Source organism: Pinus tabuliformis, chromosome X (genome assembly GCF_031772625.1).
Source record: "Pinus tabuliformis cultivar Carrire ecotype Pingquan chromosome X, CPIR1, whole genome shotgun sequence".
Taxonomy (NCBI): domain Eukaryota; kingdom Viridiplantae; phylum Streptophyta; class Pinopsida; order Pinales; family Pinaceae; genus Pinus; species Pinus tabuliformis.
Genome location: NC_142308.1, coordinates 1248823004 through 1248895092, shown reverse-complemented (window position 1 = coordinate 1248895092; position 72089 = coordinate 1248823004). Strand labels below are relative to the sequence as shown.

General features: G+C 38.0%; 1 protein-coding gene across 1 annotated transcript; it reads left to right on the top strand.

Annotated features, from left to right (window-relative positions):
• The first annotated feature begins 25746 nt into the window (after positions 1-25746).
• Positions 25747-52126, top strand: LOC149144502 (uncharacterized). The gene is made up of 3 exons (XM_089452177.1): positions 25747-26137; positions 26486-26820; positions 51713-52126. Exons 1-3 carry the CDS (start codon positions 25747-25749, stop codon positions 52124-52126), a joined length of 1140 nt encoding a protein of 379 aa, XP_089308303.1.
• Positions 52127-72089: the final 19963 nt, after the last annotated feature.

Genomic DNA, 72089 nt, shown 5'->3' with positions numbered 1-72089 from the left:
ATCATAAAAGCGATAACCAAAATCATTAACACCATATCTAATAAAGGTACATTTCTTTGATTTTGCCTCAAGCTTTGATCTATTTTCTTTTTTAATGTGGACAAAGGCTTCACAACCAAAAGTCTTTAAAAATGAGTAGTTTATCTTTTTACCTGTCCATGCCTCCTCTAGAATACCATCATCCAAGAAACTTGAAGGCCATATGTTTATTAGATAAATAGAAGTATCTACAGCATCTACCCAAAATTGTAAAGGCAATCCTACATGCAATCTCATGCACCTTGCACGCTCCATGATTGTCATGTTCATCCTTTCTAACACGGGATTTTCTTGTGGTGTTCCTTGAACTGTCTTCTCTCTACGAATTCCATTCTCTGAATAGTACCTATCAAACTCTTTGCTACAATATTGACCTCCATTGTTTGATCTGAGACACTTCAACCTTTTTCCTATCTCATTTTCAACGAAAGCTTTCCATTTCTTGAAAGTATCAAATACATCAAATTTATTTCGAATACAATAAATCCAGGTTTTTCTAGTTGCATCATCAATAAAAGTAACATAATAACAAGAGCCACCGAGAGATGATACCTGAGCAGGTCCCCATACATTTGTATGCACAAGCTCCAATTTTTCGCTCTTCTTTTCTTTCCCAACTCTGAGGAATCTGAATCTCTTTTGTTTTCCATAAACAAAATTCTCACAGAATTTTAAATCAACATGCTTTAAACCTGGCAACAAATTTCTTTAGTGAAGAATCTGTGTCCCCTTCTCACTCATGTGCCCAAGCCTATGATGTCACAATGTCATATCTTCTCCTATAGAGGTTAAAGCATTAACAGAATTAGAAATACCATTGCATAAATACAATGTACCAACCTTTTCTCATTTTTCTATTACCAAGGCTCCTTTAGTGACCTTCCAGGTTTTATCTGTAAAAGTAGTTACACAGACTTAACCTCCCAACTGCCTTGTTGAAATCAGATTTTTCTTCAGATCCGGAACATGCCTTACCTCCTTCAATAGCCATTGATTTCCATTATGTTGTTTTATGAAAACTATACCCATTCCAATGATTTTACAGGGTTTATCATCACCCAATCGAACCCGTCCAAAATCTCCTTGAACATAATCATGAAAATGTTTCCTATTAGGTGCGGCATGGAATGAGAACCCTAAATCTACCACCCATGCATCAATAATATTTTCTAATGAAAGAATCAAAGCATCTTGCAACACATCACCTGTCACAATCGCTTCATGATTGTTTTCTTGTTTCGCTTCTCCTTCTTTTCCCTTCCGAGACTTGCAGTATTTCTTCAGGTGTCCTTTTCTCCCGCATTTCCAGCACACTATCCCCAATATGGACTTGGATTTGCCTTTCCTTGAATTACTGCGATATCCAGGGCTCTTTCCTCTTTCCATTTTTCTTCCCCTAGTCTCTGCAGTCAAAGCATTACCTGATGTCTCACTAGAGCTTTTCTGTCGCATTTCCTCGCTAAGGATTGCACCGAAAACATCATAAAACTTTAAAGTACTAGATCCAAAGAGAGAGTTACTAATGGCCACAACTAAACCATTCCAACTTTCTGGCAATGAGCATATAAATAATAGAGCCCTAACTTCATCATCAAAAGTTACCCCTACAAAACTTAACTGTCTGGTAACTCTATTAAATTCATTTAAATGATCAACAATAGATCCACCATCTAACATCTTCATAGTAAATAAACACTTCATAAGAAATACCTTATTTGAGGCTGAGGGTTTTTCATATAATTTGGCCAATGCCGACATTAAACCCTCTATTGTCGTTTCCTTTGAAATATTAAAGGCTACCAACGCCGCTAGGCATAGCCATATTATTCCAAGTGCCTTTCTATCAAAAATATCCCATTCTGTGTCTATCATACTTGTCGGCTTCTTTTTCTTTCTGCTCAATGGTAGGTACAGATCTTTCTGATACAGATAATCTTCCATCTGCATCTTCCATAGTTGGTAGTTTTGGCCGTTAAATTTTTCGACCCTAAACCTACATCTTCCGCCACTGCTCCCAACTCAAACTAGGAACCCTTCTCTCCTGCGAGTTTATCAGCCAAATAGACCTTCGGCTCTAATACCAATTGCTAGAAAATTGTATATTACAGAGCAATGCAACACATAAAATATATTGCAGAAATATAAACACAGAAAACGTATAAAACAAGAGAGACACAGATATACGTGGTTCACCCAATTTGGGCTACGTCCACAAAGAAACAGCCAGTCCTTCCTTTTTATTATCCAGCAAACTAAAGAGATACAACCTACAATAGATCCGTTGTATTTCCCTCTTCGCTCTCACACAATCTCCTCTCTCTTTCTCGCTCATAATACAGATCTAGATAGTCGCAATACAATTCCCTCATATATAGCAAGGGGTTGCCTTCTAGGGTAAAAAACTCTAAATTAAACATAACTTTTATTATTATATCTCCGCCTAATGAACGGCCCAGATTGACTATGAAATTACAACATTTTACAAGGAAATTTTATATCTATTTTTAGTCGCCCCCCCCCCCCCCGGAACCCCCTGGCAGCGTACATTTTACAGGCGGCGTTGCCGCCACATTAAAAAAATAGGGTCCAATGCGGTGATTCTTTTGAATAAAGAAGATAATCAGGCTCCACACCCAACACCATGAACTGGTACCTCGAAACAGAGCTCTGTCATGGCACTGCGAAATGGGATGTATTAAGACAAAGTTTCTTATTAACTTTCAGCTTTGACAACGGGTTTCCAAGCATTGACGAAGCGCTTCAAGAGATTAAAGTGGTTATATTCAGGACATCAAAGGAACCTATGGAATGGGCCCAACCTGACTAGAACACCTAGTTGTGCCACGTATTGGAATGTTATAATGGACCGCTGAAGAGGAGGAAGAAGACCCGAGGAATATCAATATTCCAGAGACAGAAGGGCATCCCATAATAGATGAACCACAAGTATAGGACCCAAACATATCCACACCTTTGAAAACAAGACAGGTAAACATTGGCACTGAGGAAGAACCAAAGTTCGTGAAGATTGGAGATTATTGGAACGATGCTACGGTAGACAAAGTTGTTGAATTACTTTGTGAGTACTAGGATCTCCTCCCCACTAAGCTTTCAGATTTAAAGGGTATACTTGGCGATTTGGGTGTTATGCAGATCACATTGAAGTCAGATGTGAAGCTTGTCAAACAGAGGCCTTGTCGCCTTAATCCTAAGTATAAGGAGAAGGTTCTCCAAGAACTAGATAAAATTATGGATGCTCGCATTATAGAACCTATTGAAGAATCTGATTGGGTGAGCTCAATGGTAGTCCAAGAGAAGAAACAAAAGGGCGAAATAAGAATCTACATAGATATGTGGTAGCTGAATGATGCATTTATTCATTATCCATTTCCAACGTCATTTACAAATGAAGTGTTAGACAATGTCGGAGGGGAGGAGGCCTATTCCTTTACTGATGGGTTTTCCGGTTATCATCAAATTAAGATTGTGCCAGAGGATTGAAGCAAAACCACCTTCGTGACAGAGTGGGGTTGCTTTTAGTATTCTATTATGCCTTTTGAGTTAAAGAACATGTCTATAATATTTTCCCGCGTAGTCATAACAGTGTTCAAAGAGTTCATTCATACGCTTTTGGAAGTATAGTTTGATGACTGGAGTGTGTTTGGATTGGTAAAACATCATGTAGAAATTCTGTGCCTCATGCTAGGTACATGTCGAAGATTTTAGATCATGCTGAACTTGAAAAAATGTATATTCTTTGTTCCTTTTGGGATCTTGTTGGGTCATGTCGTGTGTAAGAAAGGATTGATGGTGGGCCCTAAAAAGATCATTGTAATTGTGAACTTGGAAGCCCCTAGGAACGTCAAGCAGCTACACGCGACACTGGGACACACGAGATACTACAGAAAATTTATTAAAGCCTATGATCAAATTACCGCGCTCATGGAAAAACTTTTGAAGAAGGATGCAACATTCTGTTGGAATGAATAATGTCAGCAGCTTGGATGTGCTAAAATAAAATATGGTGACTATGCCAATCCTAGTATTTCTCGATTCTAAGAAGGAGTTTCATGTACATGTGGATGCTTCTTGCATTGCGCTAGGTGCAGTGCTAACACAGGCTGGTGAAGGCGAACTGGACCATCCTATAGCTTTAGGGGTAGGAATTTATCGAAGGCTAAAAATAATTATTCAATGACAGAGCACAAGGGATTGGCCATGGTCTATGCGCTGCAAAAATTTAGGCATTATCTGTTAGGAGGGAATTTTAAGATGTATACAGATCATTCTGCCTTAAAGTACATGGTCAACAAGCCTATGTTTGTGGGAAACATTTGCAGTTGGTTGTTATTATTTCAGGAATATTTTTGAATTTATTGTGAAGCCTGTTCAGTTGAACGTCGATCCAGACCATCTGTCGAGGATTGAATCAAGCGAAGAACCCCGTAATTTGGAGGAAGGGTTTCTGGACACGTATCTCTTTACGGTACATGTAGCAGATGACCATTTTCTGACATTATTCAATTCTTAACTACATGGATGGCACCTGAAGGATATACAACTCAACAGAAGAGAGAACTGGTAGTTCATGCAACAGATTTTTTTTGTCATTGCGGGTCATTTGTACAAAATGGGGGCAGACAAAATATTGCAGAGATATGTACCAGAATTTGAACGTGATAGTATTCTCATTGAAGCTCATGGGGGAGCTACGGGAGGCCATTATGCAGGAAAAGCAACCGTGCAGAAGATTTTGCGTGCAGGATTATGGTGGCCTACATTGCACAAGGATTCAAAAGCATACTGTAAGGCGTGCGATGCATGCCAAAGGAATGGCAGACCGTTGCAAAGGGATGAACTACCACTACATCCTCAGGTATCTTTGCAAGCATTTGAGAAGTGGGTGATCGATTTTATTGGGCCAATTTAGCCCCCTGGAAAGAAAACGGGTGCGCGCTACATTATCTTTGCAATAGAATATCTAACCGGATGGGCGGAAGCATAGCCAGTGAAGGATTGTACAGTGGCTACTGCAGCAAAATTATTATTTGAATATGTCTTAATGTTGTTTGGATGCCCAAAAGTATTAATGAGCGATAGGGGAATGCAATTTCTGAATGAAATGATTAGCACGATGACAGATGAATTTTAGGTCTACCATCAGAAGAGCACACCATATCACCCACAGGCAAATGGGATAGTTGAAGCTTTTAACAAAATTTTGGAGAACACCATGACAAAGGTATGTAATTCATGGCGGAATGATTGGGATGTATGCGTACTTGTAGTACTATGGGCCTATAGGACAACCTGTAAGAAGTTGACAGGGAAAACACTGTTCAGATTGGTCTATGGGGTCGAAGTGGTGATGCCTATGGAGTCAATTGTACCTAATTTACACATAGAAGCCTTGATAGATATGGCAGATCGTGAGGCCTTGGAGGAATGGCTTGTGCAGCTAATGGAGTTAGAGGAAGGCCGATCTCTAGCGGGATTCCACCAACAAGTACAAAAGGAACGCGAAAAATCATGGCATGATCTCCATATCAAGCTTCACATTTTCAAGATAAATGATCTTGTGTTGTTATATGAGAGCAAGTTCACCAAATTTCCAGGTAAATTCCATATGCATTAGTTAGGACCGTATATTGTTAAGGAAATTACAAAGGGTGGCGTGGTTTAGCTCGCAAAGCTGAATGGTGAACCTTTTCCGGCAAGAGTGAATGGGAGCCAACTGAAGATTTATACAGGGGATCCCACCCCTATACAATGACTATATGGTATCAAGACAGTATTAATGCTCCAGGCAGTTGCAAGGGAGCACAAGAAAGCAGGTTGCACAAAGATTGATGAGGGTGCACTAGATGAAGTTGCACTCAAGACGCTACGCCATGGAGAAGGGTGCTGCGTGGCCCAACCCAAAAATAGTCGTTAGAGTTACTGTAGCTAATTGGACTGAGAAAATCCCATTAGAAGGAGTGGGTAGGCAGAAATTAAGGCGAAAATCTTTGAAAAACTATCACCAAAGGTGCATTTATGACAAAGTTATGGAGGGAACGGTCGGATTTGAATCTGAAAATTGCTATAAGTATGTCATGTTGGTCTGTAGTGAAACACTTTATTGTTTTCGAATTTCTTGCCTGCACCAAGAAGATTGTGAGGTTTTGATCAGGCACCCATGGCTAGCTTAGTATTCTGATACAATGCGCCAAGTTTCTTTGGAGAAGATATCTGAACCTATGAGTTCTGAAGTTGTGGTGTCTCAGGCCCCAGCTCCAGAAGCTATAGGCATAGAAGCTAGACTAGTAGTGCCTACAGTGCTAAGGTCGCCTAGACCAAAGCAATCTGCATCCAAGTCAAAGAAAAAGAAGCCAGTTGTGGAACAAGTGCACCACTCGTCCAAGAAAATTCTGCAGGAGGTGCGGCAGAAGGGAAAAATGGACAAGCAAAAGCAGCCTTTTGTTCCTCTAGATTTAGACGAAGAATAACTCCGCTAGGGGATTGAGGAGTTGGATGCCGAGGATGCTGAGCCCATCACTATGCTTCCAGCATATGTGCCTCTGCGAAGAGGGCAAAAGAAGGTGACCAAAGACCCCGATTCCACCAAATTTCAATTTCTATGCCACTACTCCCAGCTGAAGTTCCTTTTTAGGGTGCGCTCTTAGCGCGCATACTAGCATTAAAGATGGAAGACTGGGACCTCACCGACCAGGCGAAGTTCCCACATTTAGCGACAAACTAGTATATGACCCGCATATACTATGAAGATACAGGGGTCACGAAGTTGGAACCGATGAAATGGGTCATAGGAGTTCAACTGGTGGAACTGTTGCACATGTTATTTGTACCCCACTTTCATTGCTCCAACATCAATACAGTGTGTGTGCGATAGCTGCTAACATTAGTGCATGATGGGTGTTTATGGCTAGGTGAGCCTATCCCCATCATGGATATGTTAATCCATCAGATTACTAAGCTACCATATAAAGGAGCGGACCCGACAAAGGAGTTTGTGGGCAAGCCCAAGGAAAAACAACTCGCAGACCGTATGAAGACCGAGTTTGGGGTTGTAAAGGGAAAGTGTGGATATTCTATCCGCTCCATAACAGACCAGGTGGTCCAGTTTGCAACGCAGATCCTAGCCAGAAAGATAATGCGGAAGTGTCGTGCGGATGAAGTGCCCGTGCTGGTTATCGCCTTAGCAGTGCAGTGTGCGAACCTAAGTTACCAGAAAAGAGATACGGGAACGGATACGGGTACGGGGTTTGAAACGGATACGGCAAATTTTCAAACAATCTGGATACGATATGGCAGGAAACAGCACACACACACACACACGGATATATATCTATATATATATATATATATATATATATATATATATATATATATATATATATATATATATATCTATATATATATCTATATATATATATATATATATATATATATATATATATATATATATATATATATTTTAAAAATAAGAATTTCATATTACCATTCATATTTCAGAATCTAGATTATCATCTATGATCTATCATGATTCATCATCATCAATTCAACATATGCCATAACCATTCAACATTTTCAACATCAATAATGATTATCGATAAAATTTGAAATGTGCCTCAAAGAAAAGCATAATATATTAATACATCCAAAAACAGTAAAACAGGTTTGATGAAACTTCAAGAAAATGGCAAGTAATTAACTTTTTTTATATAACTTCAAGAACAGGTTTGTGGTTTCTCAATCGGAAACGAAGAGAGTGAATTTACTAACTTGGAAAGAACTTCATCAGGAACAAACACACGTTAATCAAAACTACATGATGGCATAGTATTATAAAAACATCTGCACCAGAACAAATCACTGATTCTCCAGACAGAAAAAGATTTGCTTATTGCCATTAAGGTCCAAAATGAATTATTATTTTTATTTATTCTACAAGACGTTGGGAAGAACTATAAATAGTTCAGCCTACCTCACAAAATAAAGTATTATTTTTATTTATTCTAACATATGTTGAGAGAATTATAAAAGTATCCTAAATAGGCGAAACAGATCAATAGAGCCTACACAAAACACAACATGAAGAAATTAGATGGACTTGGTGGCCACATCAATGTCCTTGATACTAGATAATGGGGATGGCCCCATCATGAGGTTGACCAAAACGCCACAATATGGATGGCTCTCTCTACAACGCTCAGGTCAACCGCATGGTTAAATCATCTCCTGTAAACCATATCTTCATGGACCCGAAAACTGAACCTGTATTCGCGTCCTTAAAGACCAGAGTTCAACGAAAAGAGATGTAGCGTTGAAATACTTTTTGGCCCCTAATTCTAAGCTCGATGCATTAATTATATCAAAAAATCCCTTTAGCTGACCACCCATGAAATATTGAGCTCATAACTTGTTTTAACATGGTTCCGTCCAATTTATCATACTTGGCCGCTGCATAAACGATGCGGATTGGCAAGGTGCTTAGCTGTAATGTGAAGGCGGCCCATTAAATTTTCCAGATTACCATTCATTCGGTTTAAGAAGCGATCCCTGATAAAAATTTTGATATACAATAATGGAATATGGCTGCCAGAAAAAATGGATGCGGTATTTGCGGACCTCAAAATAGTTTTTTTTTGTTGTAAAACTTTTAAAATTTTTCCAAATACGTTTAGAATTTCAGAAAACGTTTTCAAATTTTTAAAACAACACGTTTTTTCTACAAAAACGCCATTTGAAAAAAATGTCCCGTATCCAAAAACAAAAAACGGCACCAAAACATTTTTCTGGCGTTTTTCCGGTGTTTCGTTCCCGGATCCATATCTGAAACGGGAAAACGTTGTCTCGGGGGTTAGGGTAGCCGTTTCCAGTAACTTAGGTGCGAACGGGGTCCAATATAACTAGGCCGGCTATCTCTGTAGAGAATTTTTGGAAAATTGTCACAAGGCGCAGGAGAGAAGCCAGCCATTCCACTATGCTTGGATCTTATTGTTGATCATTTTGGTGGCATGGCAGCTCTCGGAGGACAGTCATTTCCCTCTGTTGAATGAGACCCTCCCAGAGGCAGTGAAGTTCACTTCACTGTGGCAGACAAAGGACGTGGAACGGGTTAAAGAATCCAAGGTTTTCTGGGTATTCATGGAAATGGACCTCCAGATGGCTATAAAGCAGAGGCCAAGGTTATCTCCCACCTTATTCGATCAGCTCAAACCCTTCGTCGAATTTAAGGTAGACTTTAACAATTTCTGGATCCGTGCAAGACCCTCAAGAGGTATGGCACAAGATGCTTTACTTTGTGACAAAAATAGATGTATAGGAGGTTGTGGGTGGATGGCCAATAGAATGGCGCGAGCCTACCCAGTTGGATTTCGGGATGACCAAGGCAGGAGAAACCTCCTCCGCGCATGCCTTTGCTACGAAAAGTGGAAGGAAAAATAGCAGGCAGACGGATAAGGTTGCCCATCAGAAGAAAATAGAAGTTGTTGTTAAGGCAGCTGCAGAGGCAGAGTGGGATGCGAAGGAGCACGATGCTAAAGAGTAGGCTGAGAAGGAAAAACAAGATATTGAAGCAAGCAACAAATCAGCTTTACAGTGCACTAATGAACAAGAGCTATCTAAACAAGGAGGCAATGGGGGTGAGGAGGTGTCCACTGCCTTTAAATTCCAGAAGCACCCCAAAGAGACAGCAACAGGTCTGTGAAAGAAGCAGAAATCAGATAAACAATCGTAAGTGGACCCTCTGGTGCTAACAGAGGGCGATTTAGATGAGCTCGACGATAACTTTCACGATACCACATCCAATCTATGGTTACATTTTGAATAGAAGTACATGAAGACACTAGAGAGTGTCCACAAGGACCTGTGCAAGTTAGAGATCCAGACCAGTAGAATCCAAGTGAACGTTGGGCAAGCAAGCACGGTACAAGCGAGCCTGACTCAAGTGAGCGTGAGTGTTCCAAAAGTGGAATGGAAAATGGACCTAAGGATCATTCCTTTACCAGAAGGATCCTTGCGAGAAGATAACCAGGAAGACTGTAGCATGCTAGAAAAGATCAAGGCTATTGGGATCAATGTGGTCGCGTTGCCGCTCCAGACCCTCCATGCATTGCATCAGGGGGTCTCAGATGAGTTGCAGATCAGGGAGCAGTGTGCCCTTGCAGTCCTCAGTGAGTGTAAAGTCAAAAATGCATAGATGTACGAGGAAAAGACACAGGTGCTCAAGGAGAAAGAGGAAATGCAAGCACGAAGCACAAATCTGGAGTCCGTAATTGAACAAGCCTACAAGACAATTCCAAAATTGCATACGATGCACCGACCGAGATGAAAGTCCGAAAGTTAGTTATTGTGGTGCACGACACAAAAGATGAGGTTGGGCTTGTCAATTTTGAATTCCAGATGCAGATATCCAAAATCAAGCTCAACCTTCAACCAACCACACTGCCAGAAGTTCAGGAACAAAGAGGCGCAGCTATCAAAGAATCCATGGGTCAATTAGATGTTGCAATCCATGGTTGCGACCAACTCTTCAATCAAGTAATGGTCCTATGGGATACATTGCAGGAGGACTCTAAGCTGCAACAGTTGCAAAAAGAGATTAGGGAAGCTCAACAACAATATAATGAGATAAGTATGACTATGCGGATGTTGGCACCAATTCATCACTTCACACACTTGGAGGAAGACAAGGCGATCCTAATACAGATCTAGGAGCTGCAGAAAAAGCAATCCTTGCTACGAGACCGACTTAAACCTTAGACAGAGAAATTCATCCAACTTTCACAGAAAATTCATGAGAGACTGAAGGCCATATAGTAGACCTAGAGGACTATGAAACTTGCAGTGGAGGGGCCAACCACTGAGAAATTGGTCCAGGACGTATAGCAAGCAGCAGAACAGAGCACCATGGAGCTTCACACAATGACCATGGTAGTCAACAAACTCCACCAAAAAGTGGAACAACCAGCTGAGTGACTCGAGGGCGAGTCACGATCTCTATGTTAGGGGCCTATTTGGATGGGGTCCCCAAGGGTAGAATTGAGTTAATTTAGTCATTTTTGTAAAGAATGTAAAGCCTTTGCAAAATGTGGATGCGGAGTGCACAGATAGATAGGAGTCAAAGGGGTCTTAGCCCCTTGTTTTGGTCGGGTTTGAAGACTCACCCATGAGTCGGGGGCCATGGTATTGTATTAGAAAAGTTATAAATAGTTGAGTTATATCGATTCTTAGATAACAAAAAACTTGTGATAGAGAAGAATAGAAGCATGAATGAATGATATTGTAAGGGTTTGATATACCAGAAGGTATGTTCCTATCAGTACCAAGGGAAAGGATCTGCAACTGAGTGCGCAGAGGCTTGGAAGAGTCCACAGTCCAATGTGTGGACCCCTTCAATTGAGTGTGTCGGGTAGTTGTTAATAGAGACTGATTTTGGGTGGAAATACTTGCATCTGTGTCTTATCTGTTTACCTGTTTATCTTGCTTTAAATAATTTTTCCATGAGTTAATGTGTTTCCTCTACACGAATTGGGTAACTGAATATGTTTATGCTTAGTAAAGATACTGAATGATATTCGCGAAGTTATAGATCTAAACTAAGATAGTTATTGGAAGAGAAGATAGGTCTACGCAACGGTAGATCTAGGCCACAGAAACCCTAGAAAGCATGCTTATGTGCGCAAAAGTAGAGAGGTTATATTCTTAGGGTTTGAATAATGCAATTGAAGGGTTTTGCAAGGAGTTGAAGGTCTTTAAGGCCTATTTAAGGGTTTAAGTTCTATCGAAGGGTTAGATCTGCGTGAAGACAGATCTGGGCTATAGAAACTCATCACATCATCTATGGATGCAGAAACTTGGTTCTTGCATCCCCCAATACTGCTTTGGGTGAGACTGCAGCCTATGCTACACGGATTGTTGTCGAAAGGGCCAGCAGTGTAAGGTTTTGTTGGTTGGCACAACTAACTCTGAACCTGGGTTAGAACCCCCTAAGCCAACACTTCTGTTGTAGATGAGGATTTTGATTGATGGATGTATACAGTTAAGTTAGTTATTTTCACATGGGTGTCTGATGATTTAGGATTTTTTTTTTTACTTATTGGGAACATAAAGAAGTACAAGGCATGATCAAAATCTTGCAAACCACCAACTCATTGTGCTTTCTGCTAAAGAAGGGAGTAGCGCAACGAATGCACTGCGCTTCCACACAGTCAACAGTTTGACCATGAAATTCGTATCTAAACCTCATGTAATTGAATCTCATGGTTATGATAAATGTCTTGAGGTGTTTGGGAGGTTCAAGCCTCATTTTTATGCATGTATTCAATGTAATTTGTTTAATAATTTCTTAGTCAAAACAATTTCCTAGTTTTTAGAGAGTAGTTCTATATTCGTTGTTGAAGGCAGAAACTAAATCTTTTTGGGGAATTCGGTTCCTAAATGAAGAAATTATTTGTTTTTTCTATAATATATGATGTATTTTTGACTAAGAAAAGGGTTGATCAGGGTTTGATAGAGAAGACATTGTGCATTGTATATCTTCATTAAAGTTTTAGTGAATGATGAAGGCTTAACTCAACTTTTATAGGGATTCATGTGTCAACTTTTTATGGTGATATTTCCTCATGTGTATGTGAATTTGTCTCTTGTTATAATGATGCTTGATTTGTTATGTATTCATGTTTAGTTAAGCCAGGATTTATTTCAGAACTCATTGTTAAGTGCTTTGATATATCTTACTGAAAATTTAATATTTTTCTTCTATTGTGACATTTATAATTCATCCTCAGCTAGATGCTTTATATGTTATCAATTCCACTACTCCTCTGCTCACCATCTCTACAATGAAATTTGACAAAAAAACACCATAAGGATTTCCTACCTTGCCCCTGCCTAAGGTTTCCTCATTTTCCCCATCATATCATTGAAAATCATTAACTCCATATGACTCCATGCCCAATGGATTTTCCCTCTTCCCTGCCATAAAACTATTAAACCTATTCCCCTCTGATCTCAATACCTAGCCTAAGACCTAAGTGACTAAAGATTCATATAGAGAGAGACCTATCTAAAGCTGGAAGGGCTAGATTATAGTTTTAAAGTGGTTTTTGGTTACCTTTGGGTTCCTCTCCTCAGCCTGGAGGAATTACAAAGTGCTAACAGGTATTATTTACTACCTTTTCGGACCTAAGGGACTATCTACAAAAAGGAACATCTGGAGTTTTATTTTTCACCTCTTTTCCAAACTCTCTAAACATGAGAAATATGTTGAGTTATACCTTCACTGGACCCATTAAAACATCAAACAGTGATGGAATCAGCGTTCATGACGGGACCGAACCTCTCCTTCTCTAGGTTCGTTAAATATTATCAAATCGATTCATCCGAAGGGTGAACTTATAGATCAATCATATGTTATCCTCCTCAAGCTTGTTAAAAAATAAAGAGGTATTGATTAGTATGGTTTGTGAAATTGGGAAAATAGGTTACTCCATTTGTTAATGGAAACGAGTCACTCTTGAACATGACACTCTTCCACTTCATCTCCGTGGCTATTAGGTTAGAAAATATTCATGTCTTTTGGTTTATCATACTATCGCAAAGCCTCCATTTTCAGTTTTGGATCAATGATGCCAACTCCATTCAGTGTCGTCGCTTTGTTCAAGAGAATTCATTTAGTCAATAGCTGCTACAATACTCTTAAGCCTTGATTCCATGTATGCCTATCCTGGTCCAGTTTCGTGTTAGCATCATTCTCATCACTCTGTCTCAAATCATGATACTTGTTTCATGTCGTTGATAGGGAATACATCAAGTCCCTCTTGCGACAAGTCACTTCCTATCAACATCAACTCATTATCTAGGAAGTTTACTTAGAAACACTCCTTTAGTACCTTGGTGCTCACATACATCAATGGAAATTTTCCTTTCTCTCAGTGACACGTTTTCATCATTGGCCTTTGACCGAAATATTTTTTGTAGTGTTCGACATCAACTCATTTATTCACACCATATAGATTGTATTGTAGTACCTTGAGAGCCATTAACATCATCGATGGTTTCTCTCGCATCTATTAACGACTACATCATTAGGTAGTAATCAGATGGTGTCTACCATGTTCAACCTTAGATCATTGATTCACATAGTTAGACTCGTACATTGGTTAGTCGTGTGAATGAGATAGAAGACCCCCAGATCCAGTTTCATCCATCTGGGCTGTGATTTCAAGCCGCAATACAAGATCACAATGTATGATGGCTATGATTTTACAAATAATCAAGCAGTCATGGGTCCACCATTTGTAGTTTGTGGACATGTATTTTGATCAGTTTACATGTAATGTTAGCTAATGTGTTGAGTATGGGTATGCATCCCTCAGCAAATATGTCATGATGTAAATGTATTGTAACAGATGATGATCGTGTTGGTTTTTCTTGATCCTGACTTGTCATCAGCTAATTGTCAATTCTGACTTTGCGCTTTAGGGGAAATTTGTTATAGGCCATTTTTTCACATATAGTAAGTAGGCCTTCAAATAGGATCATTCACATCCTTTGAACACTTTGTCATCCTCCCTACAAAAAACCCTAATTATGCATGTCTCATATCCCTGAGTTTCTGCGTGAAACTGCTTCATTTTAGTCATTTTTAGGACCAGCGCACCCTAGCCCCTCATTGGTCAACTTTGACTACTAGGTTGTACTACTCTAGGCTTGTGTTCATCACCTACAATTTTCTCGGTCTTGGGGGTGCGTTGATTCTAGAAATTCGGGTAAACAAAAAATAATCTCGAAGTTTCCTCTTCTAGAAGCTTCCAGGATTTGTTGTAACTATTTACCTTGGATAAAAGTCTCGAATCCTATCTTATCCTACCTTGGAGTTTTCATCCCTTATCCCTTGAGCTCATCCTCCCATGAAGGGTGGATCTCAAGCCCATATTGGTAAAAGGATAAGAATTCATGAACTACCTCCCTCATATATATATTTATAGTCATCCATAGGCAAGGGGTTGGATTTTGGGGATCGATTCTACCCTTGTGATAATGTTGTGAGAGACACCATTCCATGCATTAGGGTGACTAGAGGTGCACTTTGTGGCAAGAAAAGGACAACTTAACTTGGTGGAACTCTTCTACAAGCTCAACACCTATTTTTGGTTGTAACTCACTCCATTTCTATTAATGCAAAGATTTCTTTGTTTTCCTATATATGATGTTATGATTTCATGTATTTCAATACTATGTTGATTTATTGAATAAAGTTATTAGATGATGCTACATAGATCTCCTAGATCGTTGACTTGTCTTATCTGATTGTGAAGGTTCTAATTATAGCGATCGGAGCTAGCATTGGAGCATTAAATTCGAGGAAGGAGCAAAGCATAGGATGGATTCCAAGTAAGCTTCATCCCATTATCTATTTAATTTAAGGGAAACATCGGCTTCTTTGTCTTTCTTTTGTTCTAGGTCAGTCCACCAGGTCTAAAGAAGATACTTTTTTCTGCAGTCTTAGATTTTGTATAACACAGTGACTATAAGAGAGGAAGGAAAGTTTATAAATTTGATTTCCAATATTAATAATATATGTTTGAAAAAAATACTTCATGAAGGAATAAAAGAGGATGAACTTGCAAATTTTGATGATAATGAATGATGGTTATTATAATCATGACCAACTTGTAATGTTTGGATGAATAGGAAAGAGTTATATAACACTTAAGTGAGTGAGTATAGGTTTCACAAATGAGTGTAAGCAATCAACAAGAAGTAATATCTTATCCTCGAATAGGATGGAAAAGTTTGGATTTGGGGACGAATCATGGTTAAATAACTTAGCACTCTAGAGGTATCTTTTGAATAAATAATCATATGGAAAATGCTTAAGGAATCACAGTAGAATATTTCCATATAAGAACAAGAATAAGGATAATTATAGGGACAATCTTTATAATGAACGTCATTATTTTTTGGAGATATCAAGAGGGTGGTGTTACATTAGAATTGTTGTGGGCGGGATTTAAATTCTCATACTAAGCAATCTTAGATTTACTTTAGATATATGAATTAGAATACGGTTTAAGTCGTGATCATGACTAATTTGTTAATTTTATTGATACACTATGGTGCTATGTTTGAGGTTATGGGTTCAATTAATTACTATGTAAACATGGAAATTTTGAAGTATAATGATGTGATGATGTTTCACGATGTGATGGTATGTGGTAATTGGATATAGTTTTGATGAGAGTTTAATGATGCATATGTGGTGCTTATTTATTTATTTTATTGTGATAATGATGTTGCATTCACATGATGGATATGGTATCTAAGATTGGGCATATGGATTTTCCTATAATATTATGATTATAACTAATGCATTGGTTGCATGTTGAAATGTGGTGATTGACAGGAAATCCACAAATGGGCCGAGGGGGGCAGTTTATTTGATGATATTGTGGGAGCCCATATCCGCAAGGGAGAATATGTAACACCATATGAGTTAGGGACAGACTCAATCAACACTACATATGTGATCGAATAGAAAATAGCATCAACTTGTGGTATTCATCCACCCAAGGTATTGTAAGTGGCATCCACCCATGGTATTTTCCCATGGTATTATGATATCCACCCATGGTATTCATTCGCCCATGGAATTTACCCGTGGTATTGTAATCAAAAATGGCTATAAGTAACAAGTCACATTTTGTAAAATGACAGATTGTCCACCACAATGTAGCTTTTACATTTATTCTTCGTTTTAATAAAAAGTTTCTTTGTGGTTTTATTTACTAGGTGTTATCTCATTTTCTTTCTTGCATTGCAATTTTTCAGATCTTGGGGGCGTCCCCCCAAGATTCGGATTAGTGGTATCAGAGCAAGTTAAGATTCCATGGGAATGAGGGTTTGATGAATATTTCAGTTTCAAATATTTGCACCAATATTCAACAAACTTCAGGCACGTGCTATGACCTCCATAGAGATATTTCTTGGGCAAAGTGAGAAGAATTTTTCTTTTTCATTTTTTTGCAGGAAATTTTTTTTGGGCAGAGAGCTTGCAGATTAGATATGAAACTTTTGGTGAAAAATTTACAAAAACAAAGAACATATCTGGATTCTTTGCAAAAAATACCCAAATTCAAAAAAAAATTAGCCGAATCGGAGTCCGGATGAGGGAGATATCGCTGATTTAAAATCAGCTATTTTGCAGAATTTTTTCTGACGACAATTCATGGATGACGGCTCTCCTATCATTTTTGCAGCTTTTTGTGTAGAATTTCATAAAAATAATTACCTATCTAAGCTCCTCTTGAAAATTCACCCAACTTAAAAAAAAAAATGGGTTGAATCAGAGTTCAAATGTGGGAGATATCAATGATTTAAAATCGGTTATTTTTTTCAGAACTTTTGTGACGACGAAACAGTTGCAACGCAAATCTGAGATTCCAGAGTGTCTAGATAAGGATTTCCAACACATGGGAAGATGCAGAATGGTCATTTTGTTCCAAAAACGGGTTATAGTAAATATTTTGAGTTATATTGACCGAGTTATGTCCATTTTAATTTTGGAGCAGCATTCGGAGTGAGTTCCCTTTTGAGACGTGCCCTCCCACCCTACTTTAGTAGGCATCTGCTTCACATTCATCAGTTTCATCATAACAGCATCCGACTTGGGTTATTTGGAGACGTCCACCCCAGGCTATGTAGGCACCTACTACTTCATTAACAATCAACATCACGGTTATGGGTCAACCGCGCAAAATCCTTGTCATCGAAGTCCATTTTCTAGGCCGCACACTATTAGTATCACAGTTGGTCACAAGCATTACGGGGTATCTCTATCCTTGGATCTTCATTTTTCATGGTTATGGGTCATCCACAAACCCACACTTCATCGAAGTCCATTTACTAAGCTACACATTATCAGTGTCATAGTTAGTCACAAGCATTACAGGGTATCTCTATCCTCGGATCTTCATTCATCATGGTTATGGGTTAACCACATAAAACCCTTCTCTTCAGTGGCTCTTCATATTCAAAAAAGGCTTCACAGGAGGGAACTTCATGCAATGGGGACCATTGCTTCTTAAGGAGGGAGGAATGATCCGAATAGAAAATGGCATCAACCCATGGTATTCATCCACCCATGGAATTTACCCATGGTATTGTAAGTGACATCCACCCATGGTATTGTAAGTGGCATCCACCCATGGTATTTGTCCATGGTATTGTGACATCCAGCCATGGTATTCATTCACCCATGGAATTTACCCGTGGTATTGTAACCGAAAAATGCTATAAGTAACAAGTCACATTTTGTAAAATAATAGATTGTCCACCACAATGTAGCTTTTACAATTATTCTCTATTTTAATAAAAAAGTTTCTTTGTGGTTTTATTTACTAGGTGTTCTCTCATTTTCGTTCTGTCATTGCAATTTTTTAGATCTTGGGGGCCTCCCCCCAAGATCTAGATCAATATGCCAGTGGTTCTTTTTCATTGTATAGATCTTGATAGAGAGCTTTTGAGGGGCTATGGAACCATCTTGAGGAGGTCAAGTGTTTGATCGGATTGGGATGTCGAAGTCCAGAAGTGTGTGTAGGACTTCGATGATTGGTGTTGTGCACCTTAGTGAGTGTGGAGGGAGTTGGGTCAACCTTGTGGGATACCTAGAGTCATTAAGTATTCAGACCAGATGCTTGGCTTGGGGAAAATGAGGTTTGGTCCTTGGGATGAGCTTTAGAGCTATGGTACAGAATGATGAGGCTTTATGTTTGGTTCTAAAAGTTGGGAAAAAGACTTGATATTCCTTGGGATTTCCTCGGTGTTGTGTAACTTTCATTGTCTACTTGTATACTAGTTCAGTAGAAGGTGTAGGGAAAATGTGAATTAATAAATAAATAAACACAATAATTAAAAGTTAAAATATTAAAATTAACTTCATGATGAAGTTCCTTAAAGAGGGGGAGTATGTAATTCCATATAATAATAAATCAATAATAATAATAATAATAATTGAAATAATATTAATATATAAATAAATAAAACAATAAATAATAAAGAAAATATAATAATAGCAAATAAATAATAAATAAAAGATAATAATAGAAAGAAAAAAATAAATAAAGAAGAAAAGATAATAATAGTAACTAAATAAATAATAAATAATAAAATAAATTTCTAAATAAAAACATATAAAAATAATAGGAATAAGTAAGGTTAACAAAAAATTAAAAACAGATAAAATAAGCAAGAGTTAAATTAAAAAAAATAATGTTGAGTTAAGTAAAACTTAAGAGAGAAATAAAATTTGCCATGTTGACACATGGATTGTGTGCATGTGGATCCATTTCCAATCCCCTTCCATTTTTGGAACAATTTGTTCTATTTAATGGACAAAAAGGGAGATGAGAAGCATATATTCTTTCTAGAGGAGAATGTTGTGAGACAAAGGATTCTCTGGTAGAAGTAGTTGATTGAGGGCTCAGGGGTGGCCAACTTTAGAAATATTGTGTGAAACTGAGCCTATGATTGAGTGGAGATCCGTCCCCAAAACTTTGTCGCGGTCAGTAGGATCTGGGTATGTTACAGCTTTGAAATCATTAGAAAGGTATGTCATCGCCGCAGGTAACTCTTCTCAGCTAATGCTTTCAAAATTCTATGCTAATTAGTTGAATAGTTTGTGTGTTGATTATAAATTGTATAAATTGATGTAATTAGTTTTCATATCTAATTTTGGGTCGTTACATTAATGCAAAGGTTACATACTTGTGGTAAGGTGTCAGGAACTTTAGCCCTGATGAGACACTACTACATAGCTCCCATGGTTGCATTCATAATCAAATGGTTACAACTATTATTAAACTCCTCAACACATCAAATATCTAAGACAAAATACTTGTGTGATAAGGGAGATAGAATTCTCAGTATCACATACACAAGATTTCTTAAGTGACATGGACATACTCATTCCTTGTATCACTGGCATTCTTCCTTCTTACCTGATATGAAACTTTGTGTATCACTTCAAGCGCAATTGACCTAGTAGTAAATCAAGGTGTATCACACAGGAAGTCGATTATCTAGAAATGCATAGAGATCTATCACGTAGAATGCCATTTCTTTAATGATATAATGATACTACAATGATACTTAGAACATATATATTGAGAGAGACAAAGATAGGTGTCACTCAAAATACAACTTTCTAAGCAATACAAAGTTGGACATGATACTTAAAAACATAAATTGTATAGAATCCTCACCAAATTCAGCCAAAGGCAATGTGTGACACAAAATCGACTTGAATAGGCATTAGAGGACTTTATGAGCTCTTTTTCAATCAACCACATGCTCATTTGTGTCTGTATCTATCTATAGCTATCATGCCCCTATCCAAGCCATGATACCACTAGGGAAACTCAATTTCTTAGTGAAATTGATGGGTGTAAGGGCCACTATCCTTCATAGGTAGTCAATGGAAAGAAATTACTCTAGCCACTGAGCCTAGGATCCATTAATCCCAATACTTCCATGAATTATATATATGCCTTCCCAACATGTTATATTTGCATAATAGATTCCTTCACTGCCTATGTAATCCCTCAATTCCCTCCCTTCGTAATGTTTGCTCACTGACAAAGCTAGCATCAAATTCACATTTCTTTATTCCCAAATCGAGTTTAGGCTTCTCTGCTCAAAATCAACAATCAAATTCGAGCTACAACATGGTGAATTACTTAATAATTGAACCAACTCATGTTTGTTATCTTTGGGTATGATTTTTGGTAGCCCAAATAAGTCGCATTTGCTTGTAAAATACCAACAACAAACCACTCATGATTCCATTTGTTTTTCGCGCATGGTTGCTCTCGGTTCTCTCAAAATTATTACTTTTCATTCCTTGTATCTTCAGCACTCTCCCCACATGTAGAATAATGTCTACTTTGACCCCCATGCACATTCCTCTCCTTTATCCAAAGAGAACTCACAATTTTTTGTGCCATGTTAGGATATTTTGTGTTTCAAAATTAAGAGCTCAAGATGGATACTCGTTGTACTATAAATTGACAATTTTCAGTGACCCAATCAGTCTCTCCATACCTCCATATTATGGATGGTTGGTTTCCCAACTACCGAGATCCTCTTAATAATCAATTTTCAAGAAGTGGGGAAAGAGGGAAATCATTTCAAATTTAAACTTTGGCATTTTTGGCAATATGAGTTTTGGACTATATTTGTTTACTTGACAAGTGAGGTAATTCCCTAGCCCCCTTACTAGATCCTACTCATGGTATCATGGCTAGGACCAGTGCTCCACCCTTCAGTTAGTTTCTCAACAAATTTTCATTAATTAGTAGGATACATTTACATCATTTACAATTTATCTATCATAGTTAAAAAATTGTTAAAATATCTTTGTTGCAACTCATGATAATACTAAGTCATAATTGTGATTACATCTAACATTTCTTGAGGTGCTTACATAGCGTGGAATTCCATGTGAATTTTTAAAACACCCTCCTGCCTTTTTATTGAAGTCAAAGCCCAACAACTATGGTTGGAAAAGCTCCTTGCTCACTTGCACCTTGGTAGAGATTACACAGATATTTCCTTTTGGCATTTTAGTAGAATTGTAGCATATGTCAACTTGGGAATTATTGAGAAAATCCCTAAAGGAAGAGTGAGGAGGAGTGACCCCCTCAATCACATAGGAAATGATGCCTCCCCAAGCAATGATTTAGTTGACATAAAATAAATGAAATAAAAAATGAAAAGAAAAAATATTAATCACTAGATATAATTTTCCCCTATTCTCCATCCTAATTTAAAATTTCCTCTAGAATCCTTAACAAAAGATTAATTTATGGTTATATTTGAGTTACCTCAATGAGAATTTTTTCTAAGTTTAATAGTCTAACATCATCAATGATTTTGTTGATGGATACTCATTTAGCTTGACTGTTAGATTCAATGTCTAAGAATCTTCCCAATATCCATTCTATATTATTCTCATGTATTCTAAGGATATCCTTTCTCCTGCTAATCCATATTTATGTTTCGAGATTCCATCAAATTTGAATTTTTCCCCACTTGTTTGGGAGGTTTCCAATGCATCACCTCTTATGTCATGAATGGATTATCTATCACTTACAAGTTGATGCTCGATAATTTCATCATATTGTTATATGTTTCCACGTAGATTTAGGGAAAAATTATAGGTTAGGATTTTTTTGTAGTTCTCTAAATAGTTTCTAAGCTCAAGCTTTTGTGGACTTTCCAAGGGATCTAATAATAAAAGTTGATGCCATGCTACATAAATATTATGGCACTAAATATTGCCATATACCTTTTATAAATTTGGTAAAAATGGAGCCGATATATTGATCATTGATAGTTGGCACATCCCTAAATTTATGCCATTATTTCAAATATGCTTTGCTTATTCTCACCTCTTTAAGATATGGGTACTATATAATTCTTGCGTTATAACACAAGACTACATTATATAACTTCTACACATTTTAGCTGATGTGATAGAAATTTTTTAGCATTATGGGTTGTTCCAAGAGGAAGCTTTGGGCGAGAATTAAAGACCAAACAAGCCATAACACGCAAATAATTCTCAACGCCGCCAAGATACCCTATACATGAAACCCAAAATTCCACCATGTAGAGAAAACTAGATAGAAAAACTTGTAGAGACAAGACATAAGATAATTTACCACGTTTTTGATGGCCCGACAAGCTCTGAGTCGCTTTGTTCGAGGCTCACCACTCCACTAAACAACGTGAATTACAGAACTAGTGTTCCCTGCAACCTCTCCCGTGAACTAGGTTCCAAGCTCTATCAAAAGGTGGATGTTGTAGGAATCCAGGCAAGGAGGGTGGAGGCCTTCACTTAACAAGGAGCCATAAAAGCCAGCGTTGTAGTAGAAATATTCCACTTGTGGTTGGGAATAACCTCCTAGATAGCAGAAAAAATCGAGATGATAACAAGGAAGGTAAGAACACTCGATGAAAGTGGAATATTTGTGGCTTTGTGTGATTGCATGGGGCAAGATGGCCATGTCACCCCCTCTTTAATGCTAGGAGAGGCAGTGAGGTGGTGGGCTTCCCCGTGCCTTTTCCTTGGCTCAATTTAGATGCCCCCATCGAGGAAGGGATTATATGGATTATAAAAAGATAAATTCTAAATGTTATAAAGATCATTCACACAAATACCAATACGATTATTAAATTGGGAAATAAGAGGTTATATAATTATTAGCAAGGGTTCATATGAATTATTACCCTGAGTAATATATATATTGTTAGCACATGGGTCATAAAAGTTACAAAAAGTTTCAGGATTATTTACACATTAACAATATGAATTTCTAACACAAGCAAAACGCAAAAAAAAATATTAAAAAAAATATTAATTATTAACATTATAATTGATATTATAAAAATTATAAAAGATATTGAAAAATGATTGCTAACTAAATGATTATTTATTGATATTACTAAATAATGTAAATGTAATTCACGGTCCTGAGAGTTAGTTCAATTGGTCGAGTCCTCCTAGTTAAGCACTTTTGTGATTGAGAGGTTACGGGTTCAATTTCTTTTGACACTCTCAGGGTCAAGCCTTGTGTTTGAGCCAACAGTAAGTGATCCCTTCAAGTGGATTTGCCTAGAACAATATTTTGTGGATGTAGCGAGTCACTGATCTCTGAGGACCGTGAACCACAGGAAAAAAATATATAAAAGTAATTCACATTATATATAATAACAACAATAAAAAAATTGTTAATAAATATACAATTATGTTTAACATTTCACAATGTTTTTTTTCCAAGGAAAGAATGGACCTCCTTCTCAACTTGAAGGCAAGAGAGAGGTTGTTAGTACTAGGCTAGCCCACAATCATACTTACTGAAGACTGTTTTTCTCAAACTCAAAGTGATTATGATAATAATCATCAAGGCATCAAAGCTCATCATGTCACTAATAAGGATTTGACTCCGAGTGGAAAGAATAATGATCACTCTGTGCAACCACCCAAAATAACCCCAATTAACAACAATTCACCCTATATATAGCATAATAATAATAATAAACTAAATATATAATTTAAGATAAACATGGCCAACATTGAGATTTTTAACTAGAGTCATTCCCACATTCTCGCTATATTCCTTTTTAATAATGATCTCATGATGACCGAATTGTGAAAATTCTAATGTTGATGTTTTTAAAGTAAAAGGTAGCATAACAACATCTTTTATTGTAGTTTTGGGTGAGATGTAATTCTATCAATTTATGTCTATTACAATGGATATGGCATTCACTATTGCAAATCATAATCCAAGAGGAGCATTTTCAATCGCTAAGGGGTTTGGGATTTGCCAATGAAGGTTTAGATTTATTTTATTCAATATTTATTAGATAGGAAGTTTAGTAGATATGAAATTTAAGATTTGTTGAAATTAATGGAGCAATATGTATTATTGGAGAGAGTATGTTCATTAGTTGTGTGTGCGCCTTAGTTTAGGAATCAGCTCCTACTTTCTAGGTGTTATTTATAACTCTCCTATTCTCATGTAATATTATATATTCTTGATGAATAATGATCAATGCAGAGCGTTCTCCGTGAGGCAGTCTCCAGGTGCAGCTTGCTCCTGAGAGATACTAAGTTTCAGAATATATTTTATTTCTTCCATGTTTAACATGGTATCAGAGTTGGTGACTTTTGGCGGTTTTGAGAGTGCCTAAGTGGCAGTATTGTGGCCTCTAGTGACTGGTGCAAAGAATTCTTGGCGAGGAGGTGAAGTGTTGAGGAATAGCATGAGAGAATTTTTTTTTCTTCTCTAAGGTAAATTGGAGCAACGTGGGTTTTATACAGGATAGTCATGCTTCCCTAGCTTTGGAGCAATGCGGTGTTTGGCTTTAAAAATCGCGTTGTTCGTACTTTACTCTAAAAATTTCTCTTCAGTGCACCCGATAAGCACGGATCCGACCTCCAATTGCTCGTTACTGTTGTGGTGAGTTGACATCTGGCGGATTTGGTTTGTGGTCAAGATGGTGGGTTGAATTTGTGAGCTTTGTTGTGTGTTTGATCAATGTTGAGAACTGTGCAGTTTGAGTAGTCCGAAGAGTTGTTCGCTAGACAGAGGATTTGTTGGTGTGGTCAAGCTTCATGAATGAGGTAAGGGTGTAATTCGACGACATATTTGTGCCTGTTTAGGTGCGATCATAGTTCTTGGAATACTAGAACCTTGAGCAGAAGTAGCATGGTGTAGAGGAGCATGATTACTTTCCCAGATTGCGTGAAGTTTTTGAATTTTCCAGCGTGCAATCTGTTGGGAGATTGATGAGAAGCATGGCGCATAGGAATCAGATTACTTTGCTGGATCGCATGAAGTTTTTTTTAAGTTTTCAACGTGCAATCTGTTAGGAGATTGATCACACAAATCTTTATAAAGTGTCCCCTATGTACTCCAGCAGGCATGGTGATATCGCCCTAGTGTAAGATCACTGGTGGTTGAAGTTTTTTTTTGAGATAGATCCATTTTTGTGATAAATTACTGGAGGTCGAAAAAAAAAATTTGAGGTAGACCTATCACAATGAAAAATCAGATGGTAGAGGCGTAGTTGAATGAAAGCAATAAGCTCGATGGGTCCAATTATTCTAATTGGAAATTCAAGTTGTAGACCATGCTTGAGGGGCTAATTGCATGGGAGATTGCAAATGGAGATGAATTGAAGTTGATTGCAGCCAGAGGTGGAATAGTTACAGCAATTCAGGATTGGGAGAAGAGGAAGAACAAAGCGAAAGCGTTATTGAAATTGTTGATAAAAAACTGCATTATCCCTCACATCAAAGAGTGTAAATCAACAAATGACATTTGGACAACTCTCAAGGATTTATATGAGATAAAGAATACAAATTGGTTATTGTTCTTGAAGAGAAAGATTATCTCCATCAAAATGGAGGAGAGTGAATCAATCGCTGCATTCATCTCTCGAATCAAGGAGCTGAGAAATAAGCTGGTTGATATAGGGGAGACAGTATCGAACATTGATCTCGTCACAGTTACCATGAATGGTATGACTGACGATTATCAAATGTTTATTATAGGCCTAAACGCAAGGAGAAAGACCCCAATTTCGAAGAATTGACAGAGATCTTGATACAAGAGGAAGAGAGGCAGATGACTCTGAAACCCGAGAATTTGTATCTAGCATTAATGGCAAAGAAAAATCCTTTCAGAGGAAGAGAAAGCGCATGACAAAAAGGCGGAGGTACACCACAGAGAAAGCCACCCAAGGTATGTCTTCAACTAGAAATTATTCAGGGATCAAATGTTTTACTGAGGTAAATATGGTCACGTTACTAAGAATTGGCATAAGAAGAAGCTTGATGAAGGTTGACATAGACATAAGAATCATGCAGGGAAATTTTCTAATGAAGATCAGAATCAGAATCTCATATTGTTTGTATATGATTTTTCTTTCTCTACTGAGAAAGATGAAGCAAAAACTTGGTTTGTGGATTCAGGAGCTTCCACTCACATGACAGCTAACAGGGATTGGTTTGAAAATTTTAAAGAAACCAGGAGTGGTGTTATCTATCTTGGTGGTGAAAGAGGGTACCATATTAAGAGGTATGGAAATATTCCAGTGGTATTACCTGATGGTAATATTAGGCGTATTCAAAATGTGATGTATGTACCTAGAATTATAAAGAATCTTATCTTTGTCTCTATGATAACAGATCAGAATCTGAAGGTAGAATTTTTTAAGTCTTATTGTGTTATTAAAGATCTGCTAGATTATATGAAGCCAATTGCATCAAGTATTCAAGTTGGAGGTCTACACAAGCTTAATGTAAAAGGCGCATCACACCAAGCCTTGACTTCAAAAGTTATGACTGCAGAGAATTTGTGGCATCAAATATTTGGTCATATCAATTTTCATGACCTACTGCTACTTCAGAAACAAGGTATGGTCAATGGTCTCCCTATTTTAAAAAAAATCATGTTGATTGTGAAGCATGTGCTCTTGGGAAGATGCACAAGGATGATTTTCCCGCAAGATTAGATAGAAAGAAGAGAGATATACTAGAGCTTGTGCACACTAATATATGTGGATTGATGCAAACAAGGTCATTAGGAGGTGCCTATTATTTTTTATTATTTGTTGATGATTGCACAAGATTTACCTAGGTATATTTTCTTAGAAAAAAGAGTCATACTTTTGAATACTTTAAAGATTTCAGAAGCATGGTTGAAAAACAAACAGGGAAGTTCATCAAAATTCTCCGCTCAGATCAAGGGGGAGAATACAAGAAGAGTGGCTTCATCAAATATTGCAAGGACCATGGGATAGTTCAGTAGTTCACAGTACCCCACACTCCTCAACTGAAGGAGGTTGTAGAGAGGAAGAACAAAACCCTTGTGGAGTTTGCATGCATCATGTTAAAAGGTAAGAACCTTTATAATGGTTTTTGGGCAAAAGCAATAAATACTGCAGTGTATTTAAAGAATAGGAGTCCAACAAAAATCCTTGATTTTAAGACTCCATTCGAAGCTTTATTAGGTTTTAATCCTGTAGTTAATCATTTAAGAGTTTTTGTCTCGAAAGCTTTTTCTCATGTTTTAAAAGAGGATAGGAAGAAACTGGATTCAAATTCCATTAAATGCATTTTCGTAGGGTATTGTACATATTTTAAAGCATATAAATTGTTTAATCCCTCTACTCACAAAGTGTTTGCAAGTAGAGATGTAGTATTCCATGAGTAGGTTGATGATGGAAACTGTGATAAAGGAAATGAAGAGTGGCACATGCCTTTTTTGGTGGAAGATGGAAGTGATGAAACAAGGGAAAACCATGAACAGTAGTAGCAAAAGGAAGAATAGAGTGATGCAGCTACAGTCAGCAAGCCAAGTCCACCAAGGAATGAGCAAGACATATTTGAGGCAAGTCCACCACTAAGGAGATCAGGTGGGAAAACTCAATTGCTAGCAAGATATAGGGATAATGATCTTATAACTAGTATGTTAAATGTTGTTGAACCCTCAAATTATAAAGAAGAAAGTTACTATGATGAATGGAGGGCAGCCATGAAAGAGGAATATGAGTTAATACTTAAAAGCAAAACCTAGGATTTAGTTGAATTGCCAGAAGGAAAAGAACCTATAGTTTGCAAGTGGTTATATAAACCTAAATTTAAATTTGATGGTAGTGTAGACAAATAAAAAGCTAGGCTGGTAGCTAAAGGTTACTCACAAAGAGAAGGAATTGATTATGAGGAAACCTTTGCTCCAGTAGCTAAGCTAAACACTATTAGAATGATGATAGCTTTAGCTACAAAACATCATTGGAGTCTACACCAACTAGATGTGAAGTCTGCATTTTTAAATGGAGAATTGAAAGAAGAGGTTTATTTAAAACAACCTAAAGGGTTTATCAAATAGGGGCAGGAACATTTAGTTTGCAAATTAAAGAAGGCATTATATGGTTTAAAACAGGCACCCAGGTCATGGTATGAAAAAAATGATTCATTTTTCCTGCAACATAGTTATAAGAGGAGTAAAAATGACCCAAATATGTATATTGTGTTTGATGAAAAGGGGCAAATTGTTTTGATTTATTTATATGTAGATGATTTAATTATCACTGAAAATGTTGATGATTTGATTAAAGAAATCAAAGTGCATATGTCGCAAGTTTTTGAAATGAAAGACCTCGGAGAATTACACTATTGTTTGGGTCTGGAAGTTTGGAGGGACTCTGGACAAACTTTTCTCACTCAAGAGAAGTACGTCAGAGGTTTATTGAAAAAATTCAGAATGGATCAATGCAAAGTTGCCTCAGTGCCTTTATAGCAGAATACCAAACTTCAGAATAATTATGGTTCTAAGGAGGTGGATGCAACATTGTATAGACAACTGGTTGGGATTCTGATTTACTTGACTACAACTAGGCTTGACTTAGCTTTTGCATTCAGTGTATTGAGCCAATTCATGCCAAAGCCTCTTGAGAATCATTGGGTGGAAGCGGAAGGTGTCTTAAGGTATCTTCAAGGAACCTTAGACTTTGGTATCAAATATACTTATTCTTGTGATGTTATATTGGCAGGTTTTTCAGATTCAGATTGGGCCGGAAACCTGGATGACAGAAGATCCATAACAGGTTATGCATTCAGCATTGGGTCTGGGGTCATTGCATGGAGCAGCAAGAAGCAGAATATTGTATCCTTGTCTTCAGCAGAAGCAGAGTATCAAGCAATGTGTGCAGCAACGTGTGAGGCAGTTTGGTTGAGGAGACTTCTCCATGATGTCGGAGAAGAACAAAAGATGCAATAGTTATCAGATGTGACAACTAGATCTCAATCAAACTTGCAAACAATCATGTGTTTCACAAAAACACAAAGCATATTGATACGCAGTTTCACTTTGTTAGAGAGAAGGTTCAGTCAAAAGAAATTTATATTGAATATTGTAATACTTGTGATAATGTAGCAGACATTTTTACCAAGCCCCTTGGAAGAATTAAATTTGAATTATTTAGGGAGATGTTAGGAGTACTAGTGAACCCTTTCTCCATTAAGGGGGAGTGTTGAAATTAATGGAGCAATATGTATTATTGGAGAGAGTTTGTTCATTAGTTGTGTGTGTGTCCTAGTTTAGGAATTAATTCCTACTTTCTAGGTATTAGTTCTAACTCTCCTATTCTCATGGAATCTTATATATTCTTGATGAGTAATGATCAATGCAGAGCATTCTCCGTGAGGCAGTCTCCAGGTGCAACTTGCTCCTGAGAGCTGGTAAGGTTCAGAATATATTTTTGTTTCTTTCATTTTTAACAAGATTAAATCAAATACATTTATTAGATAGGAAGTTTAGTAGATATGAAATTTAATATTAAATAAAATAAAAATCAGTGTAAGGAATATATATGTGAATTTAATAAAAAAATAAGAGGAATGATTTCTTAATTAATAAGAAGAGCCTTTACAATGAAGAAATATGAGATAAATTATATTGACATTGGTGAAATGAAAGTGAATTGCTCAATCAAAAGAGCCACCACTTAGTCTTATTCTTATATTAGATAAGGGAAAAACTATACCAAGAAAGATTAGTTATGATTCGAATTGAGGTGAGGTGGGTGGAATTATTACTCTAAGTCAAGGCAGAGAAGTTCAAACTACCTTCTGTGACCATCTCAGCAAGAGTTCTGCATGAAGTCAAGGAGGAAGAGAGTTCTTCCCAGGAGGACCAGCACATCCTTGAAGGAGAGTGGTCAAAGGCTTTGGCTCAAAGGCACTATGCAAGGCAAGTGTATGGAGGCTGAAAGAAGAGGGTGTTGTTACTCCCATTTACTGTTCAGATCAATATGTCAGTCTTTTGGAGACCAAAAGTTCTTTTAGTGGGAAGGTGTGATCCAAAATGGATCTTGGATAGACTTCTAAGTCTGAAGTGTTCCTCACAGAGGAAAATGAAAGTCCAAGGATGCTCTTGTAAATAGCCCCATTATATAGATCTTATCATTTTGAATCTACTGCAACTTGAATGGGCTAAAGTGGACTTCGGATGAAGAAGTTATCACAGAAAGAAGATTGCCTTTATCCTTTGAAAAAGAAGGCATTTCTTTTAAAAATGGCCTAAAAGGCTCCTTAAGGAAATCGCATTGCAAATGTGCAAAGGGGTGGACTTAAGGCTAGGGTGGAAGGACCCCCGATCAATGATCTCCGACTCATCGCATCGGAGGTAGGCATGTATGTGATATCAAGACCCCAGACTTGCGATAATGCGATTATGTGATTGTGATAATTGACGATCGGAGCGATCAACTGATTGGCTATCGGAGGAGCAGGGACATAGACCCTTGCCGATGCGATACGTGAGGTGTGTTATCGGCGATTGGCAGATCGGTAGATTGGCGATCAGGTCATTGGTGATCCCCAATACAAAGGGATATTGGGCACGCGACTTGGATAAGCCGACAAGGGTCAGACCCGATGGGAATTATAAGCCTGATTGCATAAAATTTGATATTCGGGTTTTTCAGATTTTCTGTGTATTAGCGCATTTCCGTTAGAAAACTGAAATACAAAGGAAATGACCCGAAGCGATAAAGCTGGACCTGAAAGGTTTATAGATGCAGCTTTGGGTTGTTTGAGTTCCATGGTAAGTGGGATTTCGGGCGGTCCTCAGGCAGTAAGTGATATTTAACGGGCTCCGCCCGATCCCATACACTGGTTGACACGTGGCATGGCGTAGGAGAGAGAAAACCACCTTTTCAGTCGGGTAATCTATGCGCACATAAACCACCTGAAATGGTTGTCATCCGTTGGATCGAAAATCATGCAGATCAATGGTGGGCTTACAATAGCCATAAAAGGGTGGACCTGATAGGGATTTTAAGCACGATCCTATATTATTTGAAGTCCGGGATTTTGCGCCCGATAGTGTATTTTCGGTAAAACTCTGTGTATTGGAATTTTGTTCCATTTTCAGGTTTTCACCTGAAGAAAGGGCCTAATTCCTTTGTAACAGCCCCTGATCATTGTGCCATGCGGCAAGCGAGCATTTTGTAAACATTGATGCATTTGTAACGCGTAGAGCCATAGAGCTAGAAGCCAAAGGGGTAGATGAAGAGACAGAGGAATGATTATATGCAGAGAAACAGACAGGAAGCCGTAGAGCTGGAAGAATGCCTCAAAGAAGCCAGAGAGCTCAATTAAAGAGGCAGCAGAGAGTAGTAAGAGCGGGAAGCACAGGCAGCTGAGGGAGTTTTTGGAATCACTTGGAGATCAAGTGAAAAACCAGAGGGCTGAAAGTTGTTGAGACAGTCGCTTGGAGGTCGAGCGAACTGCTAATAGCTCACAGAGCCAGAGCCAAGAGCTAAGAGCCAGAGCCAAAGCCAGAGCCGAGAGCCAGAGCTAGAGCTAGAGCCAAAGCTAGGAGCCAAAGCCAAGAGCCAGAGCTAGAGCTAGAGCCAAAGCTAGGAGCCAAAGCCAAGAGCCAGAGCCAAAGCCAAAGCCAGAGCCAAGAGCTAGAGCCAGAAAGTCGAAGAGCTTCAGAGCCAGGGATAAAATGGTGTTCTAAGCCCATTGTGTTTAGTGTAAACTAGAGGAGTTGAGCGTGGAGCTTATAAAAGGACTTTTCCATAATCCAAAAAAGCCTAGTTGAGTTGACTAGAGCTCAAAGGAGACGTAGCCCAAGAGTTTTGGGTGAACTCCATATTATATTGATGTTCTGTGTGTTTGTTTTATTGCTGCATTATTTATTGTCACATGTATTTCATATCAGCATAAACAACTGAATTTAAAGCGCTGAACAGTTAAGAATAAACACAAGCCTACACCTATTTCAAGCATTATTAATTCCGCAATTGGTTAATCATAACATCTTGGGAATATTTAAGCTTTGGAAGTGGGAGAGGTTCTTGTAAGATTGACAAGAAGCCTTTAGTGCCCCATTTTCAGATCAGGTAGTATCAAAGCTTGAGATTGATTAACCACACCTTCAAGAAGGTGATATCAAAGATGACTATACCAGAGCAAGTGGTATCAGATCAGAATGCTTGATTGACAGAGCAAAGATTGCTTGTCTAAAAGGTGTTTAAACAGTCAAAGGTTGATTGTATGCTTGTTTTCATACTGACTATTTTTTGAGTTTGCAGAGGTGAAGGGAAAGCTATTGGTACCTAAGTCCAGGAGAGGACAAGAAGGAAGAAGGATTGAAGGCATTCTTCTTATCCCAAAGGACCTCAAGGCAGTCCTTGAAGCACAAGAGGTTTGTTGCAAAAGGTTACTGAATAAGCTCTTTATTAATCTTGTTTGAAGTTCTTTTGTTCATTGGCATAATGACAACTTCTACAAGTGAGTCCTCAAAATCTTCTTTCTTCACAAGATTATTTGATGAAGACATGAAGCAAGACTTGTTCATCATGATGGACAAGGTGAGAGAAATGTATGAGGATGGAAGGAAGAGTAGCATACTTAGAGAGCAGTTGAATTCCGTGGAGGAAGAGAAGCAATTTCTTTCTGACAAATTGCAGGAAATGTAGAGGCAACTTCATATGGAAAATATGAACCTGAAAAGGATGCATGAGTTGGAGACATAGCTCTTTGTTGCCAAAGAAACCTTGGTCAAGTATCAGCTTGAAGAAGAGGTAAAAAATTCATTTTTGTCTTCAAAGTCTTCTAAGAATGCTTGTATTGGTTCTTTTGAAAAACATACCAGAGGCATAGGTTCCAAGCTAATGTCCAAGATGGGTAAACATGCACAGGGTATTGTTGAGCCAATAATGGTTGCGGAAAGGCCTACGTATTTGGGTCTTGGCTATGGACAGTCTTATGGAGAAAGTTCCAAAGCTGCCATGAAGGCCATTGAAACAGCTCCAAGAAGGAGTTGCATAGCAGGTCTTCTACCTCAAGAGTGTGAAGATTGTATTCAAGAGGAATGCAATAGCTTGAAACATCATTTGCAAGATGCAGGTGGTCAAAAGCACACACTTGAACTAGAGAGTTTTGGAAACTCTAACAGCCTTGAAGAGATTGATGGTGTTCCAAAGGGAGCCACTTCTTCATTTGATTCACCTCCTCATAAAGGAAATAAAGGTGAAAGAGAAAGGTATAAATCTGGTTCTAAACATTATCCTTTTGATTATGTTCAGCATGGCAAATTTCCATATAGTTATGGGAAAAGAATTGCATGTTCCTTTTTTGGTTTGGATAACATAATGTTTCTAGATGTTGGAAGAGAATGGCCACATACAGGAAAATTTTAAAGGAAAGGAAGCAAGAAGCCAAAGGTCCATTGGACAAGGCAAATCATGTTGTCAAGACGATGCACATGTGTTGCACTTACCGCCATAAGCAAGGACATCTTGCTGCCAAATGTTGGACTCTGATTCCAACAATGCTTGCACAAAAGCTGAAGAAAGTGGAAAGAGAAGATGGCAGAAATGGAAAGGAAGTTTCCATGGATGATGTGTTTTGGGATGATTCACATGTTGATGTTGATGTGCAGACAAAGGAAAGACCTTTGAAATGGATTGGTAAGAAATGGTTAGAGTTCTTATCCAATTAATATTGCATGTCTATTGATATAAGGCATCTATTTGCATTTCTTTGTTAATGGAATGCAAATTGCAGGATTTTACCAAGAAGGTGAATGGAAAAAGTTGAGTAGGGGACTCACTTTTTTGCTGCAACATTATATTCATTTCAACTTCGAAAGTACAGTGTGCTTAAGCGAAAGTTGAAGGATGAAATGCATGCATGAGAATGATATGCATGAACACAGGGATGCTGATGATTTCCATGTATTTGAACATGTATGTGTAATTAACTTGCAGGGTTGATTGCTTTGCCATGTATGTAATGCAATATTAACTTGAGAAAAGTTGATTTGGTCTCCAAGATGGAGATAATTATGAAGTGTTTCATCTTTGAAAAAGAGTCCTATAGGTCTTTTTCAACATGCTTGACTTAAAGGGTCATTTGTTTTAAAGGCATGTTTTGTGGGCTTGGTATCTAGTCCATCATTTGTATGCAGATGTAAGACATGGAGGTATTCACAAGATGTGAAAATCTGTTTCTTTTGTTGAAGCAAGATTTTAGGCCATCCAATTATTGTTTGTATTTATGTTTTTGTTAACAGTTGTTGTTGACAGCTTGTCAAACAGGTACAAATGAAAATTTTGTGAAGCAGATGTAACTTCACATTTGTTTGAGCCACCTTGGATCAATGATCAAGGCAGAGAAGTTCAAACTACCTTCTGCGACCATCTCAGCAAGAGTTTTGCATGAAGTCAAGGAGGAAGACAGTTCTTCCTAGGAGGACCAACACATCTAGGAAGGAGAGTGGTCAAAGGCTTTGGTTCAAAGGCACTATGCAAGGAAAGTGTACGGAGGCTAAAAGAAGAGGGTGTTGTTACTCTCATTTACTGTTTAGATCAGTATGTCAGTCTTTTGGAGACTAAAAGTTCTCTTAGTGGGAAGGTGTGATCCAAAATGGATCTTGGTTAGACTTCTAAGTCGGAAGTGTTCCTCACAGAGAAAAATGAAAGTCCAAGGATGCTCTTGGAAATAGTCCCATTGCATAGATCTTCTAAAAATGGCCTAAAATTCTCCTTAAGGAAATCGCATCGCAAATGTGCAAAAGGGTTGACTTAAGGCCAGGGTGGAAGGACCCCGATCAGTGATCTCCGACTCATCGCATCGGAGGCAAGCATGTATGCGATAATGGGACCCCAGACTTGCGATTATGCGATTGCGATAATCGGCGATCGGAGGAGCAGGGACATAGACCCTTGTTCTTGCAATACACAAGGTGCAATATCATCGATCGGTGAATCGACAAATCAACGATCGAGTGATCGGTGATCCCCGATACAAAGGTCCGTTGGGCACACGACTTGCGATAAGCCGATAAGGGCCGGACCCAATGGGAATTATAAGCCTGATTGCATAAAATTTAAAATCTGGGTTTTCCAGATTTTCCTTGTATTAGCGCATTTCCATTATAAAACCGAAATACAAAGGAAATGACCCGAAGTGATAAAGCCGAACCCGAAAGGTTTATATATGTGGCTTTGGGTTGTTTGAGTTCTGTGGTAAGCGGGATTTCGGGCGAGCCTCAAGCGGTAAGTGGTATTGAATGGGCTCCGCCCAATCTCATACAGTGGCTGACACATGGCATGGTGCAGGAGAGAGAAAACCACCTTTTCGGCGAGGTAATATTTGTGCACATAAACCACCTGAAATGGCTGTCAGTCGTTGGATCAAAGATCACGTAGGTCAATGGTGGGCTTGCGATAGCCATAAAAGGGTAAACCTGATAGGGATTTTAAGCGCGATCCTATATTATTTGAAGTTTGGGATTTTGCGCCCAATAGTGTATTTTCGGTAAAACTTTGTGTATTGGAATTTTGTTCCATTTTCGGGTTTTCGCCTAAAGAAAGGGCCTGATTCCTTTGTAACAGCCCCTGATCATTGTGCCATGTGGCAAGCGAGCGTTTTGTAAACAATGATGCGTTTGTAACGTGCAGAGCCACAGAGCTAGAAGCCAGAGGGCCAGATGAAGAGACAGAGGAATGATTATATGCAGAGAAACAGACAGGAAGCCGCAGAGCCGGAAGAATGCCTCAAAGAAGCCAGAGAGCTCAATTGACAAGGCAGCAGAGAGCAGGCATAGCAGGATGCTCAGGCAGCTGAGGGAGTTTTTGGAGTCACTTGGAGGTCGAGCAAAAAACCAGAGAGCTTAAAGTTGTTGAGATAGTCGCTTGGAGGTCAAGCGAACTGCTAATAGCTCACAAAGCCAGAGCCAGGAGCCAAGAGCCAGAGCCAGGAGCCAAGAGCCAGAGCCAAGAGCCAAATCCAAAGCCAGAGCTAGAGCCACGAGCCAGAGCCAAGAGCCAGAGCCAGAGCCAGAGCCAAAGCCAGAGCTAAGAGCCAGAGCCAGAGCCATAGCCAAAAAGCCGGAGAAATTCAGAGCCAGGGATAAGATGGTGTTCTAAGCCCATTGTGTTCAGTGTAAGCCAGTGGATCTTGTAAAAGGACTTTGCCATAATCCCAGAGAGCCTAGTCGAGTTGACTAGAGCTCAAGGAGATGTAGCCTAAGAGTTTTGGGTGAACTCCATATTATATTGTTGTTATGTGTGATTGTTTTATTGCTGCATTATTTACTGTCACATGTATTTATATATCAGCATAAACAATGGAATTTAAAGCGCTGAACAATTAAGAATAAACACAAGCATACACCTATTTCAAGCATTGTTAATTCCACAATTGGTTAATCATAATATCTTGGGAATATTTAAGCTTTGGAAGTGGGAGAGGTTCTTGTAAGCTTGACAAGAAGCCTTTAGTGCCCCATTTTCATATCAAACCACAAGGGAAATTGGCTTTCTTGTAGATACTATCTAGTTTTTAAACTACCTTTTCATTGTAGAATAAGGCGTCAAACTACTCCTTATTAGCCAATAGCTCATTTTCCTCAAATGTAACAAAACAATGTAGCAACCTGAAACCCGAATACATATAACAAGAACAAAATTCTACTCCTTATGAACTACTAATAAATCATTTCAAGTGAAATGATTTTCCTTCAATAATAATGATGAGTTAATTTATATTCACAAATGACAATTAACCAACGTAGATCCGTCTTAACCCTGGATATATCAAGTGCCATGAGGGGTCAAATCTCTTGAGGTGCATTCTTTTAGAGTGCAAATCTTAAAGAAAGGTTTGCACCTTAAAACATCTTATCCCTCTCAGTGCTTGATAGATATAGGGTTAAGATGGATCAATTTATGTGTTATATATATTTCACATCTCTATATATAAAAATATTATTATTTCTAATTTTATTAAAACTGTCATAATACATATAGCTACATACATTTGTGTATGTCATTTTCCTTGAACATGTTTTATAATCTTTTTTATTTTAAATTTACAATATAACATGCATAGCACAAATTGAAATGTATAATTCTTAGAAACAAAGTTTATTGTAAGTCTTAAGACTTTATATGGTTATTAACTAAATTTTAACCAGAAATATCACATGGTTACAAATATGAATCATCCTTATGAATCGTGTGACATGCATATTATGGTTTTCTTTTTAAAGAAATATTTGTAATTTTATTTTTTAACAAAAAGAGAATTTATGGAGAATGATACTACTATTTCATAAATGTCACGAACTAACCAATTATAACATGTCTTTGAAGACTTGAACCCACGCAACAAGGGAAACAAATTGTTAACCAAAGCACTTGAGGTAAGATCATTTGACAACTACTTGAGCTAAAATCTATTAACAATTATTTATAATTTTATTAATGAAAACAAAATTGCAATGTCACAAATTAAATTGAGAAGACTTAAAAATTTTCTTATTACTTTTATCATTATTTTTATTGCTTTTTTAATTAAGTGACATTATTATTTTATTGTTTTTAATTTAATTTAAATTTAATTGCTCATTAATTTAATACTCTACTACAACATCTTTTTTTACTAAACTATAATTTTTTTCATACACGTAGGGAAAAACCTATCATAACTCAGTGGTTGTCAGATCAACAATGAGGACAACCATCACTAATTGCTATCTGTGAAATACAAATTAACTCATCACCATTACTCAAGGAAATTATTCAAGGAAAATTATGCTTCCCTCCTTCACTCCCTCGTAGAGTTGAAAATAAATACAAATAGTGTGAAGATGATAAAAAAACACTCGCATCTAAAATATCATCACTAATTTCTATCTACGAAATACAAATTAACTCATCACCATTACTCAAAGAAATTATTCAAGGAAAATTACCCTCCCTCCCTGAGTTGAAAATAAATACAAATAGTGTGAACATGATCAAAAACGCTCACGTCTAAAATTTGTTATTATAATGTAATTTGTCTTATTATAATGTAAATTGGTTTTCTTCAGTATTTATTGAATTAAAGTTACGATGATTGACCATTTTCATCATTGTAAATTCAGGGAAGCCTTAGAAATTGAAAAGAGGCATGTTAATTTAAATAGAGATGATCGTTGGAGTATCAGCAGAAACTGGATTCCTGCGCTTTCTTCCTAAAAAATTTCTTATTTATTTATAGATTAATTAGTTATCTATATATATATATATATTATTTTTTATTTTTTTTGTTTGCTCTCTTAAATTATTTTTATTTTTGGTGATATAAATAGGATTAATCTTTAGTATTTATTTAATTTTATATTCATTAATGAGGTTATATAGGGGTTATTTAATATAATATTATATTTATTAATGAGGTTATATAAGGAATTAATCATTTTTTTATATTTTTTTTTTCAACTTTTTTAACCTTTTTCTTTATATTAATTTATTCTCCTTAATTAGTCCCCCTTAACCTTTTGGTAAAAACCCTTTATATTTTTTACCCTATTCAATATGATTATATTATATAATTTTATAATGCTTTTGTTAACCCTCCTATTATCTAGTTTAAGACTATCTAAGATTATTTAATAATTATATGGATAAGATTAAAATATTAATACTTTTTAGAATATCATTTATTAATAGTATGACTCTTAAAATTATTTAATGATTTTTTAGAATATTATATTAATTAATTTAGTTATAAGGGGTTATTATATTTTTTCTAAATTATAACTTTTTATATCATTATTTTTAATTTCTTTTCCTTTAACCTTTTTTGGTCAAAACCCTTTCTATTTCTTACTCTTAGTCAAACTAGTTGTTATCCATAATGGATAGTCAGCAGCTCTATACATCTATTTATCTAAATGTCTGGATCTGATTCCTCATCTTGTCCTGAAGATGATTCCTCATCTTGTCCTGAAGATGAACCATACTGGCTAGTTCAAAACGCGTCGACGAAAATATCTCTTATGTGACTTTTTCCGAAAAATATTATTATAATTATCTAGAACTTTTCAATATATTATTATTATAAAAATTCACTTGTTTAAAGTGTATTCAAACATAAATAACCCTTGTACACAAGGAAGCCTTTCAACTAATTTTGTTAAGAGACAATTGAAATGTCAACATAATAGTTGACCAACCAAGTCGGTGACCAATAATGCGACATTTTTTTCCCTGGGAAACTTTTAAAACATCATGGCGGGGCAGATTTATTAAATGATTATTTATTATAGAGCCATCTCAATGCTGCATTTTCTTTTCTTTTTTCCTTTATTTTAATTATTTCCTAGAAAATTACTTTGAAAGAAGGTGGGCAAGTTCTTTGAAGGGCAGGTTGCTTTTCATTAGATTTAATTAATTAAGTATATATTTATGAATATTTATTATATTAAAATATATATATATATATATATATATATTATTTTTATTTAATTTTAGAAAGTGAATTGAATAATTATAGATATGAAAATTGTATAATAATTTTGTATTTTAATTTATTTTATTTTTTTTTAACTGATTTGGTTGAAAATTTAGTAGAGATGGTTGGAATCACAAGCTTGAAATGTGAGATTTGCATAATTTGAGCATTCTAAGAGGTTTTTTTAGGTGAATTTATTTATGCATTTAAAAACACATTTTAAATAACAAAACAATTATGATGATTTTTATTATTATGTAAATTGTATGTATGATATTTTATAAGTTGATGTTATATTGCCTCAAAAATTCATACAAATCAATACATTATTCATCCATCATTAACAACATATTTTATGGTAGGTGGTCTCAATCTACCCAATGGGAAATCAAATGTTGTTGACCACCTACCTATAGAGTAGCATGTCCAAAATTGTGATAGCCTTAATTGCAACATAACAAGAGAATCTACTACTTGATCATAACACAAAAAACTACCTGAGATCATTTGAAAATTAGGAGTCAGAACAGGTAACCAGAGCCAAATCTGTCGTACTAGATCTTAGAGGGGCTAACGCGGCGGTGATGCATGCAATATGCCACTAAATTTTTGCCAAACATGTGTTCATTCTCTCCATGTAGAACCTTTGATTTCTCTGTTCGCATTTCACATCCTCTAGACTTGCAAAGACATTGTACATTTCATCTTGCCACCCATTAAGAATCCTACTTGGCAAGGTTTTCATCTGCCAATAGAGAAATAGTGCTTGATAGTACTGCTTTTCCCTTCCTTTCATGTGGCTAGGGTCAGGAACCCACTAGCCAATATCCTTTATGATCTTCAAGTTGGAGAAAGCATGCCTATCACTAGTCATCATAGTCTCCAAATTCTATAATTCATGTTTGATTTCTCGGGGACCGCTACCTGAAAAGTCTTACTGGCCAATTGGGGTTGTTGTTGGTTATGGTTTCGACCCTCAGGGTTGTCGCCTCGCTCCCCCCCCCCAACCCCTCCTACTTCTCATACACTATCTATGCATTTGAATTAATTGGCCAATTATTTGAGGGTTAACATCATCCTAGGTTTGAAGTAAGCGCTTAGTGAAGCTATACAACAAACAGATAAAAGTAAATCAAATAGTGGGGAGAGTGTTCAACAATGGCTTGACCAAATTTAGATGGAAAATCAAAATGCCACCTCTGGTATAATGTGTTGAGATTTGTACCTTGGGAGGTACTCCAAACCCTAGGACTCATTTTTTCGAGGAATGAGCACCACAAATTTTCTTTGTGGGCTTAGAACCCGTGGCTTGGGGTTTCATACCCAAAGGTTTGGGGCCAAAACCATGAGGAGATTTGGACATTTGACTCTTGGAGATGGAAGAGGACTCTTAGAGAAGAAAGAGGACTCTTATTGTGATAGGTGGCAGCCCTCTGACCCAAATTTTTCCTTCATTGGAGCAGCGTAGGAAGGCTTTAGAGGGAATAAGTCGCAAAGGAGTTGAGGAGCAACAGTGGGCAGTTGAGAGTTGTTCACAAACAAAGTTATGAACAACTCAACATCAGTCTCTAAGTATTGATGTTTTGATTGACTAGCAATCAACTAGAGAGTAGATTGGAATTTTTTTTTGAGTGAGCTAAAGGAGAAAGACCATTGATAGAGGAAGGATATGCAAATTGGGAGCAAATAGACTAGTAGTTGTGTTCATGGTACAACAAGAAGAGTTATTATTATCGACTACATCAGCTAGACTGTAAGAGTGTCATGTTCTTGTATTCTTATATAAGTGGATGTATGAGGGCCATTATCCCTGGTACGTGAGCCCTAGAAGTTGTATTATCAGTTTGTTAATATAATGAAGTTGGGTTTTATAAAAAAATTGTCTATATTTGTGCACATGTTGATTTACTGCATTTTTAGATTTCATTGTGAAAAGTACTTTGTTGTAATACTTGGATTGGTAGTGTCAGTGATTGTAAGATTCTAACCTAGACTCCAGTATCGTGGAAAAACAACATGTTATCAAAGCTACTTTGAAGGGCTAATGAATCAGAGTGTGCACAACAAAGTACAACTTAAGAGGGAGTTGGTCACATTTTTGTTGAAGGGCTCGCGGCAATGTCAAAGTTTCAATTTGTTATATGGTATGAGGACAGATTGGAAGGGTTGTCTAGCTATAGTCCATGGAAGGAACAGATCAAGTTGGTTCTGAAGGTGAACATGATCTTGGAATTTACTAAGAAAGCAATCAAGAAGCCAACAAACCCTAAAGAGATGGAAGTGTATGAAGAGTTGGATATGAAGGCGAAGTTGATCATCCTAGATGGTGTCAAGGATTCATTAATACCTCATATGTCCAGGAAGAACATTTCCCATGGAATGTGGGAGGCTCTTTAGAATCTGTTCTAGAATAAGAACGAGAATCGGGTATTGGTATTACAAGATAAGTTGAAGTCAACCAAGATGATACAGGGTTAAGGGGTGATTTCATATCTTACGAGGTTGTCTCAGGTTCGTGACGAGCTTGCTGCCATGGGTGAGACTGTTTTAGTTTCTGAGATGGTAAGGATTTCCTTGAAGGGGTTTACTCCATAATAGAAGTCATTCATCAAGGGGATCATTTCCAGGGACAAGTTTCCAGACTAGAAAAAGTTGTGGGATTACTTCATTTGGGAAGAATTGTGAGATGAGGATCTTCATCCAAGAAGGCTAAATTTGATGATGACGTGGCTCTTGCAACAAGAATGAAGGGAAAGCAAAAGAAGGACTTGTGTAAGATCAAGTGTTTTAACTACATTGAGTTTGGTCATTTTTCGACAAAGTGACTAAAGAAGCAGGGAGATGATGAGAATAAGAAGGGTATGTTGAAAATGCAGTAGAAAAGTCTCAATTTTGATTTTTCTTTGATTAAATTGAGGAAATTCGAAATTCCACATGAGCAGATAACCTGGAGGAGTTTATTGAGGTGACACGATTCTTGTCACTCAATTAAGAACACTCAATTCGAGTCAATGATTTGAAGTTCAATTTTCTTGAGTTGATTCCTAAAAAATAGGAGTCTAGCTCAGTTCATTTGAGTTAGGGGCATTAAGTTCAATTGTGTGCAATGATTCCTAAATTTTAGGACCCTAGGTTCAGTTAATTTCAGTTGTAGCAATTTAATTTGGTTAAATTGAGTTATGGTCAGTTAAACTAGTTCTAACTATTGGATGGATTACTAGAAGGTCAAGTTGTGGAAGTGGAACTTCAACCACACTCAATGATCACCCAGTTAACTGATCAACCAACCTAAATTAGCTCATGCATGTAGAGAATTCGAGTTACCCAGTTGAGATGGAAATTATAAGGAAGTGTACTATGAGTTGTAAACTATTCCCATGTGTACAAGTGGTGCATGCAATCAGAGGAGGGACCTAGAAGAATTGGACAATCCAGATGAGGAAATTTCCCAATTAAGCGGGGCTTAATTCCTTAAGGAACAACACAAGGAAATAGGAGCTTGGAGGGATTGAAACTTGGCTAAGATTTGGTGAGAGTCAATCAGTCACGTAGAGAGATAGACTATACACTTGCAAGTTATGCTCAAGCTTGAGCAAGAATATTTATTCATCTCTATTATTTTATTAATTCAATACATATAGGAAGGGGTTTTGAGTAGTTTCTTTCCCCTAGATAAATCTATGTGCATGTGTGATGTTTCATTTTGCATGTCTATGAATTGTGTTCTATATTGTGAATTAACTTCCATAGATCAGTAGAGTATCTTTGAGTCTTGTGATTTAGTAAATTTCATGACTAGTTTCGAATCTACACATTAATTTCTACATGGTGTCAGAGTAGGATTCACAATAGAGAAGAAATTTCAAAGTTGTTATTGTAGGAGGATCGAATTTGCAGGATCAATTCTTCTTAGCTACAAGGATGGATTTTTATGGACTAAGACTCGAGTATGCCCTTGAGGGAAACTCGAATTATGTTGCTTGGAAGGACCACATGGAGGGAGTGCTGGAAAATGGATTGAAGGAATCCATTGATAATGATATCCTAAAACCAGCAGCAATTGCTGCTCAGGATCTAGCAGAATGGAATAAGTGTGTAGCCAAGGTGAGGAGAATCATATTGAAGGGAGTGCAAGAACACATTGTCTCAAATCGCCATGGGAAAAATACTTTGTATGCAATGTGGAAAACATTAATAGATTTGTTCCAGAATAGAAGTGACCACAAGAAGCTAGAACTCAAGGATAAACTTTGAAATATCAAGATGCAGAAGAACGAGACTATTCCGCAGTACCTGAGCAGGTTCACACAATGTCGTGATGAACTTGGTCAAGTTGGTGTTACTGTTGCAGAAGATGATTTGGTAAGCCTATCCCTTCTAGGCCTTCCCAAGAGCTGGCACAACTACCAAGATTCGGTGAATGGGAGGGAGAAACTACCAAATTGGGAGTGCTTATGGTCTGACTTGGTGCAGGATGAAATAAGGTGGAATACCAGAGATGGGACCTCATCCAAAGAAGAGGAAGAGGACTTTGCATTATTCAGCAAAGGAATGAAGGCCAAGGGGAAGAAGTCCCAAGGTGAGGCTAATTCTAGCTAAGAGGGAAAGAAGAAATACTTGTCCAAAATAAATTTTTGCAAATGTCATGAATTCGGGCACTATGCCACAAAGTGTCAACAGATGAAAGCAAGAAATAAGGAGCTTGCAGTATCAGCCAAAGGTGAGGCTTTGGCTTCAAATTTCGAGCTTGAATTCACTCTCATCACATGCATGGTGAGCACAATGATGGGGAGTGTGTGGTACATGGATTCGAGTGCCTCCTTCCACATGACAGCCTAATAGAGAATTTTCTAATGACTTGGAGGAGAAATATCTCAAGATGAACATTGAGTTTGGGGATGACGAAAGGTATAGCATGACCAAGATTGGTACAGACACCTTTCTGAGGGAGTTGGGATCCCCACTCGGGCTCAAATATGTCATGTTATTTTCGGGATGAAGAAGAATCTCATCTCTGTAGCGATTTTGGAAGATCGTGGTTATGATGTGATATTCAGCAAAGGAAAGGCATACCTGAGGCACATAGCCACAGGGAAAGTGAGACAGATTTGTGCTCAAGTTAAGAACATGTATGTACTTAAGGTAGAAGATGCATGCAAAGCCTTAAGGATCAAGGAAAGTGTTAGAGAACTGGTGGTCGAGAGGGATAATGATTTACCTCTCAAAATGGAGCCTCAGAAGGAGTCTCAAGAAGTTGTCGAGAAGCCACAAATGGAGAGGCAGAAAGGAGGCAGAGTGGAGACATCCACTCAAATAGGTATCTCCAGTAGGTGGAGAATTTGAGCTAAGTGGGCATAGGGAGAACATGCATCTATACCTCCAAGAGTAAGGTGGAGCGATGTAGATCATTAGTTCAAAAGTTGGAGAAATTTGGGCAGGGTCCATTGAGGCATTCTCTTGATGGATCATTACCTTGCTACTAGGGGGACATAGTTGTTGGGTTGTGTTATATTCTTTCCACGTAGTTAATAGGGGGTTTGAAGGGCACCCGTAACCCCACTTTATGGGGTCTGGGGCAGCGCCCCAGAAAATTTTGGTTTTGGACCATATGTTAGGTTGGGCGGACCCACCTATGGTTTTGTGCATGATTTTCGCACATGTTTTTTGGACGCGATGGTTTTCGGTCCATGGTATTGGACGCGATGGTTTTCGGTCCATGGTATTGGATGCTTCGGCATGTATAAATATGTATTGTAACATTGAAAGGAACATAATGAAAAATCAAGCTGGTAGTCTCGTTTTGGGATCCAGGGAAAAATCTCTGTGCATATGTGTTTTATGGGTTATGATCTCGCATTGTTTATTTTCTTTGTTTAAGAAATCGTATGTAGGTAATTTCTGTACAAGGTTAAAACCTACATTTGGTATCAGAGATGTTTTGGCTTCAAGGGGACGCCTTTGTTGCCGAGGGGTTTCGCTCGGGCCTGTGGTAGACCCTGTTCAGTGGGAGATCTACGAGATCGATTCTGGTGGTGAAAGAAGATGGCGAGCAGTGGAAAGATAGAGATTGAGAAGTTCAATGGTCAGAATTTTGAGTTGTGGAAACTCAAGATGGAGGATCTGTTGGTGGATAAAGATCAATGGATCGTGGTAGATCCGGGTACTAAACCATCGGGAGTGACCGATGAAGAATGGAAGAAGTTGGATCGGAAGGCAAAGAGCACAATACGATTGTGTGTCTCGGATTCACTATTGTTGAATGTATCAGGGGAAGCTACGGCAAAGGATTTGTGGGTCAAGTTAGGGACTTTGTACCAATCTAAGTCTCTGGTGAATAAACTGTTCCTGCGGAAAAAGCTGTATAACCTGAGGATGAAAGATGGAGACTCGGTGACAGAGCATCTGAATGCGTTTAATACTGTGGTAAGTCAGTTATTATCTGTTGATATTAAAATTTCAGATGAAGATAAGTGCATCAGTCTGTTGTGTTCTCTACCAGATTCGTGGGATAGTCTGGTTATTGCAATAGGTAGCAATGCAACTGCTTTGCAGTTTGATGAAATAGTCTCAGCCTTGCTGACGGAGGAGATGAGACAGAAAAATATGGACAACCAGAATGGTGATGCCTTGTCTGTACGAGGACGGTCCCAGAACAGAAACAAAAATAAGTCATCGAGTGGGAGATCTAAATCTAGAGGGAGATCTAAATCTCTAGGAAAACCTACAAAGATGGTGTGCTGGAAATGTGGAAAGGAAGGGCACTTCAGAAGGGATTTTAAATCTAAAGCTCCTGATAAAGGAAAGGGATCTGATGATGTTCCTTCTGCAGAGGCGAAAACCACCTCAGATGAAGGTGGGGATGTGTACTTGGCTTCTTCAAGTACACATGTAGATCATGAGGCATGGTTGATTGACTCAGGTGCATCCTTTCACTTCACTTCCCATAGAGAGTGGTTCTGCGAGTATGAGAAATACGATGGTGGTGATGTCTTCTTAGGAGATGATAGGAAGGCTAGAATCATTGGTCGGGGAAAAGTAAAGTTGAAGTTGCAAGGTGGAAGGGTTAGAACGCTTCCGGGTGTTCTACATATTCCTGCATTGGCCAGAAATCTAATTTCTGTAAGCAAGTTGGATGATGCAGGTGTAAAGACGGTGTTCGAGAAAGATACCTGCAAGATGGTTCGAGGAGCACTGATATTAATGCGGGGAGTTTGGATTGGAACTTTGTACAAGCTGCAAGGTAGCACTGTTGTTGATGGGTGCAATAGTTCTATGGTTCCTAAAAATGGAGTAGAGAATCTAGTGGTCTCTGGAGAGAAGACCATGTTGTGGCATCAAAGGCTTGGACATATTGGAGAGAAGGGCCTTCGAATACTTCATGGTAAAGGTATGGTAGAAGGTATGAATAATAGCTCTCTGGATTTTGATTTCTATGAAAATTGTGTATATGGGAAGCAGAATAGGGTGAGTTTCCCCTCTGGTGGTAAGAGGACGAAACAGATATTAGAGCTTGTGCACAGTGATGTGTTTGGACCTGTGAAGGTTCCATCACTAGGTAAGTCTGTGTACTATGTATCATTCATAGATGACTTCTCAAGGAATCCATGGATATATTTTCTTAAGAAGAAATCTGAAGTCTTTGACAGGTTTAAAGAATTTAAGGCTCTGGTGGAAAATCAGACAGAGAAGAAGATAAAGGTGTTGAGGACAGATAATGGTGGAGAATTTTGCAGCAAGGAATTTGAAGAATTTTGTAAGAAGTGTGGTATAGCACGGCAGAAGACTACTCCATATACACCTCAGAAAAATGGAGTCGCAGAAAGAATGAACAAGATGTTGATGGAAAGGGCAAGAAGCATGCTCAGTGGTGCCGGGTTAGGACAGGAATTCTGGGCAGAGGCGGTGGATACTGCATGTTACCTGATCAACAGATCACCTTCATCAGCGTTGGAGGATAAGACTCCACAAGAAGTATGGACTGGTAAGAAACCCTCTCTTTCACATCTAAGGGTATTTAGATGTGATGCATATGTACATGTTCCAAAGGAGAAACGAACCAAGTTGGATAGTAAATCTGAAAAGTGCATCTTTATTGGGTATAAGGATGGTTTAAAGGGTTATAAGCTTTAGAACCCAGTCACATGGAAGGTTGTGTACAGCCGAGATGCGTTGTTCAGAGAGGTAAAAGATGTTATTCAACATGAAGTCCAACCAAAGGAACCTGAGAAGATAGAGTTTGAGCCAAAGGTGGAAGAATCAGACTCTGCAGCAGAGGAGGAATCAGAAGATGAAGAGCCACAAACTCCGGCTGTGAGAAGATCAGTTCGAGAAAGAAGTCAGCCAAAAAGGTATAGTCCATCTGCTTTCAGTTCAAATTTTGCTTTGTCTGTTACTGATAATGATCCCAAAACTGTGAAGGAAGTAGTGGATTCAGAGGATGGAAAACTCTGGAAAGAGGCCATGGTCGATGAAATGGCATCTTTGCACAAAAATGAGGCTTGGGATCTGGTAGAGTTGCCAGCTGGAAGGAAACCCATTGGCAGCAAATGGGTGTTCAAGAAGAAGACAAATGCAAAAGGAAAGGTGGAGAAATACAAAGCTCGGTTGGTAGCAAAAGGTTATTCCCAGGTGCCGGGTATTGATTTTGGTGATATTTTTTCTCCTGTTGCCAAGGTAACTTCTATTAGATTACTTTTATCTGTTGTTGTTGCTTTTGATTTTGAGGTAGAACAGATGGATGTGAAGACAGCATTCCTTCACGGGGATTTGGAAGAGGAAATCTACATGAAGCAACCTGAAGGCTTTGCGTGAAGGGTAAGAAAGAACTGATATGCAAGTTAAAGAAGTCTCTGTATGGGTTAAAACAGTCACCAAGGATGTGGTATCAGAAATTTGATACATTTATACGGGGACTTGGCTTCACCAGAAGCAAAGCAGATCATTGTGTGTATTTTAAATTAATTGGTGACCATATTATTTATCTGGTCTTGTATGTGGATGATATGTTGCTGGTTGGAAATGACAAAGAAATTATCCAGGATTTGAAGACCCAATTGTCCTCCAAATTCGACATGAAATATCTTGGTGCTGCAAACTATATTTTGGGCATGGAAATTAAAAGAGATCGGTCAAAGAGGAAGCTCTGGTTAAACCAGAGGAAGTATGTCGAGACAATACTCCAGAGGTTTAATATGCAGGATAGTAAACCGGTGAAGGTTCCTATTCCTGTAGGTGTGAGGTTATCTGTTGAACAGTGTCCCAAGACACAAGAAGAGGAAGAGGACATGTCCCGTGTTCCATATGCAAGTGCAGTGGGTAGCCTGATGTATGCAATGGTCTGTACTAGACCAGACATTGCACATGCAGTGGGAGTATTGAGCAGGTTTATGTCAAAACCTGGGAAGGAGCACTGGACAGCAGTGAAGCGGGTTTTCAGGTATTTGCGTGGCAACAGTGATTATGGTTTGTGCTACCAAGGAAGACCAGGATTGGACAGAGTGTTGGATATTCATGGCTTTGTTGATGTAGACTGGGCTGGAAATCTGGATCAGAGAAGATCTACAAGTGGGTATGTGTTTAACCTATTTGGAGGTGCAGTCAATTGGATGAGTAAGAAACAATCTATAGTGGCACTATCAACTACAGAGGCAGAATACATGGCAGCCACTCATGCAAGCAAGGAAGCAGTTTGGTTGCAGAGATTGTGTTCAAGTATGGGGTTAGTACAGGGAGCTATAAGAATAGACTGTGACAGCCAAAGTGCAATTTTCTTGGCAAAGAACCTTGCTTATCATTCAAAGACAAAGCACATTGATGTTCAATATCACTTTGTGAGGGATATGATAGAAGACAGAAAGGTGTTGCTGGTAAAGGTGGACACTTTGAAGAATACTGCAGATGCATTGACAAAATCTGTGAGCTCTGAGAAGTTCTCTTGGTGTAGAGAAGCAATGGGAATCTCAGGGCTGAAAAAATGACTAAGCTCTCCTGTGGCCTCCTGTGGAAAGAAAACAACAAGTGGGAGATTGTTGGGTTGTGTTATATTCTTTCCACGTAGTTAATAGGGGGTTTGAAGGGCACCCGTAACCCCACTTTATGGGGTCCAGGGCAGCGCCCCGGAAAATTTTGGTTTTGGACCATATGTTAGGTTGGGCGGACCCACCTATGGTTTTGTGCATGATTTTCGCACATGTTTTTTGGACGCGATGGTTTTCGGTCCATGGTATTGGACGCGATGGTTTTCGATCCATGGTATTGGATTCTTCGGCATGTATAAATATGTATTGTAACATTGAATGGAACATAATGAAAAATCAAGCTGGTAGTCTCGGTTTTGGGATCCAGGGAAAAATCTATGTGCATATGTGTTTTATGGGTTATGCTCTCGCATTGTTTATTTTCTTTGTTTAAGAATTCGTATGCAGGTAATTTCTGTACAGGGTTAAAACCTACAGTAGTATTTAGTAGCGGGAATATCAGTGTCAGTCAGACACTGAGGAGTTCATAGGAGTGTTGAAAGTAGAGTAGGAGGCTCGGTAGCAAAGTCAGCAACAACAGAATTTTTCCAGTAGACAGTTGCAGACAAAGTTTATTTGTTTTTTTTTGTGGATGCTTCTCAGTTGCAGATGTTGCAGTTGTAGAAAAAACAATGAGAGGTGTTGCATGTGGTACATTCAAAAGGTGGATGAGAGGGGTGGTTGATAATCCCTTTATTGCTGAGAGGGAGTGTTAAAAATGCAGCAAGAAAAGTCTCAATTTTGATTTTGCCTTAACCAAATTGAGGAAATTCGAAATTCCACATTAGTAGACAACTTGGAGGAGTTTACTGAGGTGACATGGCTCTTTTTACTCAGTTAAGAATACCCAATTCAATTCAATGAGTTGAAGTTCAGTTTGCTTGAGTTGATTACTAATAAATAAGAGTCTAACTTAGTTAATTCGAGTTAGGGGCTTAAAGTTCAGTTGTGTGCAGTGGTTCCTAAATTTTAGGAGCATAGGTTGACTTAAGTTCAATTTTAGCAATTCAATTCAGTTAAATTGAGTTATGGTAAGTTAAACTAGTTCTAACTATTAGAGGAACTAGTGGAAGGTCAAGTTGTGGAAGTGGAACTTCAACCACACTCAGTGATCAACCAGTCAACTAATCAGTTAGCCTAAATTAGCTCATGCATGTAGAGAATTCGAGTGACCCATTTGATATGGAGATTCCAAGGAGGTGTACTATCAGTTGTAGACTATTCCCATGTGTACAGGCGGTGCATGCAGTAAGAGGAAGGACCTAGAAGAATTGCGCAATCCAGATGAGGGAATTTCCTAATTAATAGGGGCCTAATTCCTCAAGGAACAACACAAGGAAATAGGAGCTTCGAGGGATTGAAAATTGGCTAAGTGTTGGCCAGAGTCAATCAGTCAGACAGAGAGATAAATTATACACTTGCATGTTGTGCTCAAGCTTGAGCAAGCATATGTATTCATCTCTATTCTTTTATTAATGCAATGCAAATAGGAAGGGTTTTTGAGCAGTTGTTTTCCCTTAGATAAATATTTTTTCATGTGTGGTGTTTCCTTTTGCATGTCTATGAATTGTATTCTAGATTGTGAATTAACTTCCACAGATCAGTCGAGTAGCTTCGAGTCTTGTTATTTAGTAGATTTCATGAGAAATTTCGAATCTAAACATTAATTTATATAGGGAAGCAGGTTACAGGTGTTTCCACTTCTATCGAGATAGATGATCTCTCTAGAAGATTGGAGAGTTATGACTTTGCCTTGATCTCTCATTTATGTCAGGGTACCATCGACAAGGTTGCATGGTACATGGATATTGGTGTGTCAAATCATATGACAGGTTCGCAGGATGTGTTCGAGACTCTAGTTGAGTGGGACTCGAAGTTTCACATGGTGTTGGGTGATAAGAGTCAAAAAGATATCAGGGGATTAGGTGTCATGCCATTCAAGATGGAGTTAGGTGGGGTGATGCGAGTTCAAGATGTATTTTTTTTACTAGGACTCAGATATAACGTGATGCCTATCTCAACAATTGAGCATAAGGGGTTTAAGGTGTTTTTCCAAGGTGGGAAGGTGAAACTCATACCTGGAGGCTTTAGCTCTGCAAGTGTTGTGATTGGAGTTAGAAAGCATGGTCTATATAGGCTTATAGGTAATCCTATAAATCATGAGAAGAAGAAGAAAAACCATGTATAAGTTCCAGAGAAGCAGGTGCAGGTTTTAGAGGAGTAGGTACAGGTTCCATAGAAGAAGGTCTAGGTTCTAGAGGTTTAGAGGGAGTTGAGTTCTATAGGGAGTTTACATGTTCAAAGGGAGAATGTGTAGCCCAAGTAAAGTGTGTGGTCAGTAGGGAGAAAGGGCACTTCTACAATTGGTAAGAAGGAATCATGGAATGACCTGAAAACAATTTAAGAGAAGAAGAAGCAGGAGGCTTCTAGTGGCAGTGACACTTCTGAGAATGACATAGTTCATGCTACAAGTTTTGTTGCAGATATGGGTCACAAGAGTAGGGGTAATGTCATTTTTTCACTACAACAAATTCCCTCCAAAGTTTTTCTTACACTTGAATTTTAGAGCCTACTTGTGATCCTATGATCTGTCATTCCTTGATTGTTCATAGCCGCTTCATGGTTGGTTTATGTTTCCTAAGGTTCTAACTTTCAAAATCACTTTCTTACACATGCTCAGCCTTTCAGACATTTACAAGCATTCTTCTCTCAAGCAAGCCTAACATTCAATGTGTAACTTAGAAATTCATGCATTGTGCAATTGTTAGGTCCCTATACTACTAGTGTAACCCCTTATTGTTATTAGTACAACCCCCTTATTATATTTTTGTGCCCATGTAGTCCCCATATTTTTATTATTATGCCCCATAGAATCCCACTATTGTTATTATTATGTCCTTACATTATTATTGTTATGTCGGCTCTGATTATATTATGACCCCTTAGACTCCTATATATAGAAATGAGGTCTTGTCATTTGTATCATCCAAGAATTATTCATTTGTGTAATGTAAAGGAGGTTTCCCCCTCGAAGAGGCTGAATTCTTAGGCGTTTATCTCTCTTTTCCATCTTTTTGTGGGTTGGTTTCATAACATTTCATATCAGAGCTTTGGATTCTAGAGTTTTGCTGCTCCAAACAGGTCATTGTGGAATTTTCGCTATAACTATTTTTCTGCAATGTTTCAGAAGCTAAAAGAAAAACCCATTTGAGATGAGCGCGCTCTAAACCTCAGGTCCAAATTTTAGAACTTGTATCACTATGTTTTCAGATATCTGATCTGAGGAAGTTAGGGTTTTTGCAAGCTCCAAAATTCCATCACAAACAGGTCATCATGGCATTTTCACTATAATTGTTGTTCTACAAAGTGTCAAACTCTGCAATTAAAACCCATTTGAGCCACAAACTTGGTGAAGCTCGACCCTGAATTTCAGATCTTGTTTCGCTATATTGTCAGAGATACAGTCAAAGACATTTAGGGTTTCTACAGGCTCCCGAATTACATCCCAAACAGTTGACCTTGGGAAAATCGTCATAACTTTCTCTCTGAGAATCAGATTGAAATTTCGTAAGAAGCTACAGAAAGAGGATGGACTGTAGTTTTTTGTGTATTGGTTTCAGGCCCTAAGGTTGAAATAGTGACACGTGGCACTTTGTACAAGTTCGCTCTACTGAACCAAGCTATAATCAAGGCATCGTGGGAGATTTGACATAACTCTTCCTTGTGAAATCCAATCTTGATCAGACTTGCGGCGTTACAAAGAAGAATCAGAGGGCTACTACAAGACACAATTTTAGAACTTGAAGATCTGAATTACGTAGTTACATTCGTTTCAAGATCAAACTCCTAAAATCAAGAAAAGGCGATATGAGGAAGTTTTATGGCAAGGATCCAGTAAATTGGATACTACAAATGGAGAAATATTTTGATATACATGAGGCGAAATTGTTGCAAAAGGTACATATTGCATCTTCATATTTAGAATCGGATAATTTTTTATGGTATAAATGGATTTTTTCTCATAAACCACATGTTACGTGGTCAATTTTCATGGAGGAAATGATAGCACATTATGAGGATAAAAAGAGAAACACATTCTTTAGCCAATTGATAAATCTCAAACAAAAGTGTTCAATGGTAGAGCACATTGAAGACTTTAAAAAATTTAATATAAGATAAAATGGTATTCCAAAGAAGCAGAGGATTGATGTCTCCATAGGGACTTTAAAGGATAACATTCAACATGAGGTTCGTCTTTGGGAACCTAATTCATTAGAGAAGGCATGCAGGTTGGCAAGAAAAGTGGAAAACAAAATTATGGAAACAAGGAAGTCAACCCCTCACAATTATAAATATGGAAGTTTTGTTTCTCCTAGCCTTCGACAACCTACAAGATTGACACCACCACAATTGGAAGAAAAAGGAGCAAAAGGGATTTGTTACAATTGTGATAGAAAATACATTAAAGGTCATAAGTGTGCTGAGAAGAAATTATTTTACATAGATTGTGAAGAGGAGGAAGAAAAGGATCAAGAAACATCAAAAGAAGAAGATATACACTAGGAACCAACCCTAGAGAAATAACAAATGAATCCAACCATATCTTGTACTACATTGGCAAGAATTACCACTCCTCAAACTTTTAATATAGAAGGACATATCAAGAAGAAGAAGGTTGAAGCCGTGAAATATCAGGAAGGAAAGGATCAAGAAACGTCAAAAGAAAAGGATACCCACCAGGAACCAACTCCAGAGAATGAAGAAATGAATCAAACCATATCTTGTAATGCATTGGTAGGAATTACCACTCCTCAAACTAAAAATATAGAAGGACATATCAAGAAGAAAAAGTTTCAAGAAGTGAAAGATCACATCGAGCATCAACAACACGTTATCCAACTTTTAAAGGATGACACCACTTTGGTGCATAATTGAATGAAACAAAATGCATATGAACGTCGCAGTGAAAGGCGTTTTGATGTAGGCAATTGGGTATTTTTACTGCTACATCCATACAAACAAATGTCCTTCAAGAAAGCTATTTATGAGAAGGAAATGTTGGAAATATTATATGCACTTAAGAAATGGTGACCTTACCTAATGGGAAGACACTTCAAGGTAAAAACAAATCCTGATAGTCTTAAATACTTTTTAGAACAAAGATTATCTTGAGAAGAACAAATATGTTGGGTCATGACTTTGAAATCATCTACAAAAAAGGGAAGAAAAATGTTGTTACAAATGCACTCTCAAGAAAGGATGAGGATGTGGAAGGATTTCTTTGTGCTATTTCTATTATCCAGCCAAATTTGATAAACAAAGCAAGGGATGAATGGAAGAATGGCGAAACAGGATGGGAAATCATTCAAAAGTTGCCAAAGATCCTAGTTCCAACAATGTTGCCAGAATTTGACAAGGAAGTAAAAATCATATTGGAACCTGGAGCATTCACAAAACTGAGAAGTTGAAAACAACGAAATCGATCAATTTCAAAGTATCTCATCAAGTGGAAGAACTTACCCACTGAAGATTCCACATGGAAGGATGAGAGTTTTATACATAAGCATCAAGAACAACTCAAGCATTGAGGAAAACACTTTTTGAAGGAGAGGGGCATGTTAGGTCCCTATACCACTAGTGTAACCCCTTATTGTTATTAGTACAACGCCCTTATTATATTTTTGTGCCCATGTAGTCCCCATATTTTTATTGTTGTGCCCCATAGAATCCCACTATTGTTATTATTATGCCCTTACATTATTATTGTTATGTCAGCTTTGATTATATTAAGACCCCTTAGACTCATATATATAGAAATGAGGTCTTGTCATTTGTATCATCCAATAATTGTTCATTTGTATAATGTAAAGGAGGTTTCCCCCTCGAAGAGACTGAATTATAAGGCGTTTATCTCTTTTTTCTATCTTTTTGTGAGTTGGTTTCATAACAGCAATCCTTGCTGATAGTGACTGCACAGATGCTTAGGACAGTGACTGCATAGATGTTGAGGACAATTACCACATAGTTCTCTATGGATTATGATTGCATGGTCCTAAGAGATAGTGCTTGCACAATCTCTAAGGACAATGATTGCGCAGTTCCTAAAGATAGATACTGCACAGTTCTTGTAGGCAGTCAGTGAATAACCCCAAGTTAACATTTATCTCATAGTTAGTATCAATTTTATCATCTCCCTAGTGAATTTTCACAACTTTCACTTCTAGGCACTTTGGTTTTCATTAGTGTCACTTTTACTTGTGTGACTTTCATTTTTGCTTGCTTTCACTTTCACAAGTGTTGCTTTTGTGTTTTACTCGCTATAGCATTTGTGACTTTCACTTTCTTTAGATTTTGCAAGTGTCGTTTTCATGTTTTCTTACTGTCGTAGTTGTCTCTTTAGATTGTTTTCACTCTTGCATGTGTTGCATTTTAGTGCACCACTAGAGGCCTCCCTAGTGCATTCTTCTTGATGCAAGCCCAATTTTGATCCTTCTTTAAAACCCACAGTTCTCAGTCGCTCTAAGAAGGTTCTTCATTCAACCCTATTTAAAGTTGCTCTCCAGGATAATAAATCCCTTTATACAAATTATAATGGTAGGCTTTAACCAAATAATAGGACGAACCGAAAGGGTTACACATTCAACCCCCTTCCTTGACTATCAACGTATACCCCTCTATATTGTTTCAACCTTATTCAACCAATTATAGGCATGTGCAATTAACAAAACATATGCCCTAATATTAATTAAAAATCATCCTTGTTTAACTTTCTCCCAACGTTGCTCGCACAGTTTTGCTTTTCCCTTAAGCCCCAAAGGTTTCTTTATTTCCTACAATCATCCAAACCCTTTCCTTGTTCTAAATAGCCCTCGGAACCAATATCCTTCTAGTAACAAAGCGCAACAAAAGGTCCTTCATATGACCTTCCTATATAGCCCGGATTCAACTTTTCACACTTGTGCACAATCCTCAACTTGTGTCCACCACGCTTCCACTACACCATATGTGTGTGTGTGTGTGTGCATGTGTGTGTGTATGTGTGTTCACTAGACAGAATCTTAGATGCACAGGTCTCTATTTAATTGTGCTCTTTAAAAACTTACACATTCGTAGGGTTCTGGCCAGGCCCACATGCTTGTAACGAAACCCTTTTGAAAATTTCTATCACGGGTAATGAAATATTCCCCATCAACTACTGGAATCTGCTAGCCCAGATCCCAACTCTTTACGATGCTCTTTTGATTATTCAATTCACTCTTGAGCTTTTATGGACCAGGGAAATTGGAATTTTCCTGTCAACTATTGCTTCTGTTAATAGTTGATTCATTGGATCCTCATGCTTTTAAAACAACAATTTGTAATTCTTACAGGCTTCTGACCTTCTGGCCTAATGCTATGAATTGTGTCTCCCAAATCTGTCAAGTTACCTCTCCCAATGTTGTTAATTAACCAAATCTTGTCAATTTAAAATGTCTAAGTGTTGTGCCAATTTTTCATCCCTCTTGCTTATTCTGCAATTCTCAGCTCAAGTTCCTGTTTGTGCCAATGCTTCCACTGCTCACTCTGATCCTTCGTCCACTGCACCACTCTAATCTTTATTTACAATTGGATCATTAATCACTATTTTGATCAATGACCTCAGCTTCCCAATCAAGTCTGGGAAGAATAAAATATTCTTGTCTTCTCAATTCTCCAAAACGTTATCGCTCCTGTTCTTATATAGTTCTTCTTCAATTTCACTTTCCTCTATTTTGGTCTCAATGTCTGCGTTCTTCTCTATAGATTTAATATAGCTTCCTCCATAGATTCCCTTTATACTCTCCCTTGGTCATGTCTCAACCTTTACATTCAATTTCTGGTTCTGCTAAGGCATGAATCCTTCCTTATCTTTAATACTTGCAGACAACATATATATACTAGGCTTATCAATAATAAACAAAGGCTTGACATTGAACAATAAATAGAGACTCCCCCTCCAAAGACTCTCAAAACAGAGTGATTTTGTATTATATACAAATAATAAAAAGACTCTTGTCCTGAAAATACATCATTTGGCCCTCTCGGTCTTATGGCCACTCTCGGCCTTTAAGCCTCTCGACTTCTGTCCTGATCACTCTCTATGTCTTTTGCTTACAAAATATATAAAAAAAAGGGATTTTGAGCTAGAATGAGTTTAGATCCATAATTTCTTCAACAAATCCTATCTATGAATCACCATATGGCTAAAATCCTCTCGTAAATCCAACTGACTCTAAAATCTCCCTAACTCTCCCAAATAATCTTGAGATATCTCATTTATTGAAGATCTAATTACATCATTCCTCGCTTTAATAAATTATATGCAATCACTCTAGAACTTAGGAACATACATTAAATTAAATAATTTCACTCAATTAGGTAACCAACTCCCTTGGTAAAATGAAAGACCCATATTCTATCCCAAATACATTTTGACTTGGAAGTTGAATTCTATTGCATCAAACTCCCAAGGTACAAAAGATTCATGGTTTCCTGACCATGTGCTTTCACAACTAATTGAAATCCTCCTGGATCCCAAACTTTGACTTGAAATAATTCAGCTGCTTTTTCATGTTGCTGATGTCCTAATGTTGTTTCCTTCTTCCTCCCTATCTTCCAAATCTTGTGTTGTAGTCTTCCTCCTTCCATGTTGATGTATGATTTCTCAGTTAACTACAACCTGCATCCAGGTTCCTTCTATTTGTAAAATACCTCCTTTAAATCACTTTCACCGTCATCTTTCACATCTTCTCATTCTCCCTATCCAATCGATCCTCTTACTGGATCTTATTGTCATTTGCTGGTTGATGATATTTACAAGGAATTTGTATGGTCACTGTCATTTCTAGCTCCTTCTACTCAACAAAATTGTAGGTCATTTGTTGCATACTTGTGAGTTGCAATTTCAAGTAGTTTGCCTGCTCCAACAACTCCATATTTTTCATCCTATTAAAATTACAGATTTTCCATAAACAACTCATACCTTTGTGTAAGGTTTCCTATATATTTTTGCTCCATTCTTGTGTTACCTTCTCCTCCAGTGCCATGTTTATTCCCTTGTAATTTTGCATAGCTTCTTCCAAATTTCCTTGTACTTCTCCGACTGAAGTATCTTTAAGCCAGCCTATCGTTCCTTTTCTTTCTTCATTCTAGTGGAAACTTCCACTATTTTTATTTGTATATCCTTTCAATGTTATTACCTCCTCTGAAATGATTTATTTATAAGCATGTCTATCCTTACATTTCTCATTTCCTGTAGACACAAAACACTTGTCAGTTGTTAAAACATGCGATTTTAGAGTCTCTGTGGATGCTTCCAACATCTCCTCCTCAAGTATTCATCTGCCTCTTGTGCTGCAAAAACTTCTTCCTCTTTATTTTCAATGTCAGAATACTAAAACTCGACCAAGGTTTCACCACTCTCATCAATTTCATCATCAAAAAATAAAAATTTATTTGTCTCATGAATCTTGCCTAAAAACAAAAACCTTTCCACCTTAGGCTCTTCTTCCATAATTACACTCATCCATTGCTTACTCTGATTTTCTTTATAAGACAATTGTCCATTTCTGCCTTCTCCTATAACAACCTTGACTTCCTGCTCTCCATATTCACCTGTAACACCTGCACTCATGCATCAATCATCAAAATTGAAAACAAGTCTCTATCATCATAAACTGATCCCCAAAAGACTTTTCCTCAACATCTTATTTATCCTCACTTTCTCCAAGGATTGATCCCTGGTCAGGTTCACAAATGAACTCTCTCATCTCCTTTTGAACTACTATAAGTTCTTCCTTCAATCTGTCTCACACCCCTTGTCTCAATTTCTTCTCAATGAAGGCCATATTACCATTTTTTTCTTCATTATCCATCCATATATCTGGTCAATAGTTGTCTCAAATGATTGAATTATGGCTTCAAATCAATTGTCTCTCTCTTGAAATCTTCATCACTTATCCTCGTTATGTTGGCTTCTTTGGCATTCTTCCTTATCAGATTGTGACTTCTCTTTCATGGATCCTTCACATTACCATCTGTAGCCATTCCTTCTTCTTTTTCTAAACACTTCTCATCCACTTTTGAGCTTCAACAAGACTTCTCTTTCTGTCTCCATGTCTATCTTTGTCTCTAGAAATTCTACCCATAATCACTATGAAACTGCCTGCAACAACTTCCACCGAACTTCTATGTGTTGGAAGTTGTCCTCTTCCTCTAATCCTCTGCAATAGAACCTCTTCTTCTTCTTTCTCTAGAGCACACATTCTCTTCAACTACAAAAGTTGTTAGGTTGCTACTATTTCCTCTGCTCACTTCCTCCTTTAAGAAATTATGTCACCCTCACCTTCAGCAATTCATCTTGTTGTTGGATTTTGTCACAATTTTCCATAAAAATATTATATTTTATTGTTGCTACCTCTCCCTGGTCTTCTATTTGCAAACAAACTCATAAAAATTTCATACATGTGCCAAGATCTCCTTCAATCGGTTCTCTGAATCGGTTATTTCTGCTTTTGCTTCTCTATTCCCAAAAAATTATTTTGAGTTGCTTCTTATATTCTACCTACTTAATAAATATCTTTTGCACACCATGTCTACACAACACTTCATTCAAAATCATCAATTTTCTATTCAAATTGAAAAACAAAAATTTTACCTCAATTAGATCCAATTATGTTGCAACTCCACTTTCTGTGTCTTTATTCTAAAATTTCGAAGCATTCTTGCTTTGATACCACATTTATGCAAACCCAATTTTGAGACCACTTTAAAACCCACAATTCCCAGTCGCTCTATGAAGGAACTTCCTTCAACCCTATTTAATGTCTCTCTCGAGGGTAATAAATCCCTTTATACAAATTACAGTGGTAGGCTTTAACCAAACAATGGGAGGAATCGAAAGGGTTACACATTCAACCCCCTTCCTTGAAGACAATGCAAGCCCCTCTATATCATTTCGACCTTATTTAACCCAATACAAGCATGCACAATTAAGAAAACATATGCACTAATATTAATTATAAATCAGCCCTCTTTACCTTTCTCCCAGTGCTGCTCACATAGCTTTCCTTTTCCCTTATTCCCGAAAGGCTTATTTACTTCCTACGGCCATCCAAACCCTTTCCTTGTTCTAAATAGGCCCCAGAACCAAAATCATTTCAGTAACACTACACAAGGAAAGGTCCTTCATACGACCTTCCTATATAACCTGGGTTCACCTTTTCACACTTATGCACAATTCTTCGGGTTGGGTCTGCCATGCTTCCACTACAATATATGTGTGTGTGTGTGTGTGTGTGTTCACTAGAGTGGAGCCTAGATGCCCAAATTCTCAGGCCTCTATTTAATTGTTCTCTTTAAAAACTTACAGGTTCATGGGGTTCCAACCTCCCCCACGTGCCTAAAATGAAACCCTCCAAGAAATTTCTATTATGGGAAACAAACCATTCCCTTTCAACTGCTAGACTCCTCTAGCCTAGCGCACGACTCTTTAGGATGCTTGTTTGCTTATTCAATTCACTCTCTGGATTTGACAGACCAAGGCAACAATAATCTTCTTGTCAACTGTCACTTCTGTTAATAGTCGTATCCCTAGAGCCCAACACTCTTAAAACAATAATTCTTAATTATTACAGGGTTCCAAGCTTCTGGATCGATTGCATGAATTTTGTCTCCCAAATTTGTCAAGTCCCATCTCCCGACACTATTAATTAACAAACTCTAGTAAATTTAAAATGCCTAAGTGTGCCAATTTTCTGCCACTCCTGCTTGTTCTACAATTCTTAGCTCAGGTTCCTATTCATGGAAATTCTTCCACTAATCACTTTGATCCTTCATCCACTGCGCGACTCTTATCTTTCACAGCAACTGGATCATTGATCACTCCACTGGTCAATGACCTTCGTTTCCCAACCGAGCCTAGCAATAATCAAAGGATTCTTGTCTTCTCACTTCTCCAAAGCACTATCGCTCTTGAGCTTGTATAGTTCTGCTTCAATCCCACTTTCCTTTGTTTTGGTCTCGATCTCTACATTCTTCTCTATAGCTTTAATATGGCTTCCTTTGTACGTTCCCTTTATACTCTCCCTTGGTTATGTCTTGACCTTTACATTCAATTTTTTGTTATGCTAAGGTGTGAATCCTTCTTGAGCTTTAATACTTGCAGACATCGTATATAACCTGGCCTTATGAATAATAAATAAAGGCTTGACATTCAACAATAAACATAATGTCTGTTAGGCCCCTATACTACTAGCGTAACCCCTTATTGTTATTAGTACAACCCCCTTATTATATTGTTGTACCCATGTAGTCCCCATAGATGCCCACTCTTGTTATTATTATGCCCCATAGAAGCCCACTATTGTTATTATTGTGCCCTTACATTATTATTGCTATGTCGGCTCTGATTATATTATGACCCATTAGACTCCTATATATAGAAAGGAGGTCTTGTCATTTGTATCATCCAAGAATTGTTCATTTGTGTAATGTAAAGGAGGTTGCTCCCTCGAAGAGGCTGAATTCTAAGGCGTTGATCTCTCTTTTCTATCTTTTTGTGAGTTGGTTTCATAACATTTGGTATCAAAGCTTTGGATTCTAGGGTTTCGCTGCTCCAAACAGGTCATCATGGAATTTTCGCTATAAGTCTTTCACTTCGATGTTTCAGAAGCTAAGAAAAAACTAATTTGAGAAGAAATCAGTCTGAACCTTCGCTCCAAATTTCAGATCCTGTCTCGCTATATTTTTAGATATATAGTCTGAGGAAGTTAGGGCTTTTGCAGACCCCTGAATTACATTCTAAACAGGCCACCTTGGGAAAATCATCATAACTTTCTCTCTGAGCATCGAATTGAAATTTTGTAAGAAGGTACAGAAAGAGGATGGACTATAGTTTCTTGTACATATTTTTCAGAGCCAAAAGTTGAAACAGGGACACTTGGCACGCCGTACAAGTTCACTCTTCTGAACTAGTCTATAATCAGGTCACTGTGGGAGATTTGGCATAGCTCTTCCTTGGAGAATCCAATTGGGATCAGACTGGTGGCATTGGAAAGAGGACACAGAGGGCTACTATAGGTTGTAATTTCAGAACTAAATGAACTGAAATTACAGAGTTATAGTCATTTCAAGATCGAGCTCCTAAAATCAAGAAAATAAGATATGAGGAAGTTTGATGGCAAGGATCCGGTAAATTGGATACGTCAGATGGAGCAATATTTTGATCTACATGGTGTACCACTGTTACAAAAGGTTGTATTGCATCTTCATATTTAGAACCAGATCAATTTTTATGGTATAAAGGGCTTTGTTCTCGTAAACAACTTGTCACGTGGTCACTTTTCACAGAGGAAATGATAGCACATTATGAGGATACAAAGAGCAACACCTTATTTAGAGCAACACCACAACAATTTGAAAGATTAAAAGGGCTTTGTTACATAGTGGAAAGTAAAATTATGGAAACAACGAAGTCTACCCCTCACAACTATAAAGATGGAATTGTTGTTTCTCCTGGCCTTCCACAACGGTCTACAAGGGTTACACCACAACAATTGGAAGAAAAAAGAGAAAAAGGGCTTTGTTACAATTGTGATAGCAAATGCACTAAAAGTCATAAGTGTGTTGAGAAGAAATTATTCTACATAGATTGTGAAGAGGAAGAAGAAAAGGAGTAAGAAAGGTCAAAAGAAGAGGATATACTCCAGGAACAAAGCCTAGATAAAGAAGAAATGAATCCGACTATATCTTGCAATGCATTGGCTAGAATTACCACTCCTCAAACCATCAAGATAGAAGGACAAATCAAGAAGAAAAAGGTAATAGTGTTGATTGATTCAGGAAGTACCCATAATTTAATTCATTGTAAGATAGCCAAGGACTTGAATTGATTCCTAGATCCAGCACCAGAGTGTCAAGTGACGGTTGTAAGTGGAGGAACCATAAATAGCTCTGGAAAGTGCTTAATATCAAGCTATCCATGGGAGAATATTTATTGAATAGCCCAATGTTTTCCGTTCTAATGGGTGGTGTTGATGTTGTACTAGGAGTCCAATGGCTACAATCCTTGGGTACAACAATTTTTAATTTTCAATAACTTTTTATGAAATTTTCTTCGAAAGGAAAGGAAGTTGAATTAAGGGGTATCACAGGGAAACCAAGAAAGATAATCAACTCTGACAGAATGACAAAGCTTCTAAAGAAATAACAACAAGGCGTAATTGCACAATTATGTTCGCTAACTGTTCACACATCAAAATCATCTATTTCTCCAGATCTCTAAAAAGTCTTGGACAATCATTCCAAGGTATTTGAGACTCCTAAAGTTCTCCTGCGTATTTGTGATCATGATCATGCTATTATTTTTATTCCAGGATGTGTTCCTCCAAACGTCAAGCCTTATAGATATCCATATGCCCAAAGGAGTGAAATTGAACATATGGTTGCAGAAATGGTAGAGGTTGGTACAATTATCCAACCAAATTTGATAAACAAAGGAAGGTATGAATGGAAGAATGGTGAAGCAGGGTGGGAACTCATTCAAAAGTTGTCAAATATCCTAGTTCCAACAATATTGCCAGAACTTGACAAGGAAGGAAAAAGCATATTGGAACCTGAAGCATTTACAAAACCGAGAAGTCGACAGCTACGAAATCGATCAATTTCAAAGCATCTCATCAAGTGGAAGAACTTACCTATTGAATATTTCACATGGAAGGACAAGAATTTTATACAGAAGCATCAATAACTACTCAAGCGTTGAGGACAACACTTTTTGAAGGAGAGGGGCATGTTAGGCCCCTATACTACTAGCATAACCCCTTATTGTTATTAGTACAACCCCCTTATTATATTGTTGTACCCATGTAGTCCCCATAGATGCCCACTATTGTTATTATTGTGCCCCATAGAAGCCCACTATTGTTATTATTGTGCCCTTACATTATTATTGTTATGTCGGCTCTGATTATATTATGACCCCTTAGACTCCTATATATAGAAAGGAGGTCTTGTCATTTGTATCATCCAAGAATTGTTCATTTGTGTAATGTAAAGGAGGTTGCCCCCTCGAAGAGGCTGAATTCTAAGGCATTGATCTCTCTTTTCTATATTTTTGTGAGCTAGTTTCATAACAATGTCACTCTCCAAACACTCTCAAAATAGAGTGATTATGTATTATATACAAATAATTAAAAAGACCCTTGGCTTGAAAATACATCATTTGGCCCTCTCGGCCTTATGGCCACTCTCTGCCTCAAAGCCTCTCTACTTCTCTCTTATGATCGCTCTCTATGCATTTTTCTTACAAAATATATACAAAAAGGGATTTTGAACTAGAATTAGTTTAGATCCATAATTTCTTCAACAAATCATAGCTTAGATCTCCATATCCACAAAATCCTCTCATAAATCCAACTAACTCTAAATTCTCTCTAACTCTCCCAAATACCCTTGAGATCTCTCATTTAGAGAAGACCTAATTACATCAATCCTCATTTTAATCAATTATATACAATTATTCTATAAACTTAGGAAAATATATTAAATTAAACAATTTCACTCAATTAGGGAACCAACTCCCTTGGTAAAATGAAAGACCCCTATTCTAGTCAAAATACATTTTCACTTGGAAGTGGAATGATCCTTCATCACTTCCATAGTATTAAACCCTATATATCATAAGAATATGCACTAAACAATCTCCCATAGCTTATTTAACTTTCTAGTTGCAGTCAACATGGTTGAAAATGGCAACAAGAAATGCTAAAAATAGAAATGCTATAAATAACATCTCATGTACCAGTGTTGGATATAGCAACAAGGAATGAAAAAATGGAAATGCTAAAAATAGCATTGCTATAAATAGTTTTTCGAGATAGATTCCAATTTTAGTTTGTCCCTGAACTAAAATTGAGAAGTAAATTCGAATTTGATCTTAGCAGTTGTTTGTAAAATAATTATTAATTCATCTTGAGTTAATTAGTTGTAGGAAATCAAACATGAAGTCTATGTGAAGACATGCAACAATTTTCCCATTGATTGAGGAACTTATCCCTTAGTTAAAGAGATAAGGATGAGTTGTAATTAGTTATCTCAGTTATCTGAGTTAAGTCTAGTTAGATTAGTTCCAACATTTTGTGGAATTAATTGTGAGCTCAGTTAGTTAATGCTTGCATGCATGTAACTGTTGCTCTCCAGATAATTGAATATTCTCTCATAAATAACTCATGCATGTCAGTTCAGTCAAAGACCAAGTTGAGATCAGAGGAAGGGACAGTGTACTATCAGTTGGAGGAATTTTCCTATATAGGAAACTCATCCATGCAGAAGGAATTACACACAGGTGGCAGCTTGAGGGCCGAGGAGAAACTATGCAAGGAAATAGGAGGCTTGGAGGGTAGAGGAGAAGGTTTGTGAGAAGCCTTTGACTGTCTATGAGCAGCAGTGAGGGATTGTATTGAGAGCTGGATAGCTTGTGAGCTAAAGCTTTATGTAATCCTAAGATATTTCCACTTGTACGATAATACAGACATTGGGGATTTTAGCTGAGGCTTTCCCTAGAGTATTCCTCTCTGTTTCATGTGATTGATTTCTCATTCTCTGTTATATGTGTTCTATTCGATCTTGCTCATAATCGATTAAGCTTTCGCAAGTTTGTTTGTAGAAGTAGATCAAGTATTTTTCTTTAGTATATTGCATTATCAAGTGATCTACAATGGGAAATTCTACATGGTATCAGAGCAAAGGTGATCGAAGCAGTGAACAGTATACAAAGAAGAAAATTCGAAGTAAAAAAAAGAATTGGTCCACGAGTTTTCAGAGCAGATCTGAAAATTTTTGTGAAAAGTTTTCAGAGCAGATCTGAAAATTTTTGTGAAAAATTTTCAGAAACAAAACGTAGATCTGGATTCCTTGTGGAAAAACACCCAAATTCAAAAAAAAAAAAATTGGCTGAATCGAAGTTTAGATGAGGGAGATATCGTTGATTTAAAATCAGCGCTTTTTCTAGAAAATTTCGTGACGGCAAGAAAGATGAAACAGATTGGTGTGTTAGCCAAGAACCTGTATGCTCTTGAGGTTCAAGATGCATGCAAAGCCTTGAGGAGCAAGGCAAAGGTTAGAGACTTGGTGGTTGAGAGGGAGAGTAAATTACCTCTCAACATGCAGTCCGAGAAGAAGTCTCAGACAATTGTGGAGGAGCCACAATTGGAGATGCTGAGAGGAGACCGAGTGGAGGCATCCACTCATGCAGAGACCTCCAGTAGGGGTAAATTTCGAGCCAAGTGGGCAAAGGGATCACATGCATCCAAACATCCAAGTGGGAGGTGGGTCGATGTGAAGTGATAGTCCCAAGAAGGCTGAAATAGGGGCAGGATCTTTGAGGTACCCAGCCTCTTTGATTAGACCTTGCTACGAGAGCCCCGATGAGGAGTAGCAGGACTAGTTGAGTGGGTAGAAGCAAATATGGATGGAGCGGCGGAGAGAGCTACAGTGCAGGAATCCCAAAATAGTGTAGAGCTAGCAGGCTGCAACAATGCGAGAGGCACAGGAGTGTTGCACCAGTGCAGGATGGCACAAAGAGGTGTGCAATGGTGCGAGATGCATGGAGTGTTGCAACAGCTCAGAGGTCACAGAGGGAGAACTTATCAGTGGCAGAGGGAGCTTCAACATTAGAGGGTGTTTCTAGCCCAACAGGGAGGTCATTTATGAGATTTTTTTGTTTCTAAAGTTGTTGGAGCAACAACACTTGGGAGAAGTGTTGCATGCGGAACATTCCAAAGGTTCACGATGGGGTTCGAGTTGAATGCCTTTCTTGTTGAGAGGGAGTGTTGAAAATGGAAACAAGAAATGCTATAAATAGCATCTCAAATACCAGTGTTGGATATAGCAACAAAGAATGAAAAAATGGAAATGCTAAAAATAACATTGCTATAAATAGTATTTCGGGATAGATTCCAATTCTAGTTAGTCCCTGAACTAAAATTGAGAAGTAAAATTCGAGTTTGATCTTAGCAGTTGTTTGTAAAATAATTAATTAAGTCATAATGAGTTAATTATTTGTAGGAAATCAAACATGAAGTCTATGTGAAGACATGCAACAGTTTTCCCCTTGATTGAGGAATTTATCCCTTAGTTAAAGAGATAAGGATGAGTTGTAATTTGAGTTTTAATTAGTTAGCTCAGTTATCTGAGTTAAGTCCAATTAGATTAGTTCAAACATTTTGTGGAATTAATTGTGAGCTCATTTAGTTAATGCTTGTATGCATGTAACTGCTTCTCTCCAGATAACTAAATATTCTCTCATAAATAACTCATGCATGCCAGTTCAGTTAGAGACCCAATTGAGTTCAGAGGAAGGGACAGACCAGTTAGAGGAATTTTCCTATATAGGAAACTCATCCATGCAGAAGGAATTAATCTCCTTCAGGTTTGTGCAGTTATTTCAGAGGTCAGAGCAGTGTGTGAGGGATTATTACACACAGGTGGCAGCTTGAGGACCAAGGAGAAACTGCGCAAGGAAATAGGAGGCTTGGAGGGCATAGGAGAAGGTTTGTGAGAAGCCTTTGACTGTCTATGAGCAGCAGTGAGGGATTGTACTGAGAGCTAGATAGCTTGTGAGCTAAAGCTTTGTGTAATCCTAAGATATTTCCACTTGTATGATAATATAGAGATCGTGGTTTTTAGTTGAGGCTTTCCCCAGAGTATTCTTCTGTTTTTCATGTGATTGATTTCTCATTCTTTGTTATATGTGTTCTATTTGATCTTGCTCATAATCGATTAAGCTTCTACAAGTTTGTTTGTAGAAGTAGATCAAGTATTTTGCTTTAGTATATTGCATTATCAGGTGATCTATAGTGGGAAATTCTATAGACACTCCTATCGTAACTTGTATTCTAAGTGTAGCAATGTGATATTTCAATTGTCACACTTAGAAATAAGTGTCTATTTCCTACCGTTTCAAGGTATGCATGTTGATTTTGATTTTATGTATCCTCTCGGCATGTATTGTTTCTATCTAAGTGTGAGATAATCGTTTCAGGACTTGTTTTCATGTCTCATTGCCTCTTGCCTTAATTGATCCGGACTTAAACAGGAACGCAACAAATTATAGAGATAACCATATACACAAAGACGCAGCGGAAATAATACTTCATTTCATTAATGGAAAATACTGAAATATGCTTACAACCAGAAATGAAAATAAACCAGCTAGGGCGATGGTAGCTTATCTCTGAGAAGAGATGTGGTGGCTACATGCCTCTGAACTGTGTTACAATGAGGCTCGAAGGCCTATTTATTGTTGAGAAAGAATGGAAAACCTTTCACATCCCGAAACCTAACCCTAAAGATGAAACGCAAAATTGTGGGCCCCGTTTGGGTAAATTGGTACATCAATTTCCTGGGGTCGTAACTTTGGCATACGATCTTCATTTGATGCGTACAATAGCTCGTTAGAAAGATCTATCCGAGCACTACCACTTTGGTAGGCAACTTTGGTCCATGGACCCATGTTGCCCCAAATTTCCCAAAAAAACGTCGTTTAGGGCCTCAAAACGGCTCCGGAAGTTCAGGACCCGAAAAACTGCTAAAAATAGTAAATTGTGCTACAATTTAGGAAACTGAAAAAGCTGAAAGAGATAGTTGTGGGGGTCCAAATGGGATAGGTGGGTAGCCACCAACATCCACCTGGATCATTCCTCCCCCCTTAGGAAGCAATGGTCCCCATTGCATTGAGTTCCTCCCTGAGATGAGGAAGCTTCTGCTACGCTGGGTCTCTGGTGAGTTGTTTTGCAATCTCTGATGTGTCCAGAAATGGTGGGAAGCATGGTCGACGACGGTCCACATTGAACACTCGGTGCAAGCTAAGGAATGGAGGAATGTTGTGCTTCAAAGCATTATTGCTCGTAGCCTTGGTACTGGTGTAAGGACCATGTCGGAGTCGCCTAAGTTTCTGATGGGTTCTGGTAAGGCGTTCTCTCTGCAGATGTAACCAAACTTTGTCGCCCACCTGAAACTTGTGTGGTACCCCTGTGGGTGAGGAGAAGTTGTTCCTGTGTCTTGTCATGACTGAATCTCTTTGCTGATGCTATTGCATGGAGGAACCCTTCGCGGGGGTCATGGATGTGATGACAATATTCCCCTTACTTTGGGAGTGAACCAGACAGATGAATTTCCTGGTCTGGGAGATGAGCTTGCTGCCTTTCTTAGCGGTGATCAAAGATGTGGCAGTAGGTGGGGCTACCTCCGGTATCCTGTATAATGAATTATTCAAAGAAATAATGACAGCACGAGGTCTTGACTCATACACATCATGTCGCCTCCACAAGTATGGTTGGCCTAGTAATACATCACAAACATCCAGAGGTGTAACATCACACAATACCTCGTTTGTGAAGGGCTTGATGCTGTAGGGAAGGCGGCACTGCTGGCGAACTTTGAGATCTCGTCCTTCATGAAGCCATCTGATACTGTACGGCTGGGGATGTGGTGTAGTCAGTAGGCCCAACCGCTTCACGGCCTCTACTGAAATAAGGTTCTTTTGGCTGCCACTGTCGACAATGAATTATAGCGGCGAACCCTTCACCCACATCTGTGAGTGGAAAAGACGCTCCCCTTCCTCTGGATTTTCGGGCTCATTTTTCTGGATCTTAGCAGTGGCAACAGTGGCGCTGGGATCTATATTAATGATTTGCTTCCCTTTTCCATTCCCCTTGTCAGTTTCTGGCTCAAGGTCGAAACATGCATCTGATTCTGAAGCCTTCAACTCGACCACCAGCGACTGCTTAGTCCGGCACTCACTTGTGTTATGAGTGGGACTCTTGTGGAACTCACACCACTTTCCTATGTCCTTCTTCAGCTTCGTGGTGGTGTTATTTTCTTGCGGCTTCGAGGGGTTGTCTTGGGTCACCCCACCTTGGCTTTTTCCTTTAGGCTTCATATTTGTAGATCCAAAGTCTCGCTTCTTTTGTTTGAACTTTTGCTCAATTTTGACAGTGTATCGGTATGCTGTGCTAGTGAGGAGATGTTCAAGAACTCCATCTCTTCCTGGATGTATCTGTGTAGGCAACCGCGGTATTTGAGTACCAGATGCAGCTCATAATCTTTGATACCCAATTGTGTGCGAAGGGTATGAAAAATGTTTATGAACTTCGACACATCTTGGTCTCGTCCCTACCGCAGTGTGGTCCATTTGATGTATTTGTCCTCATAGCTTTTGACAGGGTAGTACTGCTCCTTGATGGCATCCTGGAAGTCATTCCAAGTGGGTGCGGCTGAAAACAGTGAGCCTGTACTTTCATCCTTCTGCTCGCAGTAGGTTTCCCACCAGTCCTTGACGTGGGGGGCTGCTTTGAGAAGAGCGAAAACAATCTTTTCCCGACTTGAAAATTCATGAATAGAAAAATACCCATCTAGCAGATTTAACCATTTATCTACGGCATCTGCGTCTATTTGACCCTCGAAGATGGGGATTTCAAAATTAACTTGTACCTTAAAGGGTGTGGCATTTCCAGAGTAGCTGTTGGAAGCCGATGCGTCGCCTCTGGGTAGCCGCTGAAGGATCTGGGCAAAGTTGTCCATCATCGCGTTCCTTTGTCGCTCGAGGGCTTCTTCGAGCAAGATTTTGATAGGATCTCCTGCCCCCTCATTTTTATTTTCATCCTCCATGGGAGGTCATCGAGATTTGCGAGGCTAGTCTTGCAAAGGTTCGACCAGTTCAAGCCCTAACTCCTTATATCCCAACCTCGTTGGGGACATGCAAAGAAAAAAACAGAGAAAAAGCAGACCGCTCTGATACCACTGATCCAGACTTAAACAGGAACGCAACAAATTATAGAAATAACCATATACACAAAGATGCAGCGGAAATAATACTTCATTTCATTAATGGAAAATACTGAAATATGCTTACAACCATAAATGGAAATAAACCAGCTAGGGCGATGGTAGCTTATCTCTGAGAAGAGATGTGGTGGCTACATGCCTCTGAACTGTGTTACAATGAGGCTCGAAGGCTTATTTATTGTTGAGAAATAATGGAAAACCTTTCACATCCCGAAACCTAACCCTAGAAGATGAAACGCCAAATTGTGGGCCCCGTTTGGGTAAATTGGTACATCAATTTCCTGGGG

What these genes read in the sequence shown, in the direction of transcription:
- LOC149144502 (XM_089452177.1), top strand. Translation starts at nt 25,747, where the DNA reads ATGCTTGAGGGGCTAATTGCATGGGAGATTGCAAATGGAGATGAATTG. An exon ending in CGTCACAGTTACCATGAATG is followed by an intron (nt 26,138 to 26,485) that starts GTATGACTGACG and finishes AGAATCATGCAG; the next exon opens with GGAAATTTTCTAATGAAGAT. An exon ending in TAACAGATCAGAATCTGAAG is followed by an intron (nt 26,821 to 51,712) that starts GTAGAATTTTTT and finishes CATTTATGTCAG; the next exon opens with GGTACCATCGACAAGGTTGC.